Source organism: Gigantopelta aegis, chromosome 2 (genome assembly GCF_016097555.1).
Source record: "Gigantopelta aegis isolate Gae_Host chromosome 2, Gae_host_genome, whole genome shotgun sequence".
In the NCBI taxonomy this organism is placed as follows: domain Eukaryota; kingdom Metazoa; phylum Mollusca; class Gastropoda; order Neomphalida; family Peltospiridae; genus Gigantopelta; species Gigantopelta aegis.
The window spans coordinates 34,497,118-34,558,065 of record NC_054700.1 but is presented as its reverse complement, the minus strand read 5'-3'; the positions used below and the strand labels follow the sequence as shown (position 1 = coordinate 34,558,065).

Genomic DNA, 60,948 nt, shown 5'->3' with positions numbered 1-60,948 from the left:
GAACATTGACTTTTTATTTTTTTTAAAGTGTTTGTTTTCTGGGAAAATAATAATTATTAGAATTTTTTTTACATTTGAATTATATAATTGTTTTATATTAGAATATTGTAATTGTCTGTCACCCAATTTAAACCAATCACATTATTTACCAAATTCACTCCGTTTGTAAAGGCGCCAGGGTCATACGACGCCTTCGCGCCAAATTCGAAGATAGTGTGTAAATTAGTGTAACACAAAATTTATATTTTTGGGGGGTAATTAATTATTTACAGACCAAAGAATATATTTTATATGACCAAAGGGTAAACTAAAATATGGCCAAGACAGCAGATCGTATCAAAAGTAATATTTTAGGTGAGTTTGGGTTAAAAAATCCGCGATCAGTAAAAGTAAAAAAGTTATTCAAGTCTATTGTGACTGTCACTGGTCACTGTCGATATTCCTTTGCCAAGGCGTTGGCTTTGTAAAGGTTTAACTCTTTTTAAACCGCCAATTTTTTTTTTTACAGTCAATGTCTGAACAAAACTGCTGTAAAACGATCGTATAAGAGATTTTGGTGTCCTACTAAAGTCTAAACGCCTAGGTTTTGAATGGCAGTCTGTCACTGTCTGAAAAATATAGTTTATTCGTTTGCTTATATGGCAAGGCCAATGACACCCTGGCTGTAACGATTTCTGCCTGAAAAATATAATTATATCATTTAAACACTGGCATATTTCACTATTATCATGAGTGTACCAGTTTCAGTGAGCATAATCATTCGGTTCTAAAGCATATCAATATTGATAAACAGACAGTTGTTATTCAAATACCTACCTTTTTATTAGTATTTCTGCACTTCACACGAGCACTAAACTTGCTGCTAAGTAGCTAAGTTTACTGCATGTGCGTCAAAAACTAGCATGCACCAGCAGTAAATATTGTTAACTACGTAACCTGTTTTGGTGAGACCTAATTTTACAGCAGAATGTCCATCATTGATAGGACTAAGTATAAAGGTTACGGATATATTTCCTAATTTGCTTGAGGTTTTCCGAATGACCTGTTTTTTAATTTTGGAACGTCTCGTGTGGTTTTGTTATCGGCCGAGATGAATTGAATGTCTGGGAAGGACTTTCCTATGACACTGTCGCTAACCCTAACTATTTGTTATAAGTATTTATAATGTTCTTTATACGTGACAGTGCCAAAGGAAAGTCCTACCGTCGCCTGTTTCATAGTTTGATCATTCGTTCTTGTGTTTTCTTTTGTTGATTTAATATTTTTTATTATTATTATACTTGTGTCAAACATTTATTAAACGATGTATTGTAACATAAAACAGTTGCTCTGACAATGTGAATAAGATTTAGGCCTCAATTGATTTTCGGGTATTGTAAATTTTAAGCCTACGCATGGCCCGCTGAGGGCCATTCCATGGTATTTGGTCCATGGATGTGGAAATTTCAAAATGATCTGTTAAACTAGGTTTTTATTTTAGCCTAAAGTTAACACCCTTAAGCACATACAAATATACTTTTATCGCCAATATACTTTTGTTTTAATGGTTTTAATGATGGTTTTATTTGAAACAATATTTTTTGTAAGCAAGGACGTGAAATTTGTTTTTTGGTAATATTTCATTACTGTTATGTCAAATTTAAAAATTAGGTATCAGGACATCATATCTAAAATATACTGCATATAAAAATACTACTTTCCCTTCTTTCATATCATAATTAGTATCTTAAATTATTTTTCAAAATATTTAATGTCACGTCCTGGCTGATTTGACATATAAAAGTTAGTTTTATTTAAATACTCTTTTTCAGAAATAAAAATGCCTTTTAATTCTCCTTCTTCTCAATGTTCCAAGTATAAATAAAAGGTATAATGATGACTGGTTGTATTAAATGATTAAAATAACCACCTCAAACTTTGAGCCAGGATGTGACATTGAGCCAGGACGTGACATTGAGCCAGGACGTGACATTCAAGATGGCATGTTAAATTGAGTAAAGATTAAAAATGTATTAAATTTCTCTATATAGAGAAATTGGCAAAACTGACTAGATAATGCGCATGTACCTAAAATAAATTACTTTTATTTTCAATATTTTTGCTCTCAGCATCAAGAATCGGAAACTGAGAAACTGGATGTATCATGTTCGAGGGAGCATGTTCAAGTATTTAACATAGATTCATGTAGATACAAAAATACTATTATCAATTAATTCTATGCTTCTATGTTTTGACCAAATAATGAATTATTGATAATCCACCAATTTAAAGAATATTGTATTATACCAAATGTTCCATTTTGTGAAATCCAAACTGGTGTACACGTACAATAAATATTGTGTCAAAGATTTGTTCAAATACAATGTGCTGCTAAAATCTAAAGTTTATTTCTTGACAGATACAGGTATTCAAACATGAATTAGAATATATAAACCAACATTCCTCCAGTGAAGGATGTAATTGATAAAGATACATGTTGATCATAACACTTGGGTTGGGGGAATTCAAATCAATTGTGTCATTGAGATTTTTGATATTGTCAACCATCAACAGTTTATATTAATATGCATTGTTGATAGTTTGGCCTATCAGATAATGATGAACAGAAAGAAGAAACTGTCCAAAAACTATAATTTCTGTACTGATTGAGATTCATATTTTGAATTCCAATTAAATCAGATGATCATAAACATACCAACAAAAGGCAAAATATAATAATATATTAATTCTAAAATATATGGTGAATTGCAAACAAACATTCTACAGAATTAAATGTCTGGCCTATCATAAACTTATTCAGTATTATTGACAGTGCATAGATCTATCTCAATGCATGTTAAAAATGTTTTTAATTAAACATCAAAAAATTAAATTAAAATTTTAAAATAATAAAGTTGAAAAACAAATTTTGTTGTGCACTGAGGTGAACATTCATAGAAAGAACTATAAATGAAGCTGTACTGATGCAGGACCTGTCATTTATGAGAAATGTAGCTATATTTGTACAATCAATGTTCGAGCTAAATGCAAAAGTTGATGCCGCAGCCAACGGAAAAGTTATACCTATTCTTCATCTTTTTAGTTTGTACATGTACTGTAAAGGTAAGATAAAAATCACCAGACTTAGCAACATCAGGATAAACAGTGTTGTTGACAGTATGGTCACTGGTTATAAAAGTATATTATATATATGAATATTATATGAGAACTTTTTTGCACAACGATAGTTCAATTAATTAGGATTTTATGCACTTATTTTGATGATAAAAACACTTAAAACAAGTAAATATCATTGATTTCATAAACTAACACTGTTTCATTAGTAGTATTTGATATACATATCATTTATTAGTTGTATAAGTGAACTGGACAAAAAGTCACGTCCTGGCTCGTCACGTCCTGGCTCGTACTAAAAATTTTAAAAGTAAATATTACATCATAAAGAATATTTTTTTAGTAAATTGCTATACAGCATTTAGAAATAGACTGGATATTGTGTTAAACAGTGTATTTTAATAAGCAAACATTCTATCAGGAGAGCAGAGTTTGGGAATTTACTGCAGTGTTAAAAAAGTGATGTCCATTTTCGTCACGTCCTGGCACATTTTACTTTTCACTTTATAAGTAATTTTGTTTTTACAAAAACAAAATTAGGCCTGACATGCTTATACTTCTATATGTAATGATTCTATAAATGATAAAACTGCATTTCCATTTAAAAATGATTTTCAGTGAAGGAGATCATAAGAGTCCGAATGTCATGTCTTAAATAATTACCATGGAATGGCCCCTGAATGTATTTGAAAGTGGGCATGGGGGCACTGTTGGTGTGATGTTCTGGGGGATAAAAATAAATGTGCATTTGAAGGTTCCAGTGTTCTTGCTGCTCCATTTAAGCGGGGCGGCCCGCCCTGCTATTGCATTTTGCCGCCCTCCTTTCACTTTCTCCGCCCTCCTTTATTTTTCTGCGTCCCTCTTTATTTTTCAGCACCTATCTCCGCTATTTCCAAATGCACACTTTTTTCCACACATAAAAAACCCCAACGATCAACATGCACACTGGACATCAAAGGAAACAAGCCGCGTTGTGTACGAAAAAGCAACTGACGAAACATTTACGACAGTTACCGTAACATAATTTAATAGTATTTTTAACAGCCTCTATTTTGTCCCATACCTGTATCCATTTGTATGTTTAATACAAACAATAAAAGTTATATTTTATTTGAGCAATGAAAACATTTAAACAAAATTATGGATTCGGCAATCTCCGACTGAAGACCCCCCACTTATTTGGCGCCAAATTTGTCACGTAATCAGAATGGTCACTCTATTTTTTGTTTCCACTAACTGTCGTCTGATATTTTGTCCTCAGTTACAGATATAATTGATTGTAACTGATGATTTTTACTTTCTGTCATTTCTGTCATTCTGTTTATTCAACAGTTTTTATAACATATAAACTTTTAATTCTGGGGGGATATCACCGCTTATAAAATCAACGGAAGTGGTAGTGTTTAGCATTAAAATCATTCATCTTGGGTGCCAAATAATATATACACCACCACTACAAAAATGAAACTACTTTTTATCAGTTGACGATAATATTTTATCACAGTGATCGATTCATTCGATGAAGATGGGAATAACCAAAAAATGTTTTCGACATTAGGGGATCACACAAATTAATGTCTATTTAGTTTTTCGTATATCTTGAAATCTTTATTAAAATAATAATATTAAAACTGATTGGTTCAGCAAAACTGGAACTGCCAGTGAATATCAGACCGATAACATCTTCGGTTCAATCAAAAGACTAGTCTGCTTGTATTTCGTATAAACTTTTTGTAATCAAAATAAGGAGTATGTCTTTGCACAAAGTCTATCAACACTAAACAACATAGTAACCACCAAGCTCTCACCCTCACCCCCCACCCCCCCATTTATTATTAATTTTTTTTTTTTTTTTTTGAAGGGTGTGGTGCTGTGTGGCCGCCCTCCTTTAATTTTCACCTAGCGAGAACACTGGGTTCGAATCTGTTACAAGGTTCGGAGGCATGCACCTCAGAGAAAAAAGAAATAAACCGCACATGATGAAGGGAGGTTTGGGATAGTGGAACATTTTCTGAAAAAATTGTGTGTGTACCACAACCTAGCCTGTGGGTTAGCAATAAATTTTAGAAAGATAATAAATTCTCTAATCCCAAATGCCATATTTTTTGTATTTTCAGAAAAAGACCCCATCATATTAATTGAAAAAGATGAGTTGCCACCAACAAAGAAATTAAAACAAGGTACAAAGAAGGCATAAAAAAGTGATTTAAACCATTATTAACTGCCACGTCTAGAAGAAGAAAAAATCTGTTTTTAATGTAAGATTAAAGGGACTGTTCTAAGTTTTGAAATTTACAGCAAGCTTAGGTTAGTTATCATTCCAGCCAGTGCTTCACAAATGGTATAACAATGTTTGTGGTATGTACTATCCTGTCTGTAGGGTAGTGCATATATAAAAGATCACTTGCTACTAATTAAGAAGAGTAAGTTGTGGATCGGCAGCCATATAATCATAATTAAAATTGTTGAGTTTGTTGTTAAATAAAACATTTCTTTCTTTCATTCATTTCTTTTTAATTTACAGCAAGGTTACCATTTCATCCAGTTGATTCAAAAGTGCAGATGTCGAAGAATTTGTCACCACAGGCTTCCAAAAAAAGAAAATTATCTGACCCGGAGTCGCCAAGTGCCAAGACTCCAAAAATCATCAACAAATCGTTAATAGATAAACCAAAGCATGATAAGCACACTACTGACAAAGTGGCAAATAAAAGTTTGTTGGAGAAGGGAAAACGTGACACAGTTAACTCAGACAAACATCATTATATTTTGATTGATGATAAAAATGATAATGAGGTGAGTTCGAGCTCAGAGGCAGACAACCAGCCTCTGTTGATAGCCAACAAGAGACGGGCCAGTGAAACAAACCTTTTGGAACGGTTTGTTAAAAAGTCGCCGCAGGAGGAGATTTCGTCTACAAATGAAGTGATTGATTGTACCGATTCCGACGAAGACAGAGTAGTGGTCGTTTCAAGTACGAAAGAAACATCTTCAACTGGTGATCTCTTGATTTTGGATAAACCGGTTGATTCCGATAAGATTGACAAAGTTGTCAAATTAAATTCTGTTATTAAAATTCCTCATTTGAAAGAATCTGGAGATAAAAGTGAGTTGAGTGAGTGTGTGGAAGATCCTGGTCTTCACTTAGAGAAGATCGGTGGCTCAGGGGCATCTACTGCTGTCCCGGCTCAATCTGGAAATGTACAGACTGATGAGTCTGTTTCTGATCAGTCATCTAAAAAGCTTGTTAAATCTTGTACAAAAGATATTACGGAAGAAACCAGTACCGTTACAGCTACTGTCGTAAATACTGACATTGAAACTGGTAAAACTGAGCAGCCATGCAAAGACCCTGTTACACCGTGTACGAGATATGTTACGGAAGAAACCAATTCCATTACAGCTGCTGTTGTGAGTGCCGGCATCGAAGGGGATAAAACTGAGCAACCCTATAAAGACCATGTTACACCGTGCTCAGATGTGGTTACAAAACCAGTCAGTACCGTTACTATTTTGAATGCTAATGACAAAACCTGTAAAAGTGATCTCTCCTGTAAGAAATCTGTTACGCCTTGTTCAGGTCTTGCTACAGAGCAGCTCAGTACACTTGGCACTGCAGTTTCAGCTACTGTAAATACAGGCATCAAAAATTGTGAAAGTCGTCAGTCATGTAAAAGCCTTGTTAAGCCTTGTACAGATCTTGCAGAATCGCTCAGTACAGTTACAACTGCAGTTTCCGTTTCTTCAGATACTGCAATCAAAATCTGTGAAACTGAACAACCATGCAAGAAGCTTGTTAGTAATGATACTACTTGCTCAGATGTTAATACGGAACAGATTTGTGGTGTTGAAATGGCCAGTTCAGAATCTGTAAGTACCGTAGTGGAAACAACTATAGACAAAAACTGCCAGAATTCAACCGAGAAGACGAAAGAACCCAAGATTCCTGACTGCGTTCCCAGCACTTCAGCTGATCAAAACGTTTCATGTGTCGAGACACATGATGATATAATATGCATGAAGGATGATAAAGAAGGTTTGATTTTATTTAACATTAATGTTATACATGTATATACAGGGGACATTTTGTTTTCAAAATCTTTATTTTTATGCAACAGTATTAATAAACTTTTTAAATGAAAATATGTTAGAAAAAGTTATAAACCTGTACCCCACTCAACATGGTTTTTGTTAGAAATTAGAAAAGGTTAATAACAATTTCAAAGGATAGTAAAATGTTCAAATGCAATCAAATGGATTTCTAGTCAACTGAATATTTTTTAGAAGTACTGTTTGATGTTTTATAACTGAAGTGATCTCTGAAATTTGCACAGCGAATCGCGATGTGATACTGAACTGCATGTTCCCTGACTACTCAAATAAAATTATTGTTTGACACCCAATAACCATTTGATTGAATTTGAACATTTTATCATCAAACAAGTGTTGCAACTTACCTCCTTTGTTTTGAACAATGTTTAAAAAAAGTCACGTTTTTGTGGGATTTTAGAGCAAACAATCAATAAATTCGGGCTTGCTTGTGTGGCACAGTGCATTTGTGGCCAGATTCTTCATATTTATGGCAGGGCTAGCTCTGGCACTCACCAAATTCGCCAATTGCGAAATGTAAAAACAATTTGTTAATTTTATTTTAATTTGGTGAAATGATTTTATGTAATAATTGAAATTTTGTTACAAAAAAATGGATATTTATAAAATTTGGTAGTCTAATAGATAATTTGGCGAAATTTTCTGCTGACCCAGAGCTAGCCCTGTATGGCCATTATTCTCAATCACTATTTTGCTAACAATCAGGTGGGTTTTAAAAAAAACCCCAACAACTACGATTCATATCCTATTATTCTGCAGGGCATAAAATTTGGCACGAACGATTTTGTCGTTTGTCTGTCGGTTATGCAAAACCAATATCGACACGAACGACGGATCGTTCGTGCAAAAACTATAATCGCTCGTCAGAAAAGGTAAACTGACGTGTTTTGGCTAATATAACTTGGCATTCCACAACATACAGACATCAAAACAGTGCAATAAAATATTCTGTATTGCACATGTGCAATCTGGACCGGAACGTTTATTTGGGGAATGCCCTTTTTGTTTTTTTTACATCATATCGGCTTTTGGTTTACAAATGACGTCACGACTTATTAAGAGCTGTATTCATAACGTCTGGTACGTTACGCTAAAACTGAGCTCGTGAAAGGAGCATTGAACAGCAGTTTACGATACATTGTTGATATATATACTCAACCAAAAAAGTATTGCAGTATTGCATTTTTGATCATAATGTATACATTTTGCAATTTTGAAAGAAATGCAAGTAATCACTGTGTTTACCCCAGCATACTGTTCGATTGTCAATCAGTTTTTTCTGGAAAGTTTTCCTCTTCCTGTCTTTGCTCGTGCACAGTCTGAAAATGTTGTGTGCGCACATAACATGAAAATCACGTGGAATGATTAAGCATAAGCTTTGATTTTCAACTGGCAGACCTGTATCTAATGTGAAACGAAAGAAAATTGTGTGAAAATTGCCATGGGACTCTGAGGTCCATCAATGTCCGAAAACCAATGCCATGAGGCCATTGGTAGACTTGCTGCTGGTGAAAGTGTTAGGAACGTTGCTCGTCACTTTAATGTCCACCCGACGACAATACTGCGTCTACGGTATCGTTTGCAACAAACTGGAGCAGTAAAAGACAGACGTCGCTTCGGTTGGCCACGTGCGACAACGCAAAGAGAGGACCAGTATTTATTGACGTCATCATGCCGCCATAGATTCCAAGGTGCTCCCAAGTTGGCGGCCGACTTACAACTTACGACTGGCTACTGGCACAATGGTTCACCCTCAAACTGTTCGAAATCGACTTCATGACGCTGGTTTAAGAGCTCGTCGCCCTGTAGTAGGGGTTCCATTAACACGACGTCATGTCGCAGAACGCTTGAGGTGGGCCAGGATTCATCAGCAGTGGCGTCTTAGACAGTGGAACGAAGTCTTGTTCACAGATGAATCCCGATTCTGTCTAGAGTTTGCGGATGGTAGACTAAGAGCAAGTTCTGTACATTTATTTACTTTTTGACACCTGTGTGGTTACGTTGAAATATATGCATTAATTCTGAAACATGTATTGTAAAAGAAAACAAGTACAACCCTTGCTAAATCAATTTATTAAAATATGACATACACAGTGTGGTTACGTTGAAATATATGCATTAATTCTGAAACATGTATTGTAATGAAAACAAGTACAACCCTTGCTAAATCAATTTATTAAAATATGACATACACAGCAAAGAAAATAGTACGTTTAATAAGGGACTTTAAAATAACGAAGTGGAAATTAGAACATGATGAAACACTGAGTTACAGCATCGATTGGATCGATCGAGGATTCGCAGAACTTCGGGTCTTTCCGTTCAGACCCGGAAGCTCAAAGCTTCCGGGAAATCCCTGTTTCGTTCAGACTATTATTTGGTGCCAACAAGTACTCCCCTGTAACAGAACCGATGGGGTAGTGTGCTGAAATGTAAATGGTAGCTTTCAAGTTAGTCACAGCATACCAAATAATAATAATAATTTAGTATTTATGATAAGAATTTGAAGAAAAGCTACGAAAATCGCCCATCTTAGATTCTCATTTGATTATCGTTGCCGGTTAACCTTTTCATTTGTATCTGAACCACTGGAGAAAATTGTTTGTGCAAACACAAAAAGCACACGAACGACATATCGTTTGTCTGAAAGAATCCAATGTTATGCCCTGATTCTAGGATTTTCATTGTTGGTAAAAAAAAAAGCCAAATTTATTATCGCTTTAGTGGTCACAGTTGTTAGCAAGTCTTCAAAATGAACGCAATGTTATGCAGTATCCTAATGGTTAAACCATTAAATAATTTGTCATATATTCTGCAGACCTGGGGCCCATTTCACTAAACATCGTAGGTTTACATCTGCTACTAGCAGTTACACCATTCGTGCGTTTACACATGTTTGTCGTCTATTTCACGCAGAAAATTACATCATTACGGAAGCTGGAGTATTTTAAGGACAAGAAGAATTAAATGTGTTTTTCAAACTATGAGCCCTGTACCCAATTCTGCTGCACTTACCCATGTTTTAAATAGACCATGTTAGATCCACTTTATTGCTACATCCGTCCTCTCTACCATTTTAAAATCGGGAATACCCCCATGTTAATAATGCTATAATCTTCTATATTACAGATGACCAGTCTGATGTAGATTGCCCTGATGAAAGTTTATTGGATTCCTCGGGATGCACTTCAGCTAAGAGTGATGAGTCATTCAGCGAGACAACACTTTCCACCTCTACAACTAGCATAAAACAGAGTCCGAAACTTGTAACCTCCACACCTAAAAACAAACCAAGGAGTCGCAAAGTAATTAAAAACAATACCAGATATATATTTTGTGTGATAGTGGTTACCTAAGCTTATATCAGACTTCTAAAAATAGCCAGCCATATGGTCATTTCATCCACTGTTGTAACTTTTGCTCTGGCTTTATTTTTATGGTGTAGACAGTACTAGTCCAGTTGCCAATTATGAGTTAAAATTCCGATGACAAGTTTAAAAAAAATATAACCACCAGTTTGACAGATGACCTCATTTTTCTGACTGACTGTTCACATTTATTTGACATTTAATCTAGACGCTTCTAAGCAGCAGCTTTATTTCAACTATCTAGTTTTATTTTTACTTTCAATTATTATTTTTATCCATTTAAATTAGTACAACTATAAAGCAAATAAAAGTTGCAATTAAGAATATATGTTAAAAAAAGACATGTTCCAACGAATGGACATTTGAAGTTTTATTATTGCTTTTTACTTTGAATTAATTTTTTTTTTTATCCATTTAAATTAGTACAACTTTAAAGCAAATAAAAGTTGCAATTAAGAATATATATTAAAAAAAAGACATGTTCCAACAAATGGACATTTGAAGTTTTATTATTGCAATATTATATTCAGCTGAATTAGTAGATGTCAAAATGCCATTGTAGAGGGGGTATGGGGTATAGCTACTACCAACCGCTCTGTTTAGTTTTTCTTCCATTTTGTACCAATCGAAGTGGTAGACTTGTGGCTTATATAGTGGCTTCTATTATATCGAGAGGGTACGCCACCCTGCCCCTGCTTGATTGCTGTATACTAATTTGCAGTTACCCTCTCTTTTGGGTCTGACTGGTTCCAGCATTCGAAATAAGTACTTGTCTGTTTATCCTGACAAGTGAAAATTTACTCTGATTAACAAACTGTGCCTTAGTAGTGGTCCTGTTAACAAGTACAAACTTATAATGCTGTTTCGTTTTCACCAATAAAAAATATTGTCCATGCAGTTATTTAAAATATTGGTGGACAAGTAGATTTCTAGATGTACTTATCTGGCTGACTAATGAAAAAGTACGCTTATTTCTTTCACTACCTGATTTTTCTTAAGTGCAGGAATGTTATAAGACGTGGCTATGGAGTACACTAGATTTTTCTGCTAAAGGAGTTTTGCATACAACTGTATTGTTTTTGTGTTAAGTTTGATTATTTTGTACACAGTATTTATTACAGTAACTCAGGGCCTCTAGAATTTTTATAAACTCCACTAGCCATGGGAACAGTGATTTTAAAAATGTACTAGCTACGGTTAAAAATTCACTAGCCCTACTTTATTTTAAGTTAACACAATTTTACTAAATAATAGTACCGGTAATAATCAGATATGCCACCTAAAGAGGGAGATAGAGCTTAAAAACACTAACATTGGGGGTTGGGTGTGGCAGGATATTCATATTTACAAAGTAGACTTAACTGCAATATTTGACCCTCTTTTTTTCACTAGCCGTTGGGCATGACAATAGTAGTTATTTACTAGCCCAGCATTGAATATCACTAGCCATGGGAGTGGGGCTACCATAATCTAGAAGCCCTTAGTAACTGGTGAAATAAAAAGCTCTGTGACTTATGTTTGTTGATAAAGACATTTCTTTAACATAGATAAAGACATTTCTTTAACATAGATAAAGACATTACGTTTCTATGCTAACTCATCTCATTTTGATTGGCAGATATCTGACTTTCGTAAACAAGAACGTGAGGCAGCTCGTCTCGAAAAACTTCAGAAACGTGAAAAAGAACGGTTAGAAAAGATCAAAATGAAGGAAGCAGAAAAAGCACAAAAAGAAGAAGAAAAGGTTTGAGAAAAACCGTTTTTGGTAACAGATTTTTATCTGGGTAATTGATTGTCTGTGTACATAAATTCTATTGGTGTAATGTAATCACTTACATTGAGCTTGGTTATCTTCCAAAGAGTGCCACTTTTCATTCGGTAACAGTTCCGATTCGCAGTCTGCATGAATTTAAAGTTACTTAACTGATAAATTATCACAAAAACGGTTTGTGTGAAATATTGTGCCATGTGTTCGGGTAGATATTGTATACTTAGCTGAAGTGTATTCACCTTCTCAAAATCATTATTTTATAGAAAGAAGAAAGGAATGTTTTATTTAATGTGGGGCAAACTTTAGCTCAGTCAGTTGAGTGTTTGCCCGAAGTGCTTGCATTGCAGAATCAAACCACCTCAGTGGATTCATTCAACTGACTGGGGTTTTTTCTCATTCCGTCCAGTGCACCACAACTGGCCATGATATGTACTTTCCTATCTGGGAAAGTGCATATAAAAGATCCCTTTCTGCTAATGAAAAAATATAGCGGATTTCCTCTAATGACTACAACTCATTACCAAATGTTTGACATTCAATAGCCAATGATTAATTAATCAATGTGCTCTTGTGGTGTCCTTAAATAAAGCAAACTTTTTAAACATTTATTATTTAACAATGTTGGTACCAGTGGGGATCGATCCTAGACTGACCATTCATCAGACATCACATTGCCACCGGGCTTCATCGTCATTTTGCAATTAAATTTGTAAGTCGGGGTCAGGAGTGTTTTTGATCGGAATTTTATGAATCAATTTGTTGCCTCCGTGTATAAGCCGACTTCATTTTGGAAAGTATTTCTAGACTTCAAAAGTCGGCTAATACACGGTAATAGTTGATGATCAGTATGCTCTAGTGGTGTCGTTCAACAAAACAATATTTTTTTTTTAGATGAAAAAGAATAAAGAACGCTTGGAAAAGAAAGCGCAAATGGAACAAGAAAGATTGGAGAAGATTCAACAAAAGGAGGAAGAGAAGAAGAAAAAACAAGAAATGTTAGAGTGAGTGTAACAATAGTGATGACGTAATCTGTTATTAGAGTGTCTAATCCTTGACACTTTTAGGGTACGTATACCACCAAAACATATCCCATAGATGACAATAGTAACATGTGGCTAAAACTATCACCTGCAGCATATCAATCATCATATACACCATGGATAATCATATAAATACTACCATACCTCACCCTTAGTGAATCAGAAAAAATTGGGGTCAGGCTGCTCATTTCAGAGATAATGAGTAGCGTCTGACTACCCTAGTTCCGCAAACAATTTGAATACTTTTTTTTTTACACAGGTACCCCATACATGTTTCAAGCACAAGGCTACTTGACACAGTGGCACTAGATGAAGTAAAAGTACATGCATGTTTTGCCCAGATGAAACTAATTTTTTTTACAACCAACACTCGCATATATCACCAATCCTGGTTGGGTGCACCTCGAACCTTTATCCAATCGGAAGTTATTGGTTTAGTACTACCTATAAGGTCTAGCATGTAACCTTCCTATTCCTACCTGTCTAATCCCTTGTTTTTTTGTTGTTTTAGGGTTCTTTTGATAATGTACCAATTGAATATTTTAGTGCTAAGGTTGAAGAAAAGAGGAAGAAAGAAGAAGAAAAGAGGCTAAAAGATGAAGAACGACAGAAAGAAGAAGAAGAAAAAGTATTGATTATTAATTATCGTTTGAAATCTAATTTATATTGTTGTTTGCTTATTTCCTTATAAAATAAAATTTGTCAATGCCATACTAATAGTAACTTAAAACTGCTATATTTTAAATCTTTTAGGACGTGGAATAGATCATAAACTTTTGTTTTCTTCCCGAGATGTGTCTGTCTGATAATTTTTCAGACCTCCTTCACATTCAAATGGAGTTTTAGTTAAGTTCTCACTTCATGGCAGATCAGGATTCCTTTGTCAAACTCTAGAGATTATTTTTACCATGTGTTAAAATGTTGAAATACCTCGAGAAGTAACACATAATGCTTCTTTCTTAGCAAAATGCATTAAAAATGTCTAATAATATTTCATATATTCAAATCATCTCCAATAAGAATATGGATGGGAACTTATCAATTTGTTACTTATGGCAATTTTGAAATGATGTTACCATAGGCAAAATGCTCACCTATTGCAATTTTTAGCCAATAATTCTCACATCAGATATAAAACCATTGCCATTGTTAAGTTTGAGCACTGTAAAGTTTGATGACATAACTGTTTTCAGTGTTTTTGTGCTAATAGCCTTAAAGGGACACGCCCTAGTTACGGCTAGTTGTTAACCATTACAGCGTTGTTTTTCGCTATTAAACCCATTTTTTCACAAATAAAATTGCACTTGACTTACATTTTATTATTTAGAATACACATTTCCATTCACCTGAAGTGCTTTTTGGTAATCCTGGTAATTCTGATGTTTGTAAAACCACGAAATGCATTTTTTGTATTTCTTAAAAACCGCGTGCACTCGAGAAAAAAACGTTAAGCAAGCGAGGTCCAATCTATTTTTAGAGGGAATCTTCCTGTGTAAACGTCACAGACGTTGGTATACCACGTGACCGTTATCATTTTGGTTCGGTTTGTTTTCTCGTGCACGGTTCGCGCAATCAACATCCGATTTGTTGTCGTTTGCTTGTTATTCATTTGTGAAATTTGTCTTCAGTTTGTGAACATTTTCAGTAACAATAAAGTTCAGACAAGTAAGTGTCTCAATACCAAACGTTACAAACCCTTAAAACCAATAATTTTGCTGTCTTACAATATCTGGAGAGGGGATACAACCAGGACAGAACAGTTGGAACATGTCCAGGAGAGGTGAAAGGAACGCACCCCAAGTCTGTGCGCACTCTGTGAAATTTGTCGTGACGTAGGCATTGTTGTGCTTCGAGCGACATCTACAGGTGACATCAGAATACTAACTTTGAAAATTATTTCAAGCAATTGGGACATGGGGATTCCCATGGTATTTATCGATATAAAACCTGCTTTTTCACTCCATTTGATAAAAACGTGATCTAAGTGTGTTACAGGTTTGTAGATTAACCAAATTATAATTTATTTTCGCTGGATGGAACTAGGGCGTGTGGCTTTAACTGATTTAATTTCCTATTACTATTACTTAATGCATTACATTTTGAGGTTGTTTCACGTTTCAGATAAAAAAGAAGCAGAAGGCACAACAGGCTTTTTCCAGTTTTTTTTTTATTAAGCAGAAAGCTGTCACATCAAAGGTAAATTACTTGTAATGTCTTCTGAATTATATAGTCAGAACCAGTTTAGAGAAACAGAACATTTTAATGCAATGAACGTTATCATGACAAACACAATCATAGATTATCATTAATCTCCTACTGGTCCAACAGGAGAGTGCTATAGGTTTCGTTTTCATCCTTCTGTCAAGGCTTTCTGTCTGCCTGTCTGTCCCTCATATACTTTTCCAGACGTTTTTCTGCAATGGCTCAGGATACTGACCTGAAATTTTATATATATATATAGAGGATTCGTCAAGTGTTTTTTAATATAGAAAATATCAACTGAGTCCATGTTAATATGAAAATTTGTTGGACCCGGTAGGGACATGTATTGCTTTAACAGTACTCTCAGAATGCTTGTTGTATAATGATAAGCACACCTCATATTTTTCATTGAATTTGTATTTCCCAGTAGGCATGCGTAAGCTGTCTAGGATCTATTTCCCATTGGTGGGTCCGTTGGGCTATTTTTCGTTCCAGCCAGTGCACCACGACTGGTATATCAGGCCATTGTATGTGCTATCCTGTCTGTGGGATGGTACATATAAACGATCCCTTGTTACTGATGAAGAAATGTAGCAGGCTTCCTCTCTAAGACTATATGTCAAAATTAGCAAATGTTTGACATCCAATAGCTAATGATAATAAATCAGTGTGCTCTAGTGGTGTCGTTAAATAAAACAAATTAAACTGTTTTTTCAAACAGGCTTGTCATATAAAACTGGCAATGACACTTTACTAGCTGTTGTGACTTGTGAAGCTGCTTGGGTTGGGTTTTTTAAAGTAAAAGGTTCTAACTTAATTACAGATTATTATATTTACAATAAGCTGCTTCATACTTTGAATTAACAATATTGTATTGTTTGAGTCATTCAACAGTAACAAAACTACAATAGGATTCATGCATTTTGGAATTTTATCAGATTATTGTTTAAAATTCTTCCTTTTAAAAAAAAGGGAAAAGAATGGTCTTGTTGCTAAAACCAAAATAATTGAGAAATTTATGTTAACATCGTCATCAGTGGGAATTGGTTTTGTGTAGAGCCACCATGCACGAAAAATACTTATCTTGTATCTGGTAATCTGTGTGTAGTCGGGACAGACAGCCAAGCAGAGACAACAAAACCAAATATTAAAGATAATATCTTCTATTTTCAGCCCAAAGAAGTGATTTCAAGTTTCTTCATGCCATTTGAAGTGAAGACTGACATGATTTTGGCTCCAGTTCAGCGGAGAAAGATTGGTGAAGAAGAACGTGTACATCTGGATGACTGTCTGCAGTCACAGGTAGCGTAATAACAAATATAGTGTATGACTATCGTTTTGAGCAGTAAGTGTCGGGAAATGTTATGAACTGCTTTTTAAACATGTATCTGATGTGCAAAATATCTACAAAGGTTGGAGGGGTGGGGTTGGGCGGGCCAAAATTTGAACAAAAATTCCAGTTCCAATGTCAAATTTTCAAACTTTTTTTAAATTTAGAATAAAGGAAAATCTGTTTTTATATCTTTAATGTTTTAACAAAAAAACAATGTCAAAAAAACTGCACAAAAAACTTTTTAACTGTGCTACATTTTCAGCAACTTTTACCATGTTGTCTTTTTCAGAATGATGACAAATTATATATTAGTGATATCAAGGAAAAGGGATACAAGCGTGGTTCGGATTCCAGAACAGAATTACCGTGAGCCATTTTGTTTCATTCAGGTTTTTTTTTTTTTTAAATTCATCTAAATATGATCATAGTGCGTCGTTAAATAAACCATTTCCTTCTAAATGTGATCATAAAGGTTTTTTCATTTATCCTGCTAACCTTGCCCTATGATACTTTTTTGAAAGTTAAATTAAAAATATATACTGAATCGCAAAAGAAACATCATTTTCTCCAATGCTAATAAAAATTAAGAAATAATTACTCCTTCATTAGGTTTATTTAACCTTTAGACTACTGGATTAATTTTTAACAAAAACCACGTTGAGTGAGTACAAGTTTATAATTTCTACTCATATATATTCACTTAAATGTTTCATAAATACATGAAATAAAGTTCATATATGAATCGGTAAGTATTATTTTCGTGTCTTTTTTTTGTAATTTTTATTATTTTAGATCGACTAATGGTGATTAAAATTAGGCAAAAAATCTAAAAAGTTGCGTTTACTTACGGGCATTTGTGGCCAGCTGTCCAGTATTTATGTCCATTATTCCCGATAACAGTAGTTTTCTGACCAGAATTGTTTTTAAAACCCGAACTAGATTCATATTGCAATATTTGGTAATTTTCGTTGTTGGTAAAACGATCAAATTTATTATCAAATTAGCTGTTACAATCAGCTATTGATCCCTGAAAATTACCGTGACGTGCCGCCATTGTTGTCAAGCGAAAATACTTGCCGAAAACCACTTTTTGAACTCAAAATTTCAAGGTATTTTCAATTGAAAAAATCAAAACAAAAACCGCCATTTTGAAAAAAAAATCTTTTTTCTTTAATTATATTTCCGTTTCCGGTGAGTGTCATGTGCAAAACGGCGGGAAATATGAATTGGGGAATGCACTGTATACAGTGTACAGTATATCGACTGACGTGACGTCGGGCGAGATATCTCGCCTGCAGTAGTCAGAAGGTTAAGAAACGCATCTCTCCTCATTCTACTACATGTCTTTGTGACACATTGTGACATATCGATTCAAATAAAGCTTGGACAATTCACCGAAACGAACACTCAGTTTAAAAACTAACGTGTGTCGAAGATGCAGTCATTTCTTGGAAATCTCAAAATGCTTGTGCACTGCGTGGTATGTATGGGTATAACTGCAAACTTCGATTGCTAGCCTGTCATTTGTCATTTCGGTATCAACGCCATGCCACGATTATCAAGAAACCAGCGAGAACAAGCTATTGGAAGAATAAGAGCCTGACAGAGTGCACAGATCGTTGCAAATGCATATAACGTCAATGTCAGGACAATCTACCGTCTGCAACATCGGTATAACACCACCAACGACCGCTCGCGCAGTGGTCGTCCCCAAGTCACCCCATCACGTCAAGATCGCTTTATTGTGCGCCAACATCTGCAAGACTGCTTCACCACAACCACTTAGGCGGCTTGCCATACCATTGGAACTCAGCAACGACTCATCGGTGCCGACACGGTCCATTGCCGCTTGGCCTCCAACAATATCCATTGTCGATGTCCTGCTCGCGGCCCTATTCTTACAAACTGGCATCGACAGGAATGACTGCAGTGGGCCACAGCTCGTCAACATTGGCGCTATCAGCAATGGAGAAGAATCCTCTTCTCAGATGAAAGTCGATTCTAAATTTCAACGGCAGATGGCAGAGTACGGGTCTGGCGAAGAGCACTTGTGGGACGAAGTCCAAAGAAGACTCAATGAAGTGCGACCAAGGCTGATAACTGCAACAGATCTGAGTGTAGCTTTCCTCAGGACATGGGCCGCGATTCCAATGGCCTTTATCAGTCGCCTTATTCACTCCATGTACAGGAGATGTGTGTTTGTGGTCAACGCTCGTGGAAGCCACATGAGGTATTGACTTGCAACGACCCAACTGACGCCTGCGATGTTAAATGCCCTTCTGAGAACTATTAGGAAACATTCCCCAACCTTTGTTGCAGAAGTGTGCAAAAAATTAACTTTGTCCGATGTTTCCACTCACGTATTCGTACATTTAAAAAATAAACATACTGATACTTAAAATCCAACTGACGTTTCTTTTGCGGTTCAGTATATATCAAGCAAACTTGTACCTACACAGAATCTGCTGTATCTTTTTAACATGTACATACTTATGTGTATGCATTTATACATAGAGAAATACACACTTAAATTCTAACTAAGCTATAAGCACAATATTATTTCATATTGACAAGCTTGGGGACTAGATTTATGTGGCATATATTTTTAATGCTGTTTTAGATTTTCATTTGGAAATAACAAACAAACAAAACTACCGCTGATGTGTCAAAAACTACCTTTCTGTCCTGATATAAAAGCATTAATCTGCTATATGTATGTGTAAATTAACTTTTCACCTGGATTATCACTTCTGACACTATGTTTTAACTTGTAGAAGCCAGCCCAGCAGTGCTGACTTGGACGTTATTGAAGTTTCTTCAGATGTGAAGAAAGTAACATACCCGGCCAAATTCCTGTCGTTTCACACAAACTATCGGCCTCCGTATTTTGGAACTTGGCGAAAGAAGAGTAAAGTGTTAACAGCACGGAATCCTTTCAAAAAGGATGATGTAAGTTTTACTCTAGTAGTGTCTCTTATTTATTTTAGGTTTGTTGGGGTATGCACAGAAAAGAAAGGAAAAAAGCATGTGTAAGCTGAATTAATAAATTAGGAACATACTTGATAAGATCATATTTTATTTTTAATTCTTTTTTTTTTTGGTTATTACGAAGAGGACTGACCAAAGTACTAATAACTATTTAAAATGTGGTCATATTGTGATAACAAGTATCCTAATTTCATACTTACTGATTTTTTATTTACATTTCTATCAGAAAATCTTTGATTATGAAGTGGACAGTGATGATGAATGGGAGGAAGAAGAACCTGGTGAAAGTCTGGAAAACTCAGAGGTATTAATTTACAGTTATTTAGTAATTTCCCTAGAAATTTGGCAAAAAATGGTAGACCAAACATTTTTGGGGCATTTTCACCATTTTCGGGCACTTGTATTTCATTAAAAATAGACAAAAATTAATTGAAATAAACAATATAATTTATGTGTTTGCTTTAATAAATGAATGGCAAAAGATATAAAAGGCATATTTTATTAATTAGTAATACCTTTTTTGTTGTTTTATAAAGGCAATTTCAGAATTAATTCCTGAAAAAGGCTTCTTTAATCTCAAGGCAGCATGGTGCTTATTAAGACGAGATGGCACTAGACTACTGAAAGCATGGTGCTGCACCATGCAAAAACAAGCTAGGGAAAACACTATAATTGAAAACTTTATAGTCTGCTGCATAACAAAGTCTGGAAAACATTGGTATCAATTTACATTTTATTGAAAACTTTAGTGTGCTCCTTAACAAAGTCTAGAAAACTGTTGTATTAATTTAGTTATAAGAGTTTTATTAGCTATGTTTTTAGACTGACAATCAGCACCATTCCCCACCGTTCTTCAAAGGCTGTCGGTTTTTAATTCCCAATTTTTATTATATAAAAGTACATTTTAAAAATGATATGTAACACTTGAGAAACGCCCCTTCCCTCCCCTTTAATGTTTGATAATACAAAATGGATATATTAATTTGAATAAATACAAGTACATGTGTAGTAATGTTTTTGAAATGAAACTGAAACTTCCCAATTTTAAAAATAAAACAACGCTAAAATTCCCAAAGTCAAAGCCATGGGCGTAAAGTCAAATTAAAAAATAAAACCCTGGTTATTAAAAACTTTACAGTGTGCTACATAACAAGGCATGGTTCAATCTTTGTGCAGTGAGCTTTGTTCTGGAATGCAATATATTGTGTGGTTGTTTCCCTTTGCACATTCTTTGTATTCATTTTAATGGTGGTAAAGTGTTTGCCAGAGATTTGTTAGATCTCAAAATCGATTGATCCCAACAGACTCAGTTCCCCCCCTCCCCCCAGTCAAACCATTGCCTCATGACTGTTCATGAAATACCATGTGTATATACTGTCCAATTTCCTTTTAAGTTTCTGTATTCTCTTTTCAACCACTCTGCATCTGGTATATCAAAGGCCATGCTATTTGCATTCCCGTTTTAAAAAGTCCATATTATTTACCTTTGTACTACTTAACTGAAATGGCTTCTGTGGCAGCAACTTGTTTTTGATCTTGCACTCGACATGTTAGGAGTTAACTATATTTGTTTACATCTTGTAACTTGTTCCATCATTGTTTGTGCAGGGTGAAGAAGAGAAGGAAGGAGAGGAGGATGAGGAAGAGGAAGAAGACGGCTGGATGGTGCCTCACGGGTATTTGTCAGAGGATGAAATATGCGAGGAGGATGAAGAGGTATGATCAAATAGCATTGTCATGATGCTTGTTTACTTAAAAAAGAAAACAAAACAAAACAAAAACTTAATTTTGTTCTATAGCTGATCAAACAAAAAAACCCCACTGATTTACTAAAGTAAGAAATTTTAACTTAAATATTATTATGCCTAATGACTTTAGTCTTTTAACCAGTGCCCCATGGTTTGTGCTGTCCTGTCTGTAGGAAAGTACATATAAAAGATCCCTTGCTGCTAATGGAAGAGTAGCAGGTTTTCTATTCAGATGATTGATTAATTAATGTGCTCTAGTGGTATCCTTAAACAAAATAAACGTTAACTTTAAAATAGGCTGAAGGCTCTAATAAAGTCTTTCCCATACAGATAACATGTATTTGATGTAGAAAGAACTGCAATTATTTTGTGCTAATAAGGCCAAACAAAATAAATCTCTAGTCAATATTGACCCTTACATGTCAATTATTAATTTTTTTTTAATTTCCACGGTATGACGTCTTTGTTTCTTTGATCCACAATTACTTTCATTTGGATTTAACTTAATCATTTGTACCAGATTGTCACAAAGTCAATGCTTTTAACAGATCCCTGTTTTTATGTGATATTTTAATTTATTAATTAATAAGCAGTTGTTTTATGTAAAGAGTTAACTGTTACATATTTTGTGGTGGTCAATTTAGGTAACTCCTGAGGTTCTGAAAGCTCGACAGATGGCGAAGGCGGAAGCCTGGGAGGCGGAGATGAAGCGACAGTGTCAGCCCGTTCTTCCCCTTGTCATTGGCTGCTTCTGGGAGGGAGAGACACCAGTCGAGGAAAAAATGCAAAAACTACAAACATTTAAGGTTTGGAGATAAACATACAATGTTTTATAAATAGAGATCTAAGGGTTGTGGGTTTTAATGTTTTTAATTTTATTTTAAAACATTTTTTTTTTTGGTTTTGTTTTAAAAAACCCAAATTGGTTTTGTTTATTAGGTGTGTTTTATTTCTTTGTATTTTCTGTGTTTAAACCCCTATTGATCCAACCGGAGATGACTAGGTTTTGCCTCCGTCTCCATCAGTCTGCCTCATATATAGTTTTCTTAATGTTTTTGGGGTTTTTTTTTACAATGTCTCCAGATATTGTGCTGAAATTTTGTATATATAGCTTCACATTGTACAGTTACAGATCAAACTTTACTTTCATGATTTATCCATTTTTGACAGAGTTATGCCCCTTGAACTTAGGAGATACATAAAAAAAGTCCTGACTTTTTTTGTAATGCCTCAAAATATTGAGCTGAAATTTTGTGTCGTTAAACAAAATTTAAAAATTAATGCACAATCGTGAATAAATATTTCAATATAATATTAAAAACTGAAATGTGTTTGTAGGCCGTGTGCATGGTTGCTGTTGTTCCAGTATCTCTGGTAAATGATGAAGTGTCTCTGGGTAGAGATTCCGAGGGTGGAACTCTCAACAGAAGTGGCTTGAAGAAACCAGTTCCTGAAGAAGGTTGGTAACTTGCACTGGCTTTAAACGGTCATTCTTTGTGTATTTATGTATCAGTATTGGTGCATTTTAAAACCAGCATTAATTACTGATTTTAAGTTCTCTCAGTTTTTATATCATATGCAGTGCTCAATTTTGGGATTTTGGTTGCTTGCCGGGAGGGCAAGTATGGGTTCACATTGAGGTTGTCCTGATTTCATCCATCTTTTCAAAATAGTTATATTTATATTCCAATAAAACAGCAACCAACAGGTTTGGAATTAATATGTTGTTACTATAAAATATAATATCTGCTATCTGACAATAAAATACATCACTTTTTAATATTTTAAAAGGTTTTGTATTAGAAATTTAAAATTTGAAAATGCCAAATTTTTTGGGAATGATAAAGACGAGAATAAAATTCAAAACACACATTGATACACACTTCAGTTATTTTTTTTGTAAATCCAAATGTGACTAAAAAAGTAGAGATAAGAGGTGGATGAATCCAAAATGGAGTCTGATAAAACACAGGACACTGGATCCAATCGAATGCGCTCTATGTTCCAATCGATCACACTGGAATGTTTCCTATTTGGAATACTTCAGCTGATTACGTTTTTTCCTGATGTCTCACAGAATCGGCCAAGGAGTTCCGAGTGGCAAACAAACCCACATGATTTCGATTGATTGACTGACACTTTAGATAACGACAGTTTAAAAGCAATTGTGGGCAAGGAAACTGCATATTATTATGGGACACAACTCTCCGTTTGGTGTAAAAAAAAGTTAGTCATCCGACGGGCAACTAGTATCATAGAATTAATTTGCCCGACTGAATATTAGGTCATCACAGACAACTGGACGACTGTAAAAATTGAGTGCTGATATGGCCAACTATTATCAGGGATAAGATAATAAAAATGGGAATGGTCCCGATTCAAAAAGGTTACGTTTAGACTTGATTTTGCAAGTGATCTAATTCATGTTATGTATTTTGATTGTTAAACAGATCATTATGACAGATCAAAGTGTGGTAGCTGTAAAGGTGGACATACACATGTTAAAGTTTATTTTTATTTAATGACACCACTGAAGCACATTGATTATATCCTTCTCTACTGGATGTCAAACATGGTAATTCTGACATTTCTTTAAAAAAAAAACACTTGCTACTTTCTTTTATATATACACTCACTAATTTTTTGGTTTGCATACTATTTTGTGATGTCCTTATGTGCTAGGATGTCATTTAACAAACATTCCTATCCTAATAACCACTAACTAAATTATGTGCTGGTTTTCCATTTATATCCTTTACCTAAATTAAAAAAAAAAATGTCCTTTTCCTTTTTCCAGCTATACCATATCTTATTCAGCTAGTTCATGGAAATACCCTCGGTATAAAGAAGCTGGTCAAGGAATTCCGTTGGTTCTGGAAACAAAAGAACAACCCGAAACCAGTCTCTGATGAAATACCCATGGAAATCGATGATCATGACTCGCCCAACAAAAGCACCACTTTTGACTTGTCATTGACAGAAGATAAAAATAAAGATGAAACCGACCTTAATGAAACTCAAGAAACAAACAGTGTATTTGCCATTTCGAAAAGGCAAGTTGAAATGAAGATCGCCTCAATTGCCACAAGAGAGAGACGACAAGACAGAAAGATTTGTTGGTTTGTTCATGATAGTGTTCTTGAACAGTATGGTTGCCAGGGCATCTCGTTGCCAAACAACTGGCAGTATGTTTCTAATGTCAAGAAACAGCTGAAAACCAATGATGAAAACAGTGGTAGGAAAACTCCAAAGAATGTACCCGAAACCACTTCGAAACCTCCAAAGAATGTACCCGAAACCACTTCGAAGATGGAATGTGATGAAAATTTGGAATCTGGGCAAATGCTGGACAAACCTGTTTCAAAAGACCAACGCTCAATAATGGATTTTGCAAAAAAGAACACTCCAATAATTTTTAAAGAAATAGAAAAACCGACGTTGGCCCCTTTGACCTCGGTAAAAGGTGTTCGTACTGACCAGAGGTCAATCACCAACTTCACAAAGAAATGTGCGAATGATGAAACGAATCCCTTGTGTATTACCATTACCGATTCCCCTACGAAAGATTCAGCCCCGGCTTCTTTTGTTTCACCAAGACCACGACCTAATACGATCGTGGGGATGCTAAAACCTGTAATGAGCCATGTCGGTACAACAAAACAAAAAACAATGGTGTCTCCGGTACAAATGACTCGTACAGTTCCTGACAGTGTCATAAAGCCAACTATCGTCGGTTCTACTAGACAACCAGAAATAATGTCTCCGGTACAAATGACTCGTAAAGTTCCCGACAGTGTCAAAAGGTTGCCAACTGTTCCAGTAGGGATGTTGAAACCTGTGAAAAGCTTCGTCGGTTCAGCAAGACAGCCAGCAATAACCTCTCCAGTACAATTGGTTCGTAATGTTCCTGATAGTGTCGAAAAGCCTTTGGTTCCTCCAGAAGTGTTCAGGCCCATTGTTTCAGAAAATATCAGTGTGCCAGCTGTACAGGAAGGAAGAAATTGTAAATTGGCAGAAGCAAATGTCAAGGATAATGATGAGTGTATTCTGATAGAGTAGTCTTTTATCAGTTTGTCAGAAAGTGTGAGGTTCTATTAAAATATAAATACATCAGGTTACTCTAATTTCATCTCAGGGTTGAATATATTCACTTATAGGCCGACCTGTGAATTGTGATATGGCTCAAAATTGACCAGGGATTAAAAGGCAATTGCCACTCAAAATATACAATATGTTTTTTGATAATCAATTTCACAAACAGATTTTGCTTTCTATCTTAAACAGGCATCAAAATAAGTATCTAGTTTACAGGTTACAACAAAACACAGGCCTATGGGTTATGAGAGTTTTATAAATTGAATAACAATCAAAATATAGGGGCTGTAGTTTTTGTTTTATACATTTTGTGCATAATGAAAATACCATTACCGGTAACAACTTTCTTAACTTTCTTGACATGAACGACCGTTCTCAACTAATTCTGATGCCAGTTAAAGATTGTTCTTTCCATCTTAAAACATAGTTTAACTATTCATATTAAGAAATTAGTGCCAACAATGTCTACACTGAAATAACCAATATTTAATTATCAGAAAACATCATATATAAAATTGATATAAAATAGTTTTAAAAAATTAAGTTTTTAAAATTGAAATTTATATCGTATTATTCATGCAAAGTGCTTTTCAATTTCCACCATTTATTTTCTGATTAAAATTAGCATTTCACAAAATGTTTTTCTAGCCTTTCTGTTTAAAAATAATAAATCAATGTGGTCTAATTTTATCTCAGGATTGAAAATATTCTTGTTGGAACTATAGGCCTACCTATATAAATGTAAACATGGTTGTTGAAATTGTTATTCTCTGAAATTTTTATTGTCATGTTAATTTATCAAACATTGAGAATTTGATTGTTTTTTGTACATGAACCTTTAACGACCAATGAATGGCAAGGTGAGTGACTGTTTACAGGCTAACCTAAAATCCTTTTAATAGTGTTTGATTGATTGTACATCGATAATAGATAATATATGATAGTTATGTGGGCCATGTACAAGGAGGCCACTTTAATTCATATTCTACTTCGACACATTGGTAAGAACAAATTTCACTGGATCACTGCTCACATCGGAGATTGTAAACCAATGTTTTACAATCTGCAAATTTTAAAAGTCGAAATGTGTCATAACTTGAATAATTTATATAAAAAAACCCAAAAGAAACAACTGAAATTAGAATTGTCATAATCCTATTGTATTTCTAAGTTTGCTAATGTAGATTGTTGATTTTACTGTTGCAAATTTCCCATTTTATTGGTTCTGCTAGTGTGTTGCCAATAAACAATAAAAAAAAACCTACAAAGTAGGATTATCTCACAAATATATGTAGGATTTTCTTGAACAAATACTTATGATGATTTATGATGATTTAAGGTGTTGTGTAGTGGTAGTTTTGTGGTGAGGTTTCTAGTGTAGTTTTAGGTTTTTTCTTTAAAACTGTAAATATTTGCCTTCAAAGTCAAACTGAACCAAACTCCCTTAACCGAAAACCAGTTAAAAATCAACTAGTTCAAAGTGCTTATCATTTGAAAATTGATCGGGAGTAAGAAACAGCTCTTGTGAAATTACTCGGGAGCAATCTTTGCCAAGAAATCGTGAATGATCACCTCTGCTCCCCTCCACACTTTTCTGAAAATTGATCACCTTGAAATAAAAAAAATTTAATCAATTTATTGCAAACTTCATATAATTACTTATCGTGTGCCATTTCAGGAGAGTGATCTTCAGTTCACTTTAATTAAGCCAGTAGTGAAGATTAGGAGAGCAATTGTTCTCGATATACAAATTCCGATTTTCAATAAATAAACAATATCAGCATGTAAAGAGGCAAAAGGTTTTTGTCCTATGCAGAAATAGTTTTATGGAAGCACATGATAGTGCAAACAATTGCTTGTGTCAAGCTATAAGGACCGAGTTTGAGAAATTGGCCATTACAGGGCTCGAACTTAATAATGTGTCTCCCACAGCAATTTTTTTTTTAAATGCCGTGGATGAAACAATCCACCAATGGAAATTTTGAGCCTGCCTATGGCAGTTTTTTAAAAAGTGACATTTGCAGCAAATAAACCTGAAGGAAAGGCCAACTTGTTATATGTAGATATCTTTTAAATGTGCAAATGTTAAATATTGGCAGATAATGTACACCAGGTATATACATTTTGCCATTGATGAGGAGCTTTATCGACAGCACAAAAGTGCCATCGGTGATGCTCTCTACCTACAGCAATTTATATCTCAATGATGGCAATTGCCGGTGGTGTCACAGTTAAGTTCGAGCCATGCATTAAGTATTCGGCAATAGACTGAAGAACTATACCAATGTGTAAATTTTGTGTGCTTGACAAACTTGGTTTTTTATTCATGAGAGTGACATTAAAAAGGTTCCTTATTTTAATATGTGGAAATGCCCTCCTTTTTTAAAATATCTCAACTGAAGTTATGCTGCGTTCATTTCGTGCTTGTGAATATCGTGAATTACAGATTCCAAATTGTGAACACAACTTCACCATGTGCAGAGCGTTCAGGCAATTTATAGACAATCTGCACTGTCACTCCGAGTTTACACACACAAACTCATAATTACACGAATTATTTGTTTGTTCTGCCATTTTTCCCTGTGAAGATTGAGACAGAAAATTCTACCCCCATTTACAAGTTATGTTCACTGATTATTTTTCCAAACAGATGCTCTTCACAACTTGTGAATTGGAAAATACAATATTCACGACTTCTAACGAACACAATTATTATCCGGGAAGCAGTAGATTGCTTTCCAATTTCCAAAGGGAGATGCCAAACAATATGTAGTAATTAGTTGTGTATTTATTATATTTACTCCACTGTTATCTTGTAGCCATTATTGTCTTAGAGTGTAAAAGTGCTGTATAGTAAATCTTGTTTTTGCATATTTTTTGTTTTTTTTTGTTTTTACAGGGAACAATATTTCAAAATATATTTCTGTAACTGGTTAGGTACCTAATCCTAACCTACTTGCTACTTAGACTGGTTCTGTACTAAATTGAGATTTTTCATTTTGACTATTTATGTTCTGTGAATCTCTGGCGTGGATGGGTGGAGGCATAGCTTCCCCTAATCACAATTTTGTTTTTTTTCTGCCTGTCACTCTATATTCTACTAATAGACAGTAGTTGTTCAGACAACCACCCCACACACACACACACCACCCCCCAACCCCCCACACCATCCCTCACAACTGCTGGGAATCAAGTGTCCAAATATCAATCCAAAACATTTTGAATATGTGAATATTTGTGAAAATACATGTCCATTTGTAACACATTAATAAAGTTCCGGCTATGCTGAATAAAAGATCCCTTGCTGCCTGTCATAAAAGAGTAGCCTATGTGGCGACAGTGGGTTTCCTCTAAAAAAAACTGTCAGAATGACCATATGTTTGACGTCCAATAGCTAATGATAAGATAAAAAATCAATGTGCTCTAGTGGCGTCGTTAAATAAAACAAACTTTACTTTACTTTTCCAGTCCAACTTTATTACTAGTATATCAACATCTGGGATATGCTGTCCTATCTACACTGCCCTGCTATGGCAAAAGCCAGTAATAATCAGGAACAAAGTAAAGATGGAGCTGGTCGGTTTAAAAATTTCAGCTTCGGTATCTATCTTTGGGGTGAATTACCTCTGTATTGATACGGTATTTGGTACAATATCGATATTGAGCGGTATTTTCGGTATACTCTGCTTTAAATGCACACCTGAGTTACGGCTCACCTGCTAATTTCATCTCTCTTTCACCAGCCAGCTCTAATAACATAAAATATAGTCCTAAAACACTAACCTTAAGAAATAAAATCATTCAACTGCTTTAAAAACAATTCACTATTTACTGCCTTTTGATTTAACAGGTAATGCACTTTTGAAAAAAAGAAAGATTATGCAGAAATTTGTGATATAAGTACATGAGAATCATGAGAGAAATTAAAATGGTGGTTGGATCTGTGCGTGTGTCATCCTTTGCATTGTGTACATGTTCACTCTTAACAATCCCAGGCCAAACCATTCTGTATATTTGAAACTGCATTTGTTAACGACTGAGAACCAGTTATTGTTGCCAAGTGAAGTCGTGTAGGATTTGAGAAAGGAAAAATAACACATTTTTCACTTTTCAAAAAATTTGGGAATGCATTCCCTGCACCAGTACAGTCAGGATTTTAGATCACATCAAAATTAAGGAAATAAATGCTGTGCCCAAAATAAGCAGATCCAAATTAGGTACAAAAATGTTTTTTGTCCAAACGTTTTGTCTCAAAACCACAATGTGCTTTAATTAGATAAAATAACTTGAAATGAAATTCTGAATATCTACAACCTTTCAGCTACTGTTGATAAAAGTACTTTACTAAAAAGACCTTGCTTTGCTCCAAACGTTCAAAACAAATTTGTTGGACCAAATTTAAATTGAGATCCAAAACTCCCGACAAACTTGCTCATCTATGTTATTTCATCATGTAATGTGCATGGCAATAATGCCTTTAATGTAATAAATTAATTATTTTACACTTTTAGCTGGTGACATGACAACTTGTCAACTTTTGCATTTAGTTTTATGTTATGGTTTACCTCAGTTTCTGATATTAGTCAATTACAAACACTAAATAGGTGAAACATTGGTCATAGTGGTACCCATGGAACATCTTTGGAGTGATTTTTATTTATTTATTAAAGATGAATTAAAGGCACAATAATATGAATAGTTTATCTTCTGCATTCAAACACTTGGTTATGGCTCTTAATTTAGATCAGGATTTGTATGTTCCTGAAGAACTGTGGTGTTGATCAGTTCACATTTGGTTCCCCATAGCTTGTCTCTAAAGTGCATCGAAATTGGCCAAGAGCACGTTCTCTCAGTGGTGTATATAGGAGTCTTGTATGTCCTGGATCTTGTGTTCCTGTGCCACAGGGACATTCCATGGATGGTGTAATTTTGAGGCCATGCATATGGGACAGTAGGCGACAATGGCCGGTTCTGAGTGAAAGATGATCTATTATATGGCACAGTAAAATATTGCTTGATAAACTTGTCAAAAAAGGACCCTCAGTAAACTGGAATTCCCTCAAAATGGGAGATTTTTCTTGGTCCCTTTTCAAATATCGGTATAGAATAACTAAATGTCTTTAAAAAAGATACCCCTTAAAATTAGATTTTTTTTATACTTGGTCGCCTGTGTGTCTGGTTTCACTATATATACATTTAACAGGTGTACATATTCAATGTCAATCGAAGGTCAAATGTAATCTAGTGTTCTTTCACGACAGGTTTTATTGTGGAATTTTATGTGCAAAGAATCTGTACACTTCAAACATTTGTATATTTACCTATATATTTACAAAGTCCAGAGTTTTTAATAAACTTTGAAAAACTAAGATATTTTGTTGTTTTTATTGTGCACCAAGTGTAGGCTGAAAAAATAATTAACACCAAGTAAATTGTTTTAATGTAGGTAATAGGCATAAGATCTATGTGAGCTATCACTGTATCTGCTGAGCAAAAGTTACTCAAGACTGCTCAGCTGATCAAAATGTTACTCAAGACTGCTCAGCAGATAGTTTTTTTTAGCCTCTAGCAGTTGAGGAAAATATATTTCATATTTTTTGTCTATTATGGCAAAAATCTCGTGTCTGCACAATATGAGCTACCCGCCAAGTTGAAATCATTTTAAATAATTGAAACGAGTTAAAAACAAGTTTTAAAAAATTGCACTAGAGCTGCTCAGCACTTTGCTCCATGTGTACAGTGAAATTGCTGCAAGCTAAGCTGAGAAAAAAGTAACCTTTTGCTCAGCTGATGGCTCTTGTATGCAGAAGGATAAATAATTGTACCTTTGAAACTAGAATGTGGTGGAAGTTTCTTTTGACACCACTAAACCACGTTGATTTATTAAGCAAGGAAATGTTTTATTTAATGACGCATTCAACACATTTTTTCGATGCCATATAACTGTAAATAAAATGTGTTGAGTGCATCGTTAAATAAACCATTTCCTTCCTTCAACACATTTTATTTATGGTTATATGGCATCTGACATGGTTAAGGACCACACAGATATTGAGAGGAAACTCGCTGTCACCACTTCATGGGCTACTCTTTTCGATTAGCAGCAAGGGATCTTTTATATGCATCATCCCACAGACAGGATAACACATACCACGGCCTTTGATATACCAGTTGTGGTGCACTGGCTGAAGAGAGAAATGTCCCAAGGGTACACAAAACCAGTTTATTAATAAGGAAAATATGGCCTGGACAATTATTTTCTTTAATATGCACTAATTTGTAAACACACCACCTTCCCAAGTAATATTTCCATGCAAGGTTTGATGATTCTATATGAATGAATAAGAAAGATGTGCCCCAGACAAGTAAGGTAAACAGGTCACATGACAATTCAAACACCGGCATGCATATTTTAAAAAACCCGTAAGAACTTTTAAAAAAGTGCATTTCATCCTGGAAAATAAGACTGCTGTAGTAGAAGATTGTGGGCCAACTGTAAATGCTTTCTATATTGCAATGGGTGGAACATTAACCACTTTTTAATGACAGCTGTTTCAAGTACATTTATTTCCATTCCTGTATAAACACCAATCATGTTCCTTCTGCCCTCTGAGAAAACTCGATACTTTTTAAAGATTCACTCTGTCTTTAGAAAAGCAATTCTTTTCTGTTTCCCGAATCACCTGGGTAGGCAGGTGTGAAGACCATGGACCTCCACTGATCTACGGTCATGTGGTCAGATCATTCTTCAACAAAGTTGTCTTTGTTATGTTGAGAATTAGTTTCAACTTCACACAACATTTCTTATTTTACTGCACTGTCAAAGAACTTTTTTGCTTCAAAGTTTCCAATCTTTTTGTTGTTCTTGTCATAAAGCAGCATTTTGAAGCAGACGTTACACAAAAAGTTTGGGCTGTCTGGTGTTAAATGGCTTTTTTCAACCATCCATCTGAAAAATCAAATTAACATATGAAAAATTCTAGCAGAATATTAAGTTTGGAAAAGATATAGAGGATAATAAATGAGTTATTATCAAATTTATATCCCGAGTGAAATAATCTTCAATGAAAACTATCAGGAGGAAAATAAAGTTGTTATTCTATTTATTACCTCAGCTATGTTTTCCCTCTAAAAAGCCTTTAATTTTGAAATCATTACAACGAAACCATATAAACAACTACATACTATGTAAACAACTTCATGACATGCACTAAGGTATGTAAACATTGCATAGCGTTATAAATGTAAAAAAAAAATCAGCTTCCACCCTTCTTGAAGAATATTTCATAAACGAGTATTGGTGAGGTACATGATACGCCAATCAGGAGTTTGATGGAAAACCATATCTATATTAATGAATATGTTACAGGTATGTTTCAATTCTAATTATATGAAATGTTTGCAATGGGATGGATGAACAGTTTGTTTTGGACCAACCACCATCCCAAGTTGTTCCTACATGTGGTTTGATGGTCCTGCATGCATCTGTATGCAAGATACGATCTGGACAAGGATTTACTGTTATGTGCAGTAGACCATGAAAGGTAGGTCACAGTGACCTAGTAATAGTATGCGACACACCGCCATCCCAAGTTGTTCCTACATGTGAGGTCTGATGCTCCTGTATGCATCTGTATGCAAGATATGGTCCGGACAAGAAAATATTAACAGAAGACAATGCCATACCATAATACGACCCATCTTAGATGAGCGTATAAAAAGCAAAATAGTAGCTGGCAAAAAGTTGCATGTTTTTTGTCCTAGAAGATCCAAGTCAGTCCATACAGGTGACATGGTTACAATCTGGAATGTGGAATCTGTGTCAATGTAATGTTTTTTTCACGTCTTATTTCTGGACAAAATTTGGGGGAAATCTAATGGTAATTAAAAATAGAATAGTAATTTATCATAGTTGTAACTATGTGGTTGAGACTTTAATGAGAATATTGAATCTGTCTAATTTCTAGAACTGCTTGTGACTTTCTAGCATTTGCTTCCAGCAAAGATTGCTTCCGACTCTGCAAACCGAATTTCAATCCTTGAAATTAGGGTGGTTTGGGTAACCGAAAACAAGCAATATTTTATGTTAAACCTCAATATATATGTTATACTATAAATTATTCTCCTGCCTTTAATTACCATTGGATTTTCCCACCCGTGCTGTTCCGACATAAATTTATCGTAATTGTTAACTACGTGTTTGAACTTTTAATGATAATATTGAATGTGAGTACTGTACCTTGCTGTTCCTGTCATGCATGCTCTACACACTGTTCTACGCGTGCGATTGTTCAGCACTTTAAATGGGTAGCTCTGGAGTTCATGAGGGTCTGACGAGTGCAGTAATCTGAAACAAACATTTGGAACTAAATCAGTAATAATTAAAATGCTTCTGAATGAATACACACAAACAAAAGTATGTGGAATAAAGGGAAACAAAAAAGCTATGGCCCAGTCTCCTAAATAAAGGTAAAACAATTTTTTTAATTTAACCAACACCCCAGTACATTTTAGACTGGCTATTAGGTGTGAAACATTCCGTATCAAGTGAAAAGAAACACACAGATGCAAACCACTTTCTAAAGGATTTTCTATTTGCACATCTTCACAGACAGAATACCACATACCATTACCATTGATACAAACCAATCATGGACCTTGGACCACCCTGTTTTATTTCCAACAGATTATATCTTTGTTTAGCATGACATATTTCTATTGAAATATTTCGTTTTTAAAAGAGTCATTAATTGCTCCCATAACCTAGATTACGGAGAGCCATTTAACATATTGCAAAGCTGATGCTATATAAATTCACATGCTAAGGGGAGCTAAACATTATTCTCCTTGAACTAGTCTCAGAGGAGTGATGGGCAGTGAGAGTGATAGCTTCCCTGAAACGACAAGGTATCATTGACGACAACAATTTACCGTATATCGCTAATTATGATGATGTGTTCACAGTTGCCCTGATGCATGTAGAGATACGGCTGTCCGAGTCGTACAGTGAGATCGGAGAACCGCGTATCTTCCATGTTTTTAGCTACGTAAGTGTTCTGTCCATGGGACGGTTCACTTGCCCACTCAATAATCTCTCTGAAACAAAGAACAAAATGAATAATAATTAGTGACCAGAACTACTGTACTGGAAGGTTGGAGTCATGTGAACAATCAACTTATTTCTGCACCCAAATGTTAGTTAAAACATATTACACCCCTCAATATAACCACAGCAGTAATGTGCCCTTGTTAAATAATGAGTCGATCCGCAGGCTGCCCGAATAATTAGGGTCCATGACATTTATTATATCTGTTACAATGTTAAAGTGACAGACCCTAGTTTGTAAACACTACAGTATTCACTATTACAGCCATTTTTTAAACCGAAATCAGATATTAGATTTTATTGTTTAGATTATCCAGTTACGTACATCTGGTTTCTGGTCATCCTGGTGTTTTTAATACCATTTTTTTTCTTTTTTTCTTCATATTTTACAAAATGCACATACCTCTTAGTAACTGTTATGGAGACAAGCTTCAAGCTACTTTTTAAGGATATTTCCCCACTTTACTCCATTGTGACGTTATCCAAATGTGTTATATGTTTGTAGAATTAACCAAACGATGTGTCAATGTTCACAAGTTGAAACTAAAGTCTGCAGCTTTATTCCAGCACTGGCTCTTTATGTTGTCCACCAAGCTTGTCTGATGGGTGTGAGAAGGTATCCAGTGCATTAAAGCTGCACACCCTAGTTCCAGCCAGTGAAAATAAATTCTAATTTTGTTAATCTACAAACCTGTAACACACTTAGATCACGTTTTTATCAAATGGAGTGAAAAAGCAGGTTTTATATTGATAAATACCATGTCCCAATTGCATGAAATAATTTTGAAAGTTTGTATTCTAATGTCACCGGTAGATGTCGCTCGAAGCACAACAATGCCTACGTCACTACAAATTTCACAGACTTGGGGTGCGTTCTTTTCACCTCTCCTGGACATTTCCAACATTTCCAACTGTTCTGTCCTGGTTGTATCCCCTCTCCAGATATCGTAGGACTTAGCAAAATTATTGGTTTTAAGGGTTTGTAACATTTTGTATTGATATACTTACTTGTCTGAACTTTATTGTTACTGAAAATGTTCACGAACTGTGAAGAAAAATCTCACAAATGAAGAACAACAAATCGGATGTTGATTGCGCGAACCGTGCACGAGAAAACAAACCGAACCAAAATGATAACGGTCACGTGGTATACCAACGTCTGTGACATTGAAATGGAAATATCCCGTCTAAAAATAGATTAGACCTTGTCTGCTCAACAGTTTTTTCTCAAACGTGCGTCCGTTTTTCAGAAATACGAAAAATGCATTTTGTGGTATTACAAACACCAGGATTACAAAAAAAACACTTCAGGTGAATGGAAATGTATATTCTAAATAATAAACGGTAAGTAAAGTGCAATTTTATTTGTGAAAAAATGGGTTTAATAGCGAAAAACAACGCCGTAATGGTTAACAACTAGCCGTAACTAGGATGTGTCTCTTTAATGGCAAATAATTAAACATACTAAATTTGCTACATCAAACTTTTCATGTCTGGGCTGGAATAACATCATGCACTGAGCCTTTTGGTAATCTTAAAGAAAGAAATTTAAGTTTATTTTGTTTAATGACACCATTAGAGCACATTGCTTTATTAATCATCAGCTATTGCATGTCAAACATATCTGAAGCACTCAATCAAATACATACATAAGGAAAACAGTACTACTAAATACATTTATTTTACTTCTACAAAGACCATTATTATAATATTATAAAGCCTACTTGCTGTATCTTATATTCAGTGGATCCCGCATATCATCATAAAAAATTCCTTCCATGAAAAAGAAGCCCGACTTGAAAATATCCTACAAATAAAAACAAAAATAAACAAAGTTTGGAGTCCTACAAAATTGGCCAAATTTGTACATGGATTGGACAATTCTTAACAGATTAAACTTCTGACTGAACATTTCAAACACTTTTTGAAATCACAAAATTAAATTTATGCAACTGTAGGCCTACTTTGGATATCTCAGACAGACCTTGTTTCAAATAAAATAAATAAATAAGCTTCTGAAAATTGAAAAGTTGCGTAACACATGTGTGTCAAAAAGGAACTAACTTCCCAACCTTTCCTCCTAACCTCCCATGGGCTTAATGAATACTGTTTAATGATTATTATTCATTTTAGACCTGCCCATCTAAATTTGCACCAAAATTATATTATATTAATAATTAATATAGCTTAGGAATGTTAATATTTTTCTTTAACAGCACATCCCAAATTTATTAACCCCAATTTTCCTCTTTTCATAGCTTTGGTGTTAATATTAAAAATGTCAAAATTGACCCTATTAGGTTATTCCTGTCCCGAGTCAGACCCCCGATCCTATCAGAGGCCGGACTCGGGATAGGCGCGTTCGAAACCTAGTGGTATATGAACACGTTAAACCAGTTACTAAGCTAACTAAAAGGGAACCAATGAACTGGCATAGAACTGTATACTTTTAGAATAATGTTAAAATTTATAGTAAAACATAGTATAGAGTTGTAAACCCATTCCAACTCAAATAACACTTTATACAAAATTTTATTTTTAAATAATAAAGTTTCTTATCAAATTACCATCAAATTATATACATTAAATCTCATTTTTAATACAAAGGAGATGTCAAAATGCTAGAACATGTGAAGCTTCAGCTGCATTGTTTCCAAATTAATACATAATGCAGTACAAAGCACTAAAGGCAGAACTGCACATGCTTTATCTTGCCTGTTCTATCAGTTGTCTTCTTACCTGTATCAAAAAATAAGATTTAACCTATGCAAATTTGATAGTAATTTGGAAAACAAAAACATTTTGACTTGATTGTCACACAAATGAACTATAGGTAACCCATTTCTTTTTGTTTAACCCATTATATCAATGTAAATGCATATCCTAAATTTAATGTGGGAACCAAAAATAGGTTATTTACATGAACGACACACAAACAAAACAACTGTTCTTACAATTTTCAATTGCTTGAATATTCTGTTACCGTTTTGTTTTATTAGCAAAAAAACTTCAATATTTTTAATACCTTAGCACTGCTGATGGCGGTCAAATCCGGATTGTCGCTGAAATCGCCCGCCACAGACAGGTCACTGACACACGTGACCACGTCCCGTAGCTCGGTCAGCTTCTGTGTTCCTAGAACCAGGAATGTGTCATCCTGTCTCAGCTAAAAATAGCAACATATAGTATAGAGCCCAAACCTTTTTGTATCTCCTAACAAATTAATTCATTATTTAACAAGCATTCTGAGAGTACTGCTAAAGTAATACATGTCCCCTATAAGACACAATTGTTGTGTGTGTATCTCCTAACAAATATTAGTTCATTATTTTATGATTTAACAAATCGGCCAATCCCCATGAAAGTCAAACGTGATTTTGTAACTTTATATGGAAAGAAAGAAGTGTTTTATTTAACGACGCACTCAACACATTTTATTTACGGTTATATGGCGTCAGACATATGGTTAAGGACCGCACAGATTTTGAGAGGAAACCCGCTGTCGCCACATATGCTACTCTTTTACGACAGGCAGCAAGGGATCTTTTATTTGCGCTTCCCACAGGCAGGATAGCACAAACCATGGCCTTTGTTGAACCAGTTATGGATCACTGGTTGGTGCAAGTGGTTTACACCTACCCATTGAGCCTTGCGGAGCACTCACTCAGGGTTTGGAGTCGGTATCTGGATTAAAAATTCCATGCCTCGACTGGGATCCGAACCCAATACCTACCAGCATGTAGACCGATGGCCTAACCACGACGCGTCAGCTCAACATTTTCAGGCATTGTTGAAAAAAGTCTGGACAACTATATGGTCCACAGACAGATGGACAGACAGACAGATGGACAGACAGACAAAACCTATAGTCTTCTTCGGACTAGTGTCGGACTAATAATATCATTATTATTAAGACAATAAGCTCAAAGTTTCCTTCACGTGATATCTGATTAAATAATACTAATAACCCCAACTATTTCAGCCATAATAGACCCGAGAATTTGATTTTAATACTAACAGTTCAAGTTTATATTTGAGTAGGTGTTATCCTAGAATTATTTTAGTGTAAATTAAAGAAGTAAAAAGAGTATAAATTGTATTGTTCAAGTGCAGACTGATAAAGTGCAACATCATCAATAACTAATGAATACCAAAGTGTATGCTAGATTATATTAATATCCACATTTTGAACTGTTGATAACCAAGGTATCATTTAAATGTTTTTTCACAGAATATTCTAATTGCCAGATGGGCACTCACCTTTACTCTGAAGTTGCTATATGAAGTGGCTGTAAAATGTATGCGTGCCAGTTATAACACTGACCTAAGTGACTACAATTAAGGCTAAGTATGGGTACTTACTTTTGAGTAAGGTCCTGGAATGTACGGTCTGTGAACACAAACAGTTAGGACAATGTTGGGACACAGCACGGGTGATTTAGTTTTTGTCATCACTTCCTGCCTGTGATCGGAGCACTGAAAACAATTAACAAGAAAACTAGTATACACATTTAACAATATTTCACAACACAAGCCTCAGAAAATTGTGAAACCAATCGTTTCATTTTACACATCGCTCACACAACAAATCTTCATTTACGTAACCTATTTTACGACTGCAATTACACAGACACAATGGCTTATGTAAAAAAAGAAATGGATGACCTAAATTCATTTTCTTTTTTAAAAATATTTTTCAGGAGTGCATGATCTGACTGACACCCCTCCCCTCAAAAAAAAAAAAAAAAACGTTGCTCGCCAGTCTAAACCTGGTTCACCAAAATAAATGCATCTTTTACACATTCATCTGAATAAACTACTGTAAAGTGGATTAATATTCAGTGAAACTGTCTGGAAACCATCTATGCCTAGTTGACTTTAGTTGGTTTGTGAACTGTGTACCTTTATATTTTCAGACAAGCTGTACTTCATGTTCCTTGCAACCATCTGTTTGTATCCAAAATCTTTCCGCCTTTCCAGTTCATATTTTTGAAACCTAAAAATTAATACATGCATGTATTTTTAAAAACCCAAACATTAAAGGACTGTTGTTAATCTAAAAAACAACAACTTTAAACTATCCACATTAAATCATTTATATAGATGCATGTTTATATTTACAACAAATCAATTGAAAAAATAAAGTAGTACTAACAAGATAATTATAAAAATAGTAACTACAAATAATGTAAAACTGTTATTAACATTTACAATGATTACAGATTTTTAATAAAAAATTGTTTTATCTGCTTTCACGTTTTGGTCCAAAATGCTGAAAAATTATCTTTATTTAAGTATATAGTATGGCTTTCAATTTTTTAACATCACTGCAGTTTAGTAGAACTTAAATGGGTATTCATCATTGTGGTTAATTTTGTACTTCAAAATTAGTAGCATATGCATCAAAATCAGATAATAAACATTTTTCTTTATTAAATGTCGCCTTTCGTTCTTTAAACCATCATATTTAAGGTAATAATATGAAGAAAAAACCCCATACATTTAAATACTCTGTTGTAGTTTTGGATTTTAGTATTTATACGAATATAAGGTGGTGCATAAAATCAAACTGGTCTAAACAATCTCCTATTATAAAATACTATAAAAATATTTCACCTACAAGTCAAGATAAAAAACCCAAAACAGTCAATCCAATTTTCATACATTCTCTGAAACAACTTGGTCACATAATTGTAACATGACTGTGACTTTGATGTAAATTCACTAGAGTGATCTTCCCGTAAACAATTCTAGGACATTGCCCTACTGGACAGAATAAAAAAAACACCTAGGATAATGTCCATCCAATCAATATCCTCCATATTTCTTACACACACACACACACACACTAGTGTCAATTATAATACTGATCAGTAAATATCATTTAATGTTTGTTTCATTTAATGACACCACTAGAGCACATATTGATTTAATAATCATCGGTCATAAAAAATTATAGTTATTGGATGTCAAACATTTGTTAATTCTGACATATAGTCTCAGAGAGGAAACCTGCTACTTTTTTCAATTAGTAGCAAGAGACCTTTTATATACACCATCTCATAGCCTTTGATATACCAGTCATGGAATATATGATCAGAGTAACTTAGAACAATGTCTGAAAATGCTTCTTTACAATGTTCAATATAAATTCATTTCATTTTCGTTTCAACTTATTTCTGTGCTTATATCCAATTAAGGTTCAAGCATGCTGTCCTGGGCACACATCTCAGCTATTTGAGCTGTCTGTCCAGGACAGTGGATTAGCTGTTAATTGTTAGTGGTTAGTAAGAGAGAAGAGGGTGTAGTGGTCTTACACCTACTCATTAAGTCGTTAAAAGTTGCTCTGGGTGGGAGCCGGTACCGAGTTGCGAACCATGTACCTACCAGCCTTATGTCCAATGGCTTAACCACGAGGCCACTAATGCTGTTGAAGCTTCGCACCATCAAATGCCATAATTAAAATCAGTGACACTGTATGGCACATCAACCCTGATGTCAGATAAATCTACAGTAGAATTGGCATCTGAATTTGCCTTTTCATTGCCCCTGGTGTCAACATGGCTTGACACAACAAACCGGCCTTGGTGGCATCATGGTTAGGCCATCGGTTTACAGCCTGGTAGGTAATGGGTTCGGATCCCAGTCGAGGCATGGGATTTGTAATCCAGATACCGACTCCAAACCGTGAGTGAGTGCTCTGCAAGGCTCAATGGGTAGGTGTAAACCACTTGCACCGAACAGTGATCCATAACTGGTTCAACAAAGGCCATGGTTTGTGCTATCCTGCCTGTGGGAAGCGCAAATAAAAGATCCCTTGCTGCTAATCGGAAAGAATAGCCCATGTAGTGGTGACAGTGGGTTTCCTCTCAAAATCTGTGTAGTCCTTAACCATATGTCTGACGCTATATAACTGTAAATAAAATGTTTTGAGTGTGTTGTTAAATAAAACATTTCTTTCTTTCTTTGACACCCAACAAAGAATAATGGTCACTGGAATACTGACACAAATATTTGGAGATTAATAACAATATAATTTCTGAGCATATACATATTTTCCCTACCTTGTACAGTAGAGATCCAGATCTTCAGGAATCTGTTTGTAAAGAGTTTCCTTCTGTGGTTCCTTCCCTGTCAATAAAGCATCAACACTGAAAAACAAAAGCAAACATTATTGTGCTCCATGAACACAAAAGTAGAGAAAGGGATGGAATGCTTGTTAACCAGTAATTATTATGCATTTAAGTAGAAGAAACCTACTCAGCACCTCCATATGTATAGTAGAAGCAAGGCTTACTGCAACCCTGGCTATTTTACATTTATAATTAAAAAAAATTGTTTAATTAAACAGAGCTTTAGATCTCACTAATTTAGCATCTGAAAATTACGAGAATGATCATTTTACTCACACATATCTAATTTTGAGTAACCTATTTTTTGTTCGCGCAAAATTTGGAGCACCATTTGTTGACTTGGATATAACGGGTTATGCAAAAATGAAATGGGTTACCTGGATTTATTTCTGCATAACCAATAAATGGGTCACACAGATTTTGAATTCTCAAAGGCCTGCACAACAATTAAGTTTTTTGCGCACAGCAAGGTCTTTTTAAATTAATTTTGTCATTAATCTGATATCTGTCATTAAATTCCTGATCAATACTAACACTGGGATAATCATGATTTTTGTAATTGGAGATGGGGAGAATGGCAGTTAGTGGGAATAATGGACATCTACCCATAAATGCCCATAAGTAAATGAAAGTTTAAAAAAAAAATTGCTTAATTTTAATCAATAATAACTGATCTAAAATATCAACAACAAAAACCCTCCACAAAAATAATACCATCGATGTCCCAAAAAGCATTCACCTAACAACAAAAACACGGATAAGATATTTACGAAAATATTATTCTACATTTTCCAGCTACCATACGTGAAACAAAATAGATTGCAATCAGTTAACGTAAAAAATCAACAATGTGGATGTAAAAAAAATCCATTCTAGTAAACAAAAGTGAGCACCCTCCAGTAAACAGGAAAGAGTACAGTACAACATTTCTAACCTCGTTCAGGCGTATGCGTTTGAAAAAAGTATCATACAGCACATGTGCTGTTCGTCATTTTCCATTTTTAAGGCTACTACATAAAAACGTATATGTTTCTTAACTATGCACAGTTGACGAATACTTTGTTTAATTTTTTTTTTAAAGGAAAAATTCAGTTTGACAAGCGTTCTTGTCTGGTCCGAGTTTTACCAACACCCATAGAGCTCCAACACTTGATGTCAATACTGATAGGCATTATGTTCATACCAGTGAATAATTTGTAAGTTTGTTTTCTTTTTAATGAACACAATTTATATACTTAAAATTATTTACAATTGTTATGAATGGATTGTGGATACTATTCACTACAGTAGAGGCACAAAAAGTTTCTCGCACCAAATGTTAATTCATCTTCCTCCATTTTAAGTCAATTTCTACGAGTTGAGTGGACCTGATATCAGTAAGTTTAAGGAATAAACAAAAACGACTTAGTAAAATTAATGGTTTTAGGGGTTTCTAAAGTTTGGTATTTACAGCAATAGAAATAAGCAGAAATTTTCACTAGTCCACCAGACAAGTACATCTAGAAATCTAATTGTCTGTCAATATTTTCACTTGTCCAAATAAATGGTTTGTTCCACTGAAGTGCAAGGACAATGGGTTTTTAACTGCTCAAAATGAAACTGCACTGAACATGTTTTACTTGTCCATAGGACAACCACTGAGTAAAAAATTGATTGTCCAAGCACATTTTCATTTGTCGAGACAACCCAATAGCCGATGTATTTTTTCGTGCTGGGGTGTCGTTAAACATTCATTCAAACACTGATTTAGATACTTACTTGTATGAAATTTATTGTTAATGAAAATGTTCTAGAACTGTGAAGAAAAACCTCACAAATGAACGACAAGCAGATGACAACAAATCGGATGTATTTGTATTTCAACTTATTTTCGTGCTTATATCCAATTAAGGTTCAAGCACGCTGTCCTGGGAACACACCTCAGCTATCCGGGCTGTCTGTCCAGGTTAATTGTTAGTTGGTTAGTAGTTAGTGAGAGAGAAGAGGGTGTAGTGGCTTTACACCTACCCATTGAGCCCTTAAGAACTCGCTCTGGGTTGGAGCCGGTACCGGGCTGCGAACCTGTACCTACCAGCCTGTAGTCCGATGGCTTAACCACTACGCCACCGAGGCCGGTAAATCGGATGTTGATTACGCGAACCGTGCATGAAAAAACAAACCGAATGGAGTTGGAAGCATAACACAGGATAGTTCATCAAGATAAACATCTCCGGCACAATATTTATTATTGTGATGTTTTTGCTGTGCCGTAACGTTTATCCATTGGATCGAATTTTCCATTTGCAATCACTATTTAATAAAATCAGGCATATGTGCTTTATTTAAGAGCTTCAACATGTACAACAACATATTTTAATAAATTTTAGACAAAATTATTAAGTACAATACCTTTGGTAACCTTTCCAGGATTAGATGTTTGAAGATGACACATTTTTACATTTGAAAGCTATTTTTATCCTGGCACATCGAAAATGCTGAATGAAAATTTTGCGGAACGAGAATTATTCGTATCAAGCATTTACGTACACCCAATAAAAAGAAATATTGCAGAACTGAATGGAATTGATTATTTATTTTGTTATTTGTGTTTCTATATGTGTGCTTTGTGTGGGTTGCTTTATATGCATTATTAATATTATCAAATTAAAGTTTTGGGGTGTATTATTCTTTTTTATTATTATTAAAAAAATAATGATTGTCAGTACAGGTCATTACTTATTTTAAGGCCTTCATGTATTTACTTTCTTAAAAATTATTATTTCCTTTAGTATTTTTTTTTTTAATATTATTATTACAGGCCATTACTTACATGCGTTTCAAAGGTTTTTCTCTTCTTTTTTTTCTTAAAAAAATCTTAGTTTAATTATCATTGCAGGTCATTAGTTATTTTAAGGGGTTTATTTAATTGTTTATTATTAATTTTTATACTCTTCTTTTTTGTTTTATTATTATTATTTGAACAGACACACACAGAACTGGGGAAACAGACAATATGAAAGTTAAACTGGCTGTTCAAAATATTTTATACATCTAAATCTAAAATGTTATAATGATTTTCACTGACACATTCAAGTCTGAAAATAGTAACATCAGATGCCTCATAGCGACAGTTGCCCTAGGCATAGGCCTCGATATACCTGACGTAGACATTGTCGTCCATTAAATCAATAATTTATTTATTATGTTATTTATTTATAATAATTACTAACATTATTCAGTAATTTATTATTATGTTATTATTTATTAAGTATTAATTAATGATTTTTTAATTATATTATTTAGTTGTTATTATTACTTAATTTATTATTTGTTAATTGATTTTAAACAAATATTATTCATTAATTAGTTTATTTATTTATTTATTATTATTATCATTATTCTTCTTCTTCTTATTATTATTAAACGTGATATTCCATTAAATATCATGGAAGAAACTTGTGAACACGAGACGAATAATAATAAAAATAATCCGATTCCGCCAACAGTTTTCAATCACATTTTAAATATGCTCATAATGGCCAGCGGGAATATTCGAGATTTTGTTCGTAACTGAAAATTGGATTAATGCAGGATTACTATTTGGACAAACTGTCTATATATGCGTAAAACGTGACTCGGGAAGTTTTCTTTATACAGTAAGTGTTTATATTTATTGGTACATCTCATATTTTGCCACAAAATAATTAATTCCATGGTTGTATCGATTCCGCCTGAAATCTGGGCGTAAAGTGCACGCTTGCTTTTGCTGTTAAACTTGTAAACATCGGGTACAATAAATGTCAAAATGTCACCTTGGTGAACTAAACACAGGGATGTTGATGATACTTACCAATTCAATTATAAACCTTATTTTATATATTTATTAAAAACATTTATGTGAAAAATATGAGTAAAAGTTATAAATTTGTATCCCTCAATCATCCCAATGTGATTTCTGTCAAAAATTAATCCAGTAATCAGGTTAACAGGGGTGCAGAATTTTTTACTCACATTTGGCGAGCACTTTCTGCACCCCTAGGTTAAAGTCCTTTAGTAGTGCTGTTAAACAGAATTCAACTTTGATTAACTTTCAACCCGATTGTCTCCCTTGGCTTAAAATGACAACAAGTTTTGTACCTGCAAACATCTGTCAATTCGTCTACCGTTTCTTCTGTTATGTTCATTCTTCTAGCCAGTGCATACTGTTGATTCGTCCCTTCTACAAGTTTCTGACAACATGAACGGGCCGTGTCATCCCATTCATTAATAAAATTACCAACATTTATTAGTTCAGACACTTGAAAATCACTGGAGGTTTCCATTTTGTTATTTAAATTTGTAATTTATATGTTTTATAAATTTTACGAAAAACGAACAAAGCAAAACAATTATTTTAAACTAAAAGGAAGAGCATTTACCAGTATTATGATTGTATAATAGTTAAAACACAATAAAGTGATATTTTAACAAATATGTTAAAAGGAATTATTAAAGCAATTAATATATTAATTAATTCAGGTTATTCGTAAGTTGAGAATGAATTTGTTATACTCGAGCACCATTCGGTGAAATTCGTAAAGTTCCGTAATCCCATTTGACCTATTTATTTCAGCGGGAATTCAACGGAGTGTAAGTTGTCTGTACATCATCAACTGAATGTGAGTTTCTGTTCCTGAAAGTTTATCATCAAATTTTTAAATCTGTAAAGTATTGACAACAATGTTAGATTTAGAATAGTTAAAATGTATAAAATATAAAGCCGAAAGAATAATAGAAGTGTAAAATGGATTTTTGATGAGATAACTGAACCGTTGAGTGAACGCATCAAAAACTTTTAAACTGGCAAAAGCACCACAGGACGGTCTATCGACTTATAATAAATTATAATATATAGGCATTTTATTCCTATAGATAAATCTTGTTTCCGTTTGGCCTGTACATTTATAGACCGCCCATGACCTCACTTTTAGCCCTAAGCGCTATACTATTGTCCCAGAATTATTTTAGTACTTTTTGGTTTGGTCTTGTTAAAAATATTACTATGAAAATGAACGATCGCACATGACCCATCTCATGATCAGTTTCGGAATAGTTTTTTTGAGTGCTACGCTTCGTGACACTCCGTCGCAACAATTGCAAAGCTCGGCGATCTATTTCGAGACGTAGACCACGTGATCGCGCACTGGGCGATTCCGCCTTGTGCAGCAGTTACAGGGGCCGTCTCATATCAAGCGAAGTTACAACATGGAAGAGTTGGCTAATGCCGTTTTGGATGAATTTGGATTTCATTACGTCATTAAACCAAAACAATTACACATTATTGATTCCATTTTGAATTTGAAGGATACATTTGGGGTGTTATCGACAGGATACGGCAAAAGTATGTGCTACGTACTGCCTCCTCTTATGAGATGACCCCTGTAACTGCTGCACAAGGCGGAATCGCCCAGTCTCGAAATAGATCGCCGAGATTTGTAATTGTTGCGACGGAGTGTCACGAAGCGTAGCTGAATGTGGGTGCTGTCGGGTTTCTTTCTGTAGTATGTGTATTAGTGATTAATATGTGGATTTTTTTGTATCACTTAACTCGAAAATGATTGATGTAAAGGTATTTGACGTCAAATATAGGATTGTTGTGGTATTAGAGCGGGACTCGTTGCCTACCGTTTGGTAGTCAGGAATTGCCAAAAAAAGACATAGGTTGGTCTCTGACTGTAATGAGAGCGTGTTTATGTCCAAATGTCCGTCTAGCTCTCTTACAGTCAGAGTACTCGGGCTAGGGCTAGGGTTGGAGTTAAGGTTAGGGTTAGGGGAAGGGGGGACCGGGCGGATATTTTTCCAAGATGCCTACATGGATTTTATTTTTCTCGGGTAGATTGTGCACACACGTGGATCTTATTTCGCTTTTATATTTTTTATAACAATGTGACAATTGTGAACTGAAATGTAATGACTGTCAATTAAAGTGTAAAACTTTCGTTTTGTTTGCATTTGTCTGTGTTTTCCATTTCTGTTTAAATAAAAATAACCGCACAAAAATAATTACATTTATACTGTTTATTATAATTTAAAAAATGAGGGAAAGGTGTTTTAGACTGGTTTTAACATTCTTAATATCAATAAGGCTGACCTACTTTGCGTTTATATACACGAAAACAGGTGAATGATTTATTTTGATTATTGATAATTCTAAAAAAAAAAAAATTAATTGCACCCTTAACAAATATGTTGATACTTGATTAACCATTGAAAAAAGGAATTGAACTTTAATTCGTTAAAAACACAGAGAACATGACAACTTCCTAAGCATACTTAAGCAAAATACCAAGTGCGCCGATACACCGGACACGGTTGTATATATAGAGAGAGAGAGAGGTTATTACCAGAGTGTTTTTCGGTATCGTCAATATCATATATTAGGAATAAAAATTGTATTATGCGAGCATAATACATTATTTTTATTCATAATATTAACGATACCGAAATACACGAGGGTAATAATCTCTTTATCATATAAGCTCAAGCTTAATACAACATGTTTTTGTAAACTGTACACGCAACTTTAATTCCAGTCCGCCATTACTTGATATTCAAATGACTTAAGAATATGTGGTGCTGTGTATTTTTGAATGGAAATGACGTCAAACTCGAATGAAGTCATTTTAGATGTCCTTACATCAAAATAAAGTTATACCTAACGTTTTTTGTTTTCTGAACGCTGGACAGCTTTCAGTGTCAAATTGCCATTGAAATGTTTTTATTTGATGACTATGAATGCATACATCAATCATGGAGTATCCAGGGCTCACTCTGGATCAAAAATACCTGTAGCCAAAATATTAGCCAAATGGAATTTTTACTAGCCATATTGAAAATGCTTTAGCCAAATTTGTTTTACGCAGTACTGTATAGAGTATTTATATATGAATATGAAAATGTATCTTTTTCAGCTAATTGTGTACACACTGGAATGCATGCCGTTAAAATTAATAACCGTGATTATTAAAATAAGCAAACATAAGGCCTACGCTGTATTCTGCATGACACCGTTTCTCGTTACCGGTCTCGAGATGGCTATTACGCTAATTGAATATTTGGTAGTATTATTATGTTTGAGGTGTCGGATAGATTATGTAACCGTTTGTTCACATAAGAAGACAGAAAATGGCTTAGCCAAAATTTTAGCCACTTGCAAATTTTATTAGCCATTTTTTGTAAAAATTAGCCAATGTCTAATTTGGCTACCGACAGCGCGAGCCCCGAGTGTCACCCAAGTACGTTTGCTTAAATGTCAATAAACCTAGTGCCGAGACCTCGACTGATTTACATCTAATTTGCTTTTTTTTAAAAAGATTTATTGCCCCCCAGAACATAGACAGTGAACAGGTTGGGGAGCCGTGGTCACTGCCTTACAAAGTACATATTTAAACAATAGTATCTAAACAAAATATGCTATTTAAATATGTTAATGCTTTCTGTGGTATTTATAAGACAGAGAGGGAGGGAGGGAGGGAGAAAGCGAGAGAGAGAGAGGGAGAGACAGACAGACAGACGGTGCAACAGCAGTAGATAAGTATAAAGAAGTTGTGGGGATATTGAGAGAGTATTAGAGAATGACATTTTAATTAGTACTCTATTTCCAAATGAACTTTCAAAGCATTATTTTTAATTAACATTCTTTCAAAGAGTGTTTTATAGGGTGTCCATTGCTTATGAAATGCTTCATAGTTGCAATTTTTGTAATAAATATATTTTTCTATTTCAAAATTATTTTGTAGAATATTTTTCGCGGCATTGACATGTAAATTTCTTTTTTGTATTTTCATACTGTAAATTTAATATTTTATGTTGATAGTCAGCCAATTTACAAAATCACCTTTTTCGTTGTTGATCATGCCTAACATAACTATGTCTCTGCTTAGAGTAATATTAATTCCAGTTTCATTTCTTATCCATTCTTCTATTGCTTTCCACAAAGAATGTACTAAACTACATTCAAATAGAAAGTGTTGTATGGTTTCAGGTGATTTGCAAAGTTATCAAATTCTTAAAGTATGTGATCTGATAAATAAATATATATATATATATATATATATATATATATATATATATATATATATATATTGACATTATTTGCTATAACAGTAACACCAGATTGTTTGTAATATTTTTTACTGATAGAGGTTGCTGTTTCACTTCTGATATGTTGAGCTTTAAGTTAGTGCTGTTATTCAGGGCTCACCCTGGGCATTACCAAATTAGCCAAATACTTAATTTTTATACAAAGTGGCTACAGCATTTTAGTCTTTGTGTACTAAAATAGGAAGACCAGTTACGGTGATCATAAGTATTTGGTTCTAACGCCTTTAGTACTTAAAGCATATCAATATTTATAAATAGACGGTTGTTATCCAAATAGCTACCTTTTTATGTGTATTTCTATGCTTTAAATGAGCACTAAACTGGTCACTATGTAGCAAAGTTTACTACATGTACATCAAAAACTAGCATGCACCAGTCATAACTTAGTTATCTGTTTTGATGAGTGAAACATTTAGTGGTATAGCTTATGGTCAACACCAAACTTTTAAGTGTTTTATCAAAACATTTATGTTGTTTAACAAAACATGTACTTAAATAATTTATAAAAGTTGTTTTAAATATTTCAAGACAAATTACCAAATAGTTTTTGAGAATCATTGTTAACAGCATTTTTGGAAAATTAATGTGCAATTCCACGGTAATGGAATTACGAGTTGGAGAGATATTTCAGGCATTAAACTCAGCTAGTCCACATAAGAAAAATTATCATAATGATGTAACTATGTGATACACTAGTACTGCACTAGTGCTTGTCATGGGCAGAAGTGAGACTCCCTACTGCAAAGTGTAGTGCATGAGTACTTAATTAAAGTTTGGTAACGGAATTACATAAAAACGGACACCATTTTTACTGGCACCGCAAAACATCTACAAACTCTGTGAAGTATGATGAAATAATTATTTATCTTCATGATGGAATGATCTCCTAATGACTTGTGATTAACAAAATAGAAATTATATTCCAAATTATCTTTTCATAATTTTGTTGTACAACATTGAATGCCGGTAACGGAATTACATAGTTCAGTAACGGAATTACCACTCTGAATTTACTTTTGAAAAACAATATTTATTTACTTTAAATTTGATTTGCAAATATGTTGCATAATTTTATAAGTTAAATAATAATTCAGTATACTTGTTTTAAGCATTCATACTAATATTTCAAATGATAACTAGTTTCAATATCGGTAAAATGTACACGTACATGTATATGAGTGGAGATTTAAACTAGCACTAAACTGTGTACATATTACATAGTAAATGTTTAAAATGTTTGACAGCAATTGAAAAAAATTCTTGAACAGTGACATTGTTAATAACAAAAGAATTACACCAGGTCAGAGGAACACAGGCCAATTAAAATTATATAAACAGACCGTCAAACATCTAGATTGTATTACGGTAAGTGAAAGATATTATGCCTAATAATAAAATTCCTCATCTATTTGAGGTTATGATAACATACATGTATGACAACATTCAAAATACCAGTATTTTCTTTTTTGGCCAACCAAACATGCTATCTTTCCATTTTAAGCATTTTACTCAGATTAGATTTTCTTGTAAAGACAGCATTAACACTATAAAACAGTTGCTTTCTTTTTGTCCATTATATACATTTAAAAGTATAATGTTGGTAATTAGAATGATACTTTCCATTTTCTGGATATCCTGTCATTTAAATATAAATTATTAAATTCATGTACAGTCAATAAATGCCTTTGGATAAAGTAAAATTAAAGTTTGCTTCAAGTAAATATGTTATGTTACATTTCCACTTTCTGGACCCTATATATGTTTAAAGATCTATACAGAGCTTGAAATAGTGGCCTGTAAAAAGTGAAAAGAAAAAGAAAGAAATGTTTCATTTAACGACGCACTCAACACATTTTATTTACGGTTATATGGCGTCAGACATATGGTTAAGGACCACACAGATTTTGAGAGGAAACCCGCTGTCGCCACTACATGGGCTACTCTTCCGATTAGCAGCAAGGGATCTTTTATTTGCGCTTCCCACAGGCAGGATAGCACAAACCATGGCCTTTGTTGAACCAGTTATGGATCACTGGTCGGTGCAAGTGGTTTACACCTACCCATTGAGCCTTGCGGAGCACTCACTCTGGGTTTGGAGTCGGTATCTGGATTAAAAATCCCATGCCTCGACTGGGATACGAATTACATATGTTTACAGCTATATAATTTTACTAATAATGTATGAATTTGAAAGTAAATGTGTCTGATTATGTCCATTAACATATACTCAGAGAATATGAGTTGATTCCTTGATTACATATATATGAATAATACAATCTAACTTTTTGTTTGTTTTCGGTAACGGAATTACAAACTGATTCTGTGTTTTCTAATTTCCCCTAAATCTAAAAAAAATAATGTTTTCATTAAAGTGGATTATGAAGTGTAGTACTTTGTTAGTGGTAAAGCAAAAACACTAATAAAAAGAATATTACCTTCAATTACATGGCTGCTGTACATAAATTCATAGTGTGTATTACGGAAATGTCATATTTTTAGTGTGACGGTATCCTCATAAAATAGCTAAAGTCAAACACATCCATTTATTTTACAATATTTTACTTATCAGATTTGGATTCTCCAGACAATTTTACATTAAAAACAATCTTAATATATAAGGAATAACATGATTTGATTTTTTCACTCCATGTCCACTTTAGCGTGGAATTGTCCTAATATGACAATTCTGATTTCTTGCAGTCATGTTATAAGTTGAGTAAATGAATGGTTATAACGATAAAATTATTTGGTTAAAAAAATATAAGATGCATTCTGAATTTTAATAAATATATAAAGAGACATCAGGAAAGACATTTATGTTAAAACATAAGGACCATATAATATATTTTTGGCAAGCATCTGTTTTGCCAGCACACCACGTGACAATCATGTGACTTCAATAATTAGCTGAGAAAAGACCAAAATAGTTTTTAAAATTTAAGTTTTCTTTCAAATTAGTCTTTCAAAATCATAAAAAAAGGTATTAAGAAATGTGCTGTTTATGAGGTTCAAGCTTGCTTTCTTTGCTGGTTTTAACCTTATTTTTACGAACATTTCTGTGAATGTGACAGACATTTATTTACTTTCCCCACACAAAAGTCAACATTGTCCGAAATCTTTCAAACAGTGCAACCACTGAAATAGGGCAATGTATGATTCATTTTAATAGTTTTCAAGGAAATATTCTACATATCTGAAAAAATACTCTATTCATGTATATACTTAGTATCAGTACTGAACATTACCCACTAAATTGGAAGCGCCCTGTGTCACAATCGTTTATGTATGGTCTGTGTAATGCTTGTATTTAAACCAGAATGTCGCAATAAGTAGTTTGTGTATAATAATTATAATATGGAGCCAGTAACAACCTACAACCTGTGTGTGCCCATAACAGCCTTTGTAGATTGCTTCAGCCAACTTAATTAAAATGAAAGTGGACCTTCCCGGTTTCTCGCCTTGACATATACCTCCTATGGTCAAGGTGTTACCTTGGTATACCCATATATTATTATTATTAACTTGATAATGGCAATAATTAACCGTATACTGGATTACTTCCAGTTTACATCTTTTTTTATAACTTGTAGGAATTTGATTTTTGGAACTTAGACTCACTGGTGTGAGAATTGCGAACCCACATTAGAGCTACCCCTTGGTTCTATTTTAGGACTGCTTTTACTTCTGGTTCAAAATTATTTACTTTTAGGAGTCCTAATTAAAATATTTATTATTAGAGAACCGTCAAAATTGCATCTAATTTTCCTCAATTTGTTTGGCTCGCCGCACATAAATTATTTATTTGGCATTTAAGTTAAATTTCCAGATTATGATTTGTTTTGGGTTTTTTGGGTTTTTTTTAAACCTAAAATAGTTTTTATTGCAATTTGCAGAAGCCTTTTCCCCCCTTCCCCTTCTTGTTTTGGGTACAATGCCTGGCCTAAGTCGGACATTGTGTCCACAACAAGCGTGCTTGAACATTCATTTGATATAAGCACGTTAATTTCCGATATTTGACTTGACAATTTTTTGTGGGCATACATACATACATACATACAGCCTTTGTAGCCCTTTTATCAAAACCTGAATATCATGTGTAGTTAAGTTGGTGGGATGCACATATATCTTTTATTTTATTTTCATATAGATTTATTTTATAAATTGTCATAAGTCAGTTAATCCGGTATTTGTATCAAAAGCAGAATATTACAATAGAGGGTGTATAATATAATATAGACTGTCCTGTGATGCACTGTCCTGTACTGCACAAGTAACAGCCAGTGTTTCTGCCAGGAAGAAATTTTTGGGTATGGCGCTAATGCAACAGGGGGTATGGGGGGCCTCCCCCAGAAATAAAATGGGTTGTTTAGGGTTAAGAAAATCATACAGTGATGATAAGAGTAATTAATTTTGTCAAAAGGTTAACTTAAAAGAAAAAATCCGCAAACAAATTGGGTATGGCGCCATACCCGTTTTACCCTCTGGCAGAAACCCTGACGGCCTATGTAGTGATTAAAACCAGAATATTACAGTAACTTGTGAATGAGTGATGTAATGTTTTGTAATGCTAAACCACTACTTTCTATAATTATCAATTCCCTCCCCCATCATAAATACATAATTTGACAAATTTATTTTGGATATTTCTCTTTGTAAGTTATGTTCAGGGAACATTTTGTTCAGTATCGCGTCGCGAATCGCTATGCAAGATTCAAAGATAACGACACAGTTCCAGTGTTCGAGATTAACGGTATCCCGATATCCCGGGCATACCAGAATTTAATTTTGGATACCAGACTTCAAGAACCCAGTATCCCACCAGGATGCAATATAATACTAAATTCTCAGGTAGGATACCAGATTTTGAAATGTTAGTATCCAACTGGGATACTGGCCAAAAAAATTAATCTCGAACACTGAGTTCAAAAACGTATCGCGTACTTTCGCAATTCACATTTTTTACATTAAATTTTGAAGGTCATCCTTATCCAAGAACATGTTAAATATATCTGGGAATAGATATCCCCTTACTGTCAGTCCCATTTTCTATAGTCCATCCCAATTCCTATCCTCCTACAAAAATAGTTTTTGGTTGTTTTAATAATTTAAGTTTGGTTTGAGGTAAGAAGAAAAGTAAACGTGTATTGGAAATAACACAAAATTACTATTTTTGTGTGCAAGTAACAAAATAATGTTTGCTGAGAAATAAATAACTTGTAGTAAATTTCATAGTATGAAAAAAGGCCTTCCATGTGGGATGGACTATAGGTTTTGCCATCTTTTCTTTCTTGCTAAATTCCTCCTCTGATTAGGACCACTACTTACAGTTGTTATACAGCTGTTCAAATAATCGCCCATCATTAGATGTAATGGCTGTTTACAAATTGTCTTATTGAGTGTTATTGTTTATGGATAAAAAAAATAATGCAAAATAAAGTATGATGTTTTAGTATTGTTATTATTAGCCTGTAATGATTCAAATTTAATTATAAGCATTCTTATTTCTTTTACGTGCATCTGGGTATGAAAAAAAAAATCATCCGCAATTAAGTGAGAACGGCTCCTGAATTTAAGTATGATGATTCTTATGATAATGAGCGGTCTTCACAAACTAATAGAGAGATATTTTGGAAATTGGAAATTTTTAAAACTTAAAAATGTTAAAAATTTAACATTTAAAGTTTTCCATGTCTATCTTCTCCTAAAGTTTTAAATTTAAAAGACAAATAAAAATTTAATATTGAAAATTTTAAAGTCTATCTTCTTGTGGAGTTTTGATCAGTTAGTTATGAAACTTTGTAAGTATGAGATAACATATAAATAGTTATATACTTTGTAAACATGTTTGAGACCCAGATTGTTCATGTATACCACTGAATAATTAAGATTTTATATTACTTGTCTTCATGCTGAATCGGATCAAATGTACAAAGATATTCAGACAACTATATTCGCAAATAATAGAAATCATCATGTACAGTGCCATCTTTGTTTTTACATATCTCAAAATATGTCTCATAGAGTTTTAATTGGATAATTCTTAAACTTTATACAAAGATATTCGAAGGTGGTCTTTACAAATTAATGAATATTCATTTACTGTTATAGTGACAAAATTGAAAATTATATAGCAGAGCTTTCTAGAGCCTAGGCCGAATGTTTATTAAGTAGCCTAATTATTGTGCAACTAGGGTCACATAAAAAGGACTTACCAGTAACTATTTTGTCAATCTGGTCAGCTGTTCTATGATATTTATTGGAATTTGATAGATAATAAATAAAGTTTATACTGTAGTTGATTTATTTGTTGAACGATGGTCAAGCGAAGTTCAAGCAAGTTTATTTTTAAAATGGCGACAAACAAGAGAATAAGATTATAACTTACACATTATGAACATCAAACATGACTGAACCTGAATTTATTTGTTCTTTGTGGCTACTAAATAAATTGCAGTAAATTAATTATATACGGTAAGTTATTTAAAAATCATCTATTCATATTTAATTGATCATACTACACATTTAAAATTGCTAATCAATTTCAGTATTGATTAGTGATTGTCGCAAATCAAAATTTTGAAAAAAAAATTCCCTTTTTGGTTTGGTATAAACTACCAGATTTTAATAATGTGTTGAAGAACAAAATAGCAATGCTTTTTATTTTATTAATAAAAATGAGCCATTGTTTTGAAAATGTTACATAAAGCCTGACAAACGCCCCAATCCCTCCCCTCGTTTTGTTTCATAATACATTCTCTCTTTCCCCCCTCTCTATCCACCCCCACTCCCCCCGAGTATCATGTAATTGTTGAATGGCCTCCAAGTCTAATTTGTACCAATTTGTTTTCAGTCAGTCAGAATGATTCTGGGAGTTGTTGCCAGTGTTGTTGCAGGTCAAATTCTGGGAACATTTTGGTACTCACGGTTCTGGTTTGGAAACATATGGTTTATTTATGAATACCCCCAACACACTCCAAACTCTGAGACATGTGTTCGTTCGCTGGTAATGTGTACTGCAGGCCAAATCATGATGGCCATACTTCTCTCGTTCGTTATTCCGTAAGTGGTTGTCTTTTTGTCAGGGCTCGAACTTAACAACGGCACCGGCGGCCATTGAGATATAAATTGCTGTAGGTCACTAGCATCACTAACACAAAGGTGCCGTAGGTAAAGCTCCAATGGCAAAATGTATACACTTTCATGTTGGTGTACATTATCTGCTAGTATATAACATTTGTACATTTGAAATATGTCTACATACAGCAAAATAACCTTTCAGTCATATTTATATGCTGCAAAAGTCAGTTTTGAAACATTGCCATAGGCAGACTCAAAATTATCGTCGGTGGGCCATTTCACTCATCACAAATGTTTTCAACTTGCCATGGGAAATAACTTCTTACGTTCGAGCCCTGTTATTTGATATTTTCTTTGATAATGCCAATATTCTTATTTACACTTTACATGGGGTGCAGAAATGGAAAATATTTCACTAGCCTGCCAGATCAGAACCAACTAAAATCTACTTGCCTGCCATAGTTTCTACTAGTCCGTCAGGCTGTAGAACAATATTATAACATAACTGTCTTCACTTCAAATGATACAATGACAAAGACATCTAGGATCAATATCATGTGGCAAATGAAATCGCGCCCCAAACCTTTATTGACAAATCAATAAATTTTAAAATAGTCTTGTTAAGACTGTTTTTCACATTTCTTTTGTATACATTATATTTACAAAATTCAAGTGACATCCTGCAAGTATTTAACAAAACAATCTATTCAAAACACACCAGCAACATAGTTTCAACATAAACAAGCCATTTGATGATTTCCAGAAAGTATTGACCTTTGACCAGCTCTGTTTCCAGAATGTCACACTTGCACAGTTCGAAACTCTGAAGTTGTTTAGTGAGTGGGCAAGTACTTTCTGCACCCCTGCTTTGCCATCTTCATAAATCAAGGCTAATATTCGTTCCTCGTATTCAGCCTTGATACATGTCGTCAAGAAATCGTGCCACAAAATGCTTAAATTTCATTGGATGCGATGAAATCTGATTGCAACAAATCGCAACGCTCCTTATAGATTCTCTTGTTATTGTAAACAAAGATGGCAGCGTCAGCCTCCGTGGAAACGTGTCGTGTTTGTCACGATATGTTAAAAAAATGGTTTCGGCGGTTAATTTTTGATATTGCTTTCAAGATTGTCACATGTTACCGATGCTGTGATTGGTCAGCGATGTCATCGTGTAAGGGACATAATCGGTGTTACAAATTTTCTAGTAGTGGATATCAGTAATCTTGACTACATGTATCAAGGCTGAATACGAGGAACGAATATTAGCCTTGATTTATGAAGATGCTGCTTTGCGTGATATTGTTAGTCTGAGTAATCTGGGTGTAGAGGATGAAATACATTTTTTAACAAAATGCCCGTCAAATTGTTTCCTTAGAATTTATAAGAAATACATTGTGTACACAAAAATATAATTACACTGTCCACATTTTACCTGCCTATGGTAACTGAATTAGACATTTGGTTTCCTCCTACACCTAGACTACCCAGTCCACATATTACTAATAGTTGGCCAGACATGCTACGAAATGTTCTCACACAGACAAGCAGAACTTTTGAGATCCTCTACCACAGTACAATTAAATTATGTGTAACCATATGTTTATGTACAAAACATGTCTTTATTCACACTTATTTTCCACTCTTAACTGTATAAATGTTCTTATTTACCTTTCCAGTCTTGTTTTAAAATGTGCCATGTTCTTTGTATTATTTGTATGTAGGAGAAATAAAGATTATATTGTATTGAATGAGCTGAAATAATATTAATATGTGTATACAGTTATATATGTGTAATGAAAAAAGAAAGTATACACATTAGAGAAATGTATTTCTACATATTGTTATACCATAACACAATAGAACCTCTGCAGGGCTTTAGATCACATTAATTTGGGTACAACAGGCTTTTTGTCTGTTCTGAGCACACCAAGGTGTTTTTTTTTAGTGCAGTAACGTTAATAATAGTTGATAAAGAGTATTACTTATTCAGAAATGCATTTCAATATATTTTAATCTAACTACAGCTTAACATTCCTCCGAGTTTACGGTGAAATGTTTTGAGGTTATCATGTTTGTACTTATTTTGGACGTGCTTATTTTGAGCACACTCTTTCGGGCCCTTGGATTTCACAGAAACGATCATTTCAGGTAGGTGTTGCATGGGCGGATCCAAGGGGGGGGGACCAGGGGGACGCGTCCCCCCAAAAAATTGTTCAAGTGCCCTCAAAATGTCCAAGTGCCCTTTTTGTTTGTAGAATATATTTTTTTTTTAAGTAAACAATAATTATATTGTAGATAAATGAAATCAAGATTTTCGTGTACATGCGCAAGCTTGCAGATATGTGTCTGTGTTATTGAGTCTCAATGGGGCCCCATTGAGGTTCTAACGCGAGTGACGCCAATTTACTTCATTATTGCTAGTATATTATGACGTAGAACTGTAGGAATTCATATTAATTGTAAATATCAAAACTTGTAGTAAGGTGCCCTTTTGACGAGTCAATGTGCCCTTCTTTTTTGGTCCCCCCCTAAAAATATTTCCTGGATCCGCCCATGTGTTGGTAAAATAAAAAAAACAAAATTTCATTTCCCATGATTATTATATCTCATACAACTATTCAACAACAATAATATATATATATAATATTATTTTTTAAAACCAGTTTCCAATGGGGTCTCTTATATCAACGGCACAGAAGTGAAAAAGTGTTTTCCATGAAAGTTGAAGTCCTATGGCCTGCACTTTACAGTATCCGAAATAAACTACACTATCATATTTGCCTCGGGTGTACTTTTTCTATCCCACATGACCATATATGATGGAGTCTATTATTCTGGTATCAGAAACAGGTACTAGCTTTAGATCGCACTAATTAGTGTGCAACAGGATTTGTACACAATGTTTGTAGCCTTGACTTAATATTTCAGTGGTTTTCAGATGAAGTTTTTTGAGGTCAGCATGTAAGTACTTAATTTGGGGCATACATACACAATGTTTATAGCATTGACTTTGGTGCAATCTAAAACCCTGTTTGGTGAGTATACACAAAATGTATATATTTGCTGTCCCCAAACTTTGGATACCACTTTCATGGGCTGTGCCTGTGCCCTCCCACAGTTCGTCCATAAACAAGCATCGAAACAAACAGTGCCTGATAATCTAGGTGCAGGCTACCATATATATTAAGGATCTGAGCCTCGTTCTACGAAGCAATCTTAGCAATAGCATAAACATAAGTCTATAACTCAGGCCTTGACTTTAACTGTTTTTTCAGTGATGGTCCACCAGGTTATGAAATCTGGTAGCTCTCAGTAAAAATTGGTAGCCCCATAATTTTAATAACTTTTAAAAAAGCAAAAAGCAAAATAATGTATTTTTATTTAAACGTTGTTTTAGGTGGGGGTTTTTTAGGAGTTTAAAAATCTTGTTGATTGCGCAGTAACTGGATGTGCAAAACAAATCTAGTTGCCCAGCGGACTACTGGGTTTAGACATCGGGTAGCCAAAATACCACAAGCTGTCGCTAAGGTCAAGCCCTGTTTAAACTACCAAGATCGCTCTCAGGGTCGTTTCGTGGAACAAGGCCCTGGCCTGGTACTTATAAAACTTTTAGTCAAGACTTGAGACTAATAATCTGAGACACTAATGTGAAAACGCCATACACATTGTATACATGTGACCTCGTTAGAGATTGAGTCTGGACTCTAAACGTTTTATAAGCAGGGGCACAGATCCTTAT

General features: G+C 34.3%; 2 protein-coding genes across 2 annotated transcripts; one reads left to right on the top strand and one right to left on the bottom strand.

Annotated features, from left to right (window-relative positions):
* Positions 1-209: 209 nt before the first annotated feature.
* LOC121384338 (chromatin assembly factor 1 subunit A-like) lies at positions 210-31,138 on the top strand. The gene is made up of 16 exons (XM_041514689.1): positions 210-354; positions 5,232-5,294; positions 5,639-7,150; positions 10,354-10,529; positions 12,211-12,336; positions 13,255-13,364; positions 13,950-14,031; positions 15,525-15,599; positions 16,779-16,907; positions 17,228-17,304; positions 19,713-19,887; positions 20,153-20,230; positions 21,535-21,642; positions 22,319-22,480; positions 23,013-23,133; positions 24,472-31,138. The coding sequence occupies exons 1-16, from the start codon at positions 315-317 to the stop codon at positions 25,731-25,733; spliced, it is 4,296 nt and encodes a 1,431-aa protein (XP_041370623.1). The 5' UTR covers positions 210-314; the 3' UTR covers positions 25,734-31,138.
* An 838-nt stretch (positions 31,139-31,976) lies between these two features.
* On the bottom strand, positions 31,977-46,331 carry LOC121384329 (snRNA-activating protein complex subunit 3-like). The gene is made up of 9 exons (XM_041514678.1): positions 46,125-46,331; positions 41,940-42,026; positions 39,778-39,871; positions 39,238-39,351; positions 37,901-38,041; positions 36,600-36,682; positions 34,701-34,865; positions 34,009-34,116; positions 31,977-32,718 (listed from the first exon to the last, which is right to left on the bottom strand). Exons 1-9 carry the CDS (start codon positions 46,307-46,309, stop codon positions 32,574-32,576), a joined length of 1,122 nt encoding a protein of 373 aa, XP_041370612.1. The 5' UTR covers positions 46,310-46,331; the 3' UTR covers positions 31,977-32,573.
* Positions 46,332-60,948: the final 14,617 nt, after the last annotated feature.

What these genes read in the sequence shown, in the direction of transcription:
- LOC121384338 (XM_041514689.1), top strand. Translation starts at nt 315, where the DNA reads ATGGCCAAGACAGCAGATCGTATCAAAAGTAATATTTTAG. An exon ending in AAAAACTACAAACATTTAAG is followed by an intron (nt 22,481 to 23,012) that starts GTTTGGAGATAA and finishes ATGTGTTTGTAG; the next exon opens with GCCGTGTGCATGGTTGCTGT. An exon ending in GAAACCAGTTCCTGAAGAAG is followed by an intron (nt 23,134 to 24,471) that starts GTTGGTAACTTG and finishes TCCTTTTTCCAG; the next exon opens with CTATACCATATCTTATTCAG.
- LOC121384329 (XM_041514678.1), bottom strand. Translation starts at nt 46,309, where the DNA reads ATGGAAACCTCCAGTGATTTTCAAGTGTCTGAACTAATAAATGTTGGT. An exon ending in TTCCAGGACCTTACTCAAAA is followed by an intron (nt 38,042 to 39,237) that starts GTAAGTACCCAT and finishes TGCTATTTTTAG; the next exon opens with CTGAGACAGGATGACACATT. An exon ending in CTGAATATAAGATACAGCAA is followed by an intron (nt 34,866 to 36,599) that starts GTAGGCTTTATA and finishes TCTTTGTTTCAG; the next exon opens with AGAGATTATTGAGTGGGCAA.